Consider the following 72,089-nt stretch of genomic DNA (forward strand, 5'->3'; position numbering starts at 1 on the left):
ATTTTGAAATTCTAATGCTAATTCATATTTATTTTTTCATTTTTTATCCTGATGAGTATCAACATCTATTGGAGTAAGGTGGTTTACAAATTAGTTCTGAGTGTTGTTGTATTAGTTTAGATTGTGAGGGTGTTCCAGACTATAATTAAAAAAAACACATACACCCACTTACCCAGTTATACTCCCATACCACCAGTTGTATACCCTCTCACACACTTATACAAACACTCACTTCTCACATGCACACACAGTCATTCACATAGACTTATATACCCATACAGATACTCACACATGAACTCAGACACCCAAACACCTACTCACACACCCATACAGCCACTCTCACACCTACTCACACACCTACACAGACACTCTCACACCCACTCAAAGAGTCACATACCCAGTTATACACCCACACAGACATTTACATCTACTCTGACATTTATAGAGTTACTCACACAGGTGCTAATACACCCACACAGCCACTCACATACCCACTCACACAGTCAGTCACACACTCATTTACACATGCAAGCACCTATTCACATTGACTCATACACTGATACAGATACTCATACACACATTCATACATCCACACAGGTACTCATACACCCAGTCATACATCCATACAACCATTCTCAAAACAAATCAGACACCTACATAGACACTCACACACCCACTCAAACAGTCACATACCCAATTACTAACCCACAGAGACATTTATATTACCACTAACACATACATACAGACACTCACACACATACTCACATGTTCACAGAGGGACCGACTCACATACCTACATAGTTACTCTCACAGACCCCCACAAGCAGTCACACACTCAGTCACACATAAAGTGACTCACCCACTTACACATCTACACAAACATTTACATCCCTGTAAATTGCAAGCGCCTAATCACATAGACTCATACACTGATACAGATACTCATACACAAACTCATACATCCACACAGGTACTCACACACCCAGTCATACACCCATACAACCACTCTCAAACCCAATCACACACCTACACAGACACTCACACACCCACTTAAACAGTCACATACCCAATGACACACCCACAGAGACATTTATATTCCCACTAACACATGCATACAGGCACTCACACAGGTACTGACATGCTCACAGTGGGATAACATAGTCACTCTCACAGACCCACACAAGCAGTCACACACTCAGTCACACACCCACAGTGACTCACCCACTTACACACCTACACAGACATCTACATCCCTAGTAACACACCCTTACCATCACTCACAGAGGTACTGACACAGTCGCATACATAGCAATTCATACTTTTTCAAATGTATTTATTTTTATTTAAACGGTTTTATATAGCGCTGGCTAGACCCAAAGGTATCAGAGCGCTTTACAAGGGTTGAGAGAGCAACAAATTGCAATATAACATTTGTACAAAAAAGAAAAGTGCAAGATAATAAGAACAATATGCAAAGAACAGTAAATACATGGACAGGAAAATAAGGAGTACAATTAGTCCATAACCAGAATTGGATAGTTGTGCTAGCGGGGGTGGTCAGAGATGGGGGGTAAAGTATGGAGGTAGGGGGAACTGAGGAGGGTGATGGGAGACGAGATAGCATGCAGGAGTAGGCAGTGATTATCAGAGAACTAGTAGGGGGAGGGTGGAAGTATATGTAAGAATGAGAGGAGGGGGGTACTAAGTCAGGTATAATGTGGTGAGAACATGACACCGTCATGGTCATGTTGGGAAACCCTGTTAGGTGGCAGGATTAGGAACTCCAGAATTTGTTAAGAAGGTGCCGCTTGAGATCTTTTTTGAAGCTGAGGTAAGAGGGGTTACAACGTAGATCTTTGGGGAGTGAGTTCCAGATAGTAGGCGCATTTCCGGAGAAAGAGCGTAACTGGGTAGATTTCTTGTTTGCCAAGGGAGGTACTAGCATGAGAGTATTTGTGCTCCTCATTTCTCTTGAGCAGCCTGCTTTGTGGAGTTTGTCTGAGAGATACAATGGGGTATGATGATGCAAGGCTTTATGCGTAATGCAAGCATTCTTGCAGGTGGATCTGCCTTCGATGGGAAGCCATTTGAGATCTTTGAGAACGGGGGAGATGTGGTCAAACCTCTTACAATCAGCAATAAGCCTGGCCGCGAGGTTAAGGACTGATTTGATTGGGGCTAGGTGGACTTTCGGTGTTACACAGAGAATGGCATTACCATAGTTCAATCTAAATATTACTATTGATTGAACAACTTATTTAAAGTCATCAGCAGGAATGAAGGGTTTAATTTTCTTGAGGTGATGTAGAGAGAAGAGAGCGCCTTTGGCCGCGTTGTTTTGTGGGGAGAAAGGCTGAGGTTCTGGTCAATGCTTATTCCGAGGGATTTAACTGAGTTAGAGGTGGACAAAGAGCAGTTGAGAGCTTTAAGTTCAGAGATTAAGTGTTGAATGGGGAGCCGGTTGTTTTTAGGAGTGAAGAGAATGACTTCTGTTTTTTACGGTTGAGTTTAAGGTGATTGTGATGGAACCATTGTTGAATCTTAGTCAGGGCATCATTGAGGTGCAGAATGTCAGCTTGGGATTTGATCTTATAATGAAGCTGGGTATCATCAGTATAGAGGTGGTAGTTGATTCCTGCTTGCTTAAGAATGAGGGTGAGGGGTTCCATGAAGAGGTTAATAGAGAGGGAGAGAGAGTAGAACCCTGGGGAACACCCAGGGAGACAGGAATAGGTTTAGAGAGGCAATTGCTGACTTTAATTTGTTAGGTTCTGTGCTGAAAGAAGGAGGTGAACCATTTGAGGACAGGACAATTGAAGCCGAATCGATCTTTGATGGTGTTGAGTAAGGCGGAGTGGTTAACAGTATCGAAAGCAGGAGAGAGGTCAAGAAGAATGAGAAGGGAGGCCTCCCCCTTGTCGAGGGAGTGATGGATATCATCAAAAATGTTGAGCATAGCAGTTTCAGTACTGCAGCCCTTTCTAAAGCCTGACTGTATTGTTTCCAAAAGGCTGAAAGAGTCAATGTGCTTGTCCAGTTGGAGCAAGGCAACATTTTCGAGGGCCTTGGATAGAAGAGGAAGATTAGAGATAGGACGCAAATTGCTAAGGTTGGTGGGGTCAGCAGTAGCATTTTTAAGGGTGGGAGTGATTTGGCCAAGCTGGAGGGAAACATGGACACACCCTGTGGCCAAGGAGGAGTTGATGATGGTAGTCCAATAAGGTGCGATGACATGCTTTAAATCTTGAACAAGGTTAGCGGCGAGAGGGTCCAAGGTATGAGAGGAGGGTTTAAGCTTAGTGATGATGTTGAGGACTACCCACTCTGTAACTGGGCTGAAGTTAAGCCAAGATGCATTATTTTTGAGCTGTGGGCTGGTAAGGAAATGTTCCGGAGGGGCGACAGCGGTAGGGAGATGAACAGAGTCAGGAGGGGGCGAAGGTGTAAAAGGAGACTTGGATGGGAGGTCATGGAGGGGTGACGAGCACTGTGGTGGGAGGGTTACGGCAAAGGATATATCAATCTTGGCGATTTTTTCGGAAAAGAAGTTCACACTTTCTTCACATCTTTTGATAGAGACCATCACTTGGGGGGGGGTCAGAAGCTGTTTGATTTTTGATAATGCTGAATAGTTCCCTGGGTCTATTTTTAGCCCGGTTGAGTTGTGCGCGGAAGAAGGAGGCCTTTTCATTGAGGATGTGTTTTTTGTAATTGCGGTTCTGAGGAGGGCAAGATTTGGGGTGGAGGGGTGTTGTCTCCACGTGCGCTCGGTCAGCCTAAGCGAGCGTCTCTCATTGTTGAGATCAGCATTAAACCAGGATTTGGCTGGGTTGTTTTTTTGTGGTTTTAATTTTGCTGGGGAAATTTGGTCAAGGACCTCGATGATGGATTTGTTGTAGTGTTCAGTAAGGTCATTAGCATTTTGTGAGGGAGGTGGAAGTTGAAGTTTTGTTTTAATCTTAGTCTCCAGTTCGCTTGGAGGAATAAGGTGTAGATTTCTGGTTAATTTCCTAAGTTTGATGTTTTTAGGGGGAGGGGAAGTATGGCACTGTTGATTGTGAAGAGGATAAGGTGATGATCCGACCAGTCAATGGGGACAATGTGGGAAAGGGAAGCCAGATCTTTGCTAGTAATGATAGCGTCAAGAGTAGCCCCTTTAGAATGTGTTGGCGAATGGCAGAGTTGATTCAAGTAACTAACGTGGAGGAGGTCATTGAGGGATCATCCTAATTGTTCCAGTGAATATTAAAGTCTCTGAGGAAGAGGTTTTTGGAGTTGGAAATCGAGGCTTGGGAAAGCAGGTCAGACTATTCCTTCACAAAGGGCAAAGGGTCACCAGGGAGATGGTAGATATTATGTAGCCGAATAGGAGGGGAACCCTGAACTTTAAATTCAGCTCCGATGTGTTTGAAAGTAGCTTGATCGGAATTCTGAACAAGGGAGAGTTGCAGTTCATCTTTATAGATTATGGCTAGGCCCCCTATAGTTTTGTCAAGCCTATCTTTTCTGAGGATGGAGTAAACCTGGGGAGAAAGCAGGTCAAGAATAGATGAAGAGTGAGCCTTGAGCCAGGTTTCCGTAAGAAAAGCGATGTCAATGACTTCACTAAGGATGGTTTCCGAGATTTCTGTTGTATGTCGTGCAGCCGATCGACAGTTGACCAGCAGGCAGTTGAGGGGTTTAGGGTTGATTTTGGGGAGACAGCAGGAATGAATAGTGTTGAGTTGCGGAGGAGTTCTGGGCGAGCCAGGGGAGGTAGGGATACGGCTTCTCCTCAGGATCACCAGAATAGTGGAGTGAAGTGTAGGAGGGTCAGTAGTCACAGTGAGTTGTGGAGGAGGCCTGGGTGAGCCAGGGGAGATAGGGATACGGCTTCTCCCCAGGATCACTGGAATAGTGGAGTGAAGTGTAGGAGGGTCAGTAGTCATGGAGATAGGGGGTAGGCATTATTTAAGTCCCAGGGGTCCGGGGTGGAGAGATGGATCGGGGCTTGGGATGGCATAAGAGGACAGTTACTGGGAGGTCCATCGGCTGAAATACCGTAAGGAGTAGTACTCCCTCATTGAGGGAAAGTAGTGTTAGTTTGTACGGAGCCCATGGTAAAGGTATGATTGGCAAGATTAGTATTGGTTCAAGTCTTTCCTGAGAGATCAAAGTTCCAACGTCAGGATAGAGAGGTGGAGATCTATGTGAAGAAGCGATTGGGTTAAAAGTGTGAAAGGTAAGGAGGCAAGGAGGTCAGGGGGAGAGGGGCATGTTCCACATTAGACAGGGAGAGAGGAATAGGAAGTGGATGTGGATGGAACCCAGGTGGCGGGAAGTGAGGGGTGTTCCAGATGCTAGACTGAGGATGAATTGTAGTGCGAGAGCCAGCATACCCAGGGGCCTGATGGGTGCTATGAGAAGATGAGCGGGCATGGGTCGAGTGAGCAGGGGTGCCATCTTGTCTATGGGGATGGGGTCATTTAGATTGCAAGAGATTGGTGTTCATAGTAGAGCAGTAGGGGGGTTGGTATGAGGGGCGCAGTGTGTAGGGGGATCAGAGTAGAGGGATCAGACTGAGGGGGCTGGGTGGAATGAGAGGTAAGAAGAGAGTGATTAGGGTTGAGTGGGAGAGAGTGAGGAGGAGGGGAGAGGGTTTGGGTGGCTGAGTGGGATGACAGAATATCAGGAGAAGGTGGAGAGGCAGATAAGGTGAGGGGAGAAAGTGTTTGAGTGGCTAAGTATGATGTGGAAATGTCAAGCGAGGGAGAGGATGCTAAGGGAGCGGTGGGGTTGGCATCAAAAGGGGCGAAGCCGGGAGGACTTCCTGTCATTGAAAGGCTGCAGAGATATGGGAAGGAGAAGATAGTAGACCGAATAAGGTGTTCAAAGATGGTGAGGTGGTTTTCAGAGGCTTGTATGAGGATATTTCCGGATTTAAAAATAGAGATGGCAATTTCGCCTAAAAAAGTGGAGGAAGGGGTGGTGGACAGTTTCAAACCATATTGGATTTTGCAAGATTTCGTTATGGGGAGGTAGTGTAGGAAGATACTTTTACATTTAGAGGGGAGTCTGGAGTAAAAGATGTAGTTAGTTTTAATAATGGATGTGAGACTAAGATAATTATCAACAAATAAGGCTTCTTGGTGACATATTAATAGTTTGTGTTTCAAGTTCTTCTTAGCATTTTTAGAGAGGTTGGGAGGGTAAAGGATAGTCCAACAGTTGGGGCCGTGCCTAGTGATGAGTGTATCCGGTGCTGTAAGGGTATGATTAAGGGGAGGCATGGTAATTCAGCTAGGATGATCAATTGATGATCAATGTACTCCTATACATTCACTAACACACCTACTTACATATGCAGACACCTACCCACATAGACTCATAGATCCATGGAGACACTTACACACTCACTGATATACCCACTCACACACACATACAGTCACTTGCACATCGATTTCCATTGTATTATTCTAGATGACCTTGCAAAACATTTGCTAGTGTCTGCTTTAATACCTTATAGTTATATTCCACTTAGGTGGTAATTAGGTGGAAATTGATGCTGTAATCACTAATCAACAAAGTATGAAAACACACGGTAAACAGACATAATATCGAATTCAAAATATCGACAGGACAGAATATCTATTTTTTAATTTAGAATGGACAGAATATCGAATTGCCAAAATATAGTGGTGAAGAATATCGAAAATCAGGTAAGAAATAAAATATCGATGTAAATAATATAGAAGTAAGTAATATCGACAGTCATAATATAGTTGTTAAAAATATCGATTTTTTTTATAGTGTTTTAAGTGTTAGTATATGTGTTAAAAGTATGTATACATTTTGGAATGTATGTTTGAATATTTTAAAGTAATGAATTTTATGTTATTTAATTTTTGTGTAATTTAATTCCGTTGCGGGTTGTGGGTTTATAGGGGATTAGGGTGGGAAGTAATTTAATTATAGTACATTAAATAATAATTTTTAGGAATTATTAATTATTTTTAATTTAATTTTGTGTTTTACTTCTGTAGCGGGTTGTGGGTTTATAGGGGAATAGGGTGGCAAGTAATTTAATTGTTATTAGGTAATTATTAATTGGTATTGAAAATTAATTGGTTGTTGATTAATTATTAATTGGCAAATAATTAGTATTAATTGGTAATTAATTAGTATTAATTGTTTAATTGATAATTATGTTAATTGTATTAATTTATTATTTGTAGCGGGTAACGTTTAGAGGGGAATACGGTGGGAATTAATTTAATTGTAAATATTTAATTATTGAAATAATTTTTGTATATTGCTAATTAATTTATTCTTAATGAATTATTAATTGGTATTACTTTTATTTATTAATTTTTGGTATTGAAAATTAGTTGGTTGGTAATTAATTATTAATAGGTTATTAATAAAAAAAAATTGGTATTTATAATAAATTAATTATTAAATATTGTGTGATTGGTAATTAATTGTAATATTTTTATTTGGTATTAATAATTTATTTATTTTTAATAAAATATTAAATTATTATTTTCCCTACTATTGCACTCACTGGAGTGGGAATAGTAATTTTTACCCCTACGCTATCCAACGCTTTCCCTACTGTTGCACTCTTTGGAGTGGGAATAGTAATTTTTACCCCTACGCTATCCAACGCTTTCCCTACTGTTGCACTCTTTGGAGTTGGAATAGTAATTTTTACCCTCCCGCTATCCAACGCTTTCCCTACTGTTGCACTCTCTGGAGTGGGAATAGTAATTTTTACCCCTACGCTATGCAACGCTTACCCTACAGTTGCACTCACTGGAGTGGGAATAGTAATTTTTACCCCTACGCTATCCAACGCTTTCCCTACTGTTGCACTCTTTGGAATGGGAATAGTAATTTTTACCCCTACGCCATTTGACGTTTTCCCTACTGTTGCACTCACTGGAGTGGGAATAGTAAATTTTGACCTCCCGCTATCCAGCGCTTTTCCTACTGTTGCACTCTCTGAAGTGGGAATAGTAATTTTTACCCCTACGCTATCCAACGCTTTCCCTACTGTTGCACTCTCTGGAGCGGGAATAGTAATTTTTAGCCCTACTCTCTCCAATGCTTTCCCTACTGTTGCACTCTTTGGAGTGGGAATAGTAATTTTTACCCCTACGCTATCCAACGCTTTCCCTACTGTTGCACTCTCTGGAGTGTGAATATTAATTTTTACCCCTACGCTATCCAATGCTTTCCCTATTATTGCACTGTCTAGAGTGGGAATACTAATTTTTACTCTCCCGCTATCCAACACTTTCCCAACTGTTGCACTCTCTGGAGTGGGAATAGTAATTTTTACCCTCCTGCTATTCAACGTTTTCCCTACAATTGCACTTACTGGAGTGGTAATAGTAAATTTTACCCGCCCGCTGTCCTACGCAAAAAATATTGCATTTTTTTAATTAATATTACGTTAATATATATGTATTATTAATATTTTTTTACTTACATTAATTATTTATTAATTTTAAAGTCATTTAAGTATTTTTAAGTATGTTTCAGATAATTATATGTTTTATTTCATTAATTTTACATTAATTTTAAGACATTTAAAATAATTCGATATTGTGACCAACTATATTTTTTACAACGATATTTTGGATTCTATATTTTTGTACTTACCTGTTTGGAGATAGGGCTTCGATATTTTGGCATTCTATATTTTTCCTTCGATATTTTGGCACTTCGATATTCTTCTTCTCGATATTTCGTCAGTGATCCGAAACACACAGACACACACCGTAAACCACAACAACACCATTCATCAACATTGAAAGAGTTTTTAGTGCAGACATCATTTTTACACATTTCACTACAACACACACACACTAGAAAGGTCTTAGTGGACAGGGCATTGTCTCACAACCACTAATCAAATCATTCTTGATCTTAGAGAAAGGTGTGAATTTCGAAAAAAAAACTTAAATTCCATTTCCTAACTTTAATGTCCATGTAATTGTTTTTTTAGTAAATATATACACTTGCATCCTTAACGTAGGTGGTGCACAGTTAAGATATCGCTGCTACCACCTTTTAAACAACTTCCAACACTTCTCTCCCACTTGAAAGAGAACTGGCACTCAGGGCAGAGAATTCATCCTTTTATTCGCACCTTGGAGCAAACAATTACGGCATGGATACAAGCAGCACTGTTCATCAGCAGCAGCTCTGGTTTTCAAGTCGCATTTCAGCTGTTTCAGCTGTTTCAACAGACTTCATCATTTGAACCAGTCACCATTTTTTGCTCAGTTTATACTCCCAAACTGGGATAGAGATACAAGTCATTGTAGTCACTTGGGGGCAGATTTATGTTGCACTTGCGCCACTTTTGCGCTGCCGTTGCGTCACTTTTGTGACACAGCAGCGGCGCAAATCCTGCGCCATGGTGCGGGGTATTTACAACGTGACGCATCTGGGAGATGCGTCACGTTGTAAAGCCCTGCGCCACATGTAGGCGTTCCAGGGCAGGTGGGGGCGTTCCGGCGCAGGAACGCCTCCTAAAAGTGGCTGAGTGAAATCTACAAGATTTCACTCAGTCACTTTTAGGACCATGCTGCGTCAAAACCCTGCGCCTGCTTGAAGCAGGCGTAAGGATTGACGCAGCATTGTAAAGATAGGGCCCCCCAGATCATTGCTGGAGCTGCGTCGCGCTTGCGACGCAACTCCAGCAATGCGCCACTTTTCGGCACAGATGCGTCACGCATCTGTGCCGTTTTTGCCCCATGGTGCGCCGCATTATAAATGCGGCGCATCCATGGTGGCGCAGCTGTGGCGCATAATAACTGGCGCATCCCTGCTGATATGCAGGGATGCGCCAGTCGTCATAAATCTGCCCCCAAGTTGGTGCTTAATTTTGCTCCTTCTTTCATTTCAACAATAGTATAATTCATTATTCAATGCAGTGCAAAAACTCATCCACTTGTATCCGATTTTTATATATTCATTACCACGGCAGTCACATTTTCTTGGTACTTCATTTCATTTAGCTTCGTACTGTGAGTATACTCTTCAGTGTCCTATTCCTGGCATCGGTGCTTTCTCCAAATTCAAGAAAGAGGGCTTCACGTACCTTGTTCGGTACCCGCCAAGAGGGTCTTGTGCAAAACTCTGTCTGTGCGGTTCTCCGGCTTGCATCCTTAATGTAGATGCTGCACAGTTAAGGCGTCTCTGCTAATGCCTTTTAAACAACTTCCAACACTTCTCTCCCACTTGAAACAGAACTGCCACTCAGAGCAGAAAATTCATCCTTTTATTCGCACCTTGGTGCAAACAATTACGGCATGAATACAAGCAGCACTGTTCATTAGCAGCAGCTCCGGTTTTCAATATGCGTTTCAGCTGTTTCAACAGCCTTTATCAATTGAACCAGTCACCATTTTTAACTCAGTTTGGGTTCACATGTGGTGGTCCCAATATACTTTTTCCCACAAGGGTACATGATGATGTATTCTGCAAATTTGCTCTTGCATATCAGTTTTGTCCTGATCTTCTGTACGTGCCCTGTAGATGCTTTGAATTCCTCTGTATTTATTGCAATAGTGCACACCTTTACAGGTACTGCTGTTACAAAATTATTTTCCTTTCACCTATGAGTGTGTTTCACCTCTGAAATGTCTCTATTGGCTATGAACCAGTTTTTCTATTATGCTCTTAGCTCTCCTGAAGGTGATCATCGGTGCATTACCTATGATTTATTTTAAACTACAAAATTGACCAATAGTATTTTCTTTAGTTGATTTGATTCATGTGAGTATGTTATCATCATTCTGATGGGTTCCATGTTTCCCCTTTTTGTGTTGCTTTCTTGTTATCTCATTCCTTGACGAGATCAAATCTATTCCTTTCTCCTGCTGTTTTTTTCAAGCCCTTTTTGATAACTTTATGGGGATATTCTTGAGCTTCAATTCTTCTTTGTGTTATTTGCCAGTGTTTTACAAAGTCTTGTTCCTTGGAGTATTCTATATCATTTGGAGAAATTCTCCAAATGTAATGCTGCATTTCAAGCTTGGCTGACGGAAACTGTTGCCATCAAATATATTCTTGGTCATAATTGGTTTTCTATGAAGAGTTGCTTCAATCAATTCATCTTTGATAATTATTTCTGTATTCAGAAATACAACACGTTATTTAGGTATATCATGTATGAATTTCAAACAGTTGGTGTTTTTATTGACTTGTTTGTGATATTGGGCAAATCCCTCCTTCGTTTCATCCCATGTTATCAACAGCTCACAAATTATTCAGAGAGACATAATCACTTTCTTCAGGAATTTCACCACCTCATTTAGTCTCCTTCTTCCACCAGCACATAGTCAAATCTGCATAGAAAAGGAAAATCTTACTGCTGTGCCACGTTTTTGCTTATAGATCACCTCCTTGAATAAAAATAGATTGCTAGTTAAGCACAGGTTGATCATTCCTAGTAGCATTATTTTGTGTTCATAGAAGTGTATATTGTTTTTCTAGAGGAAATATTGTGGGTCATGGAATAAATCCTTTTTATTGCGTATAATGAGACTACATCCATAGTTACCAACTTTTCGGAAAGGTGGGATGGCAGGTCAACAATTTCCACGCGACATATCTAACCTCACCAATGAATGGGTCTTGCTGCCCAGGTCGCATGTGCAAGGTACACCCTCCCCGCAGTTTACTTTTTCCAAATGGTCTGGTCTTGTCTGGCATTGTTTGTCTTTTGGGGTAGTGGGCCACCACACTGATCCTGGTCCTCGGATGGCCCTACTGGGTCTCCTGGAGGAAGTTGGAGGTCTGAGGTTGGAAAGGGCATTTATTGGAGAAGCCACATTGGTGGCCCAAAGGGATATTGCCTGTGCCTGGAGGCTGCTGGTACTCCCCTCTTTGGAAGTCTGTAGAAAAGGGGCGGACTGGTGTGTGCACCAAGAGAAGCCGATCAATGATGCACGGGATGCCCCCAAAAACATGATTAGATATGGGGTGGGTGCTGGGCATATAATGTGTAACACAATGCAGCAACTTTAGTTGCTGTTCTATGTTTTGCTAAAAAATAATACATCGGCACCTTTACCTTGTCTGTCTTTTTATAGGTAAGTATTACTAGGCTTTATTTGTTCTCCCAATACTCTCTCCTTATATATTAAATCCTGTTTTACTATCTACATTCCCCTTGCTATTTATTTCTTTTCCTCCCTCCATTTCAATGCATCGCTGTATCCCTCTTTAACATTATTTTTTTACACTTTTTCTTTCTGGCACTCTCTCCTTGTTTTTTTTTTATTTTGCTCTTGATCTGCAATAAGTATGCATTTCTGAGTAAAGGAGTGTGTGTCTGAGTCATCAGTGATGTGCTAATGTGTGCCCCTGTGTGTACCTCTGTGTGTCAGTCTGCATCTATGAGTATGTGAGCGAGAGTCTGAGTTAGTGGTGGTATGTAAATGTGTATCGTTGTGTATGCCTCTATGTGTGAGCCGGCATCTATGAGTATGTGAGTGGGTGTCTGAATCAGTGGCACTGAGGAAATGCATGTGTCTGTGTCCATCACTGTGTGTGATTAAAAATCAAAGGGGCTACCCAATGGACCGCAGGGCCTGGGTATAGTTTAGTATAGACAACAAAATGGTCCTGTAGCTATAACAATTTAAACTAGGAAAACATATGCAATCAAACAGCAAGCAAGACATACATCGGTGCAAAACAATTTCTGTGGAAAAAAGAAATACAACTCCAGAGCCAAATTCGACTATTTTTGTATATATTGGGGTACTTGTATAGTACACAAGTCATTCAAATCATAATAGCAGTCACTCCGTTCGGTGATAGTGATCCAGCGGTAATTTCACAGTAATTTCTCAATGCAAAACCTCATTTACCTCAAATTTACCACTGTAAAGGTACTCGACCCTTGCCACTGTATATTACCTTCAGGAGACTTTACATAAGCTTGAAAAATAAAAAATGCAATTAATATTTAAGCCAAGAGAGTTGTGAGTATTTTTAAAGAGTTTTATTTTCTAGTTAAAAGTTACAGTTCTCTGACCCTTTATTCATTAGTCAAATATCAATCAGGTTACAGAATTTAAAATAGGAAAAATAGAATTAATACAAAACATTTTATAGGTTGCATACAGAACATTCCATAAAGGAAGGGAATGAGGCATCAAATGTCAATCAGAATTCTTTAAAGAGTTCAGGAAAATATAATTCAAGAGTGAGTTGGCAAGGCTAATCAATAATTAATAATTGGCAAAAATCTCCCATAAAGAGAAATAAATGCATAAGACAAATAAATCTTTTCAAAACTAGATAATTAGTCAAAGCATAAACTTAAAGTTTTAGCATCTAAATCTAAACCTTTTCTAAGAGCTGCATACTCTGCCCTGGTCTTGTTCATCTACATCTCTGTGCTTCACAGAGAGAGGCTGCTCCTGAAAAGGCCCCTCCTTCACTGACCACAGAGGAATGTGATCTGACTTGCCAGAAATATGACGTGCAAGGCCTCTCTGAAAAAATGAGCAAGAACCCCCACCTCCCTCTGTCTCTCCTCGGACGCAATCTCCTCCCAGTCTGCACCTGCGACGTTCACGTACCTAACCCATATTATGTCTAGCCTCATCTGCTGCCTCTCCTCTCTCCTAAAAGCCCACACGCCTCCAAAGAGGTCATTATTTATACTCTAATTCTTGGCTGACTACACTAATGATGTGGCAGTTTTAGTAAAACTCGTACTGTGATTGGTTAGCATAGATGACATGACGGTCTCACCATCCTGTTCTCATTGAAAATTCGGTTTTAACAAAAGAAGCGTTAATGATTAATATAATTATGTTTTAGCAACATTTACTAGGAAAAGAATGTTTCGGTCCATTTCCTCCTTACTGTCACATTGCACGCAGGAAGGACACATTCCACAAACACTGGTACATTGGCAGGATAACAAGAATGTACAGTTCATGTTGGCCTTGAACCAGGTCTTCACTTGAGGCACTTGGTAGTATGTAGCTGGTTCTGCGCATGTGTCTCTCATTCAATACAATTCACAGCCTTGCTGGATTCACAGGCAGCCATTTTATCTTAGGTCCAAAAACAAAACAAACACAAAAAGAGTATTCATTTACGAAATAAAAACCCTTTCTGTTTACCTCCCCCATACTAATACCTTGTATTATTTATTACCTAGGAAAAGCTATTAATTTAAAGCAGCTTTTCTATTATTTGTGCTCAACATGCAAAAATGTGCAATGTACAACATAGCATAAACATGCACCAGTGTTAATTTTCAAAGCACAAGCAGTTAATTCATACTTATAGCAACATGCTCTAATGTTTTAGATAGCTTTTTCATGCAAAATGCTTTAGCCCCACATGCAGTGTTGGTGCATTAATTAATACACATTATAAAAAGATGTGTTATGAACTGAATATGCATTGTTTAAATATGCAACAAAGCCAAAGTCTCTTAAGACAGAAACAGGGAGTGTAGATTACAAGGAAAAGGAGCGTAGAAGAGAGAACACATTCCATGATCATTTTTAAAGCTTAAGAGGCCACTGAAATCACGATTTTTCTCTACACTGCAAAAACAAATGTTAATTCAGCACAAGCATTTCAGACTGAAAGCATTAGACTAGGCCTCATTTCATGTTTCATGGGCCATGTGTTTTTCACTTGCACCAAAATCTGCATGTCATTTTAAATGCAGTCTGTCTGAAGCACAAATATAAAGCAATGCCTGAATCCAGATGAAATCTGAGCTACATCAATAGAAAGTGCGCACAAAGTAATTGTGCAGTGTGACAAGTGACAAATATTTACAAGTACAAAATGAAAGTGAATTGTAGTGGACTGGTCTTGAATATCAAAGTCTGTGTCCATCAAGCAAGGGTACATTTCTATTCAATCGTGGTCCTATGTGAGGATAATGATCCAGTCCAGGCCAAATAGTGAGGTTGCTTAGAGTCAAAGACCACCAGAATCAAGCAAAATGTGATACTAATATGGCACTTCACACAGTGTTAGGTAGTCATGTGAACATTGATTTCTGATATAGATCCCAAAAATCTGACTCCCCATTTTAGGCATGTAATGTCATAATACAAAATGGCTGCCGCAAGTGTCAGCAAATTATCATTAATATAATATTGGTCTTCCAGCCCATAATTGTAATTAGTTTTTTAGCCAAGGAATTAAAAAATGTTGCAATTTAATTGACTCAGTATGCTATGATAAATATGTAGATATATTGTAGATATACAGTGTGTTCCACATAGCTTGTTCACCCCTTTAAATTTTGAATGCCTAAAGATACAAATTTCAAACAAAATCATGGTTCATCAAAAAATGTCTAGTTTATGTTGTTACTATTTTTCGGGCACTTGGGCCCCATATACAGGGTGTACCAAAAGTCTATTACAACATTTTAAATGATACCCTGCATATTGTTGCTATTTTTTGGGGTGTAATATAAAAACGGATTTTGTAACATTTAAACATTAAAACCTTTTTTATTGAAAAATAATGAAGATACAAATGATACTGTTATTAACCCCTTCCCTGCTCATGACGGAACCGTTCCGTCATGAGCCACGGTTGCGCTGTGCTCATGACGGAACGGTTCCGTCATGACAATCCTGTCGGCGGCCGCTCCGCCTGCGCGGCGCTGTTTCCCCGCCTGTGCGGGGCGACAATGCAAATGGGCGGAGTCATGATGGAACCGTTCCGTCATGAGCACAGCTCAACTGTGGCTCATGACGGAGCGGCTCCGTCATGAGCACAGGCCCACCGCGCTGCCCCCCTGCCCCCCCCAGCGCTGCAGCGGAATGTCCGCAGCAGCGAAGGGGTTAATGTTCATTGGTATTTTAGTCAACAATTATTTTAAATGTCACAATTTGGTCAGTCATCTAAAACATGTCCTCCTGAATGCATTGTCCATCACAAACACAAAGGCTAGTACCTGGAAGAGACAATTGTTTACATTTACAAGCATGGATACACAATGTTTTACATCAACACATAACAAGCAGTGTTTTGAAGCATCAGGCAAAAGTGACCACAGAGGTTCATATCCAGAATTGGAAAGTAGCTCTCTTGCTTTGCTGTAAAAAAGCAGCCTCACTTGGTGGCAGATTTTCTAGAGAGAGATTAAGTTTCTTCACCATCATTCTTCAATACCCATTAAGAGAATCTGTTTTAATGTTCTTATTGTATAATCTAATTACAAGTCGCTGAAGCTGACTGAAAATGTTATTTGAAATATCTGGTGGGCAGCGAGAGAGCTCAATAAATGTTTTATTGATAGCCTGAAATGTTGCCATGTTTCCCAACCTGTTTTATTCCAACGATCTGCAAATGCAGAGACAGTTTCCCAACCTATAAATGCATGGAAAAATAAAATAGCATCACAAACACTTTTTCCAATTCTATTACCATACTCATGGATAGGCAGTAGCCTTTGATGTTTCCCAATGCCAAATCAATCCGCAAATTAGAAAGATTTAAGCTGCTAAATGCATAAAGAGCAATTTATGCTACATCGGAATCAACAGTATGTATAGGTATAGACTTCTGGCCACCTTCACTGGCATGTTTTGCATGTAATAGTATTCTGGTATCAGCTTCTTCTTCATAACATGGTCTGAGTTCAGACACATTCAGATTTTCTGGAATATTCACCATGTTATCATCCTTTGTCAGTACTACAATTTTACCCTCTTGAATCTTGAGACTCAAAAAGTTAAAAGCCAAGAATTGAAACAAATAATTTTTGTTTTCTTTATTTTGTAGAAAAGTCGCCCAGTTTTTTGGTATACTTGTTGAACCTTTTAGAAAATAGCATGGCCCAAAACCTCACCTATTTCTTTCTTCCTTTTTCAGACACCCCTCTACATAACGGTCAAATACTACACAACTCCAAGAATCTGAATCTGATTAATATTGTGAATACAGGTGTTGTAATTAAGAAAAAGATAACTGATTTGTGTGTGCTCAGGCATGGTCGTACATGTCAGGTAGATCCCCAGGGGTCGCATATTTGGGGGGTTGGGTCGTTCCCCCTCCCTTGAGCACCATAGCAACTACTATTGAGTTAGAATATTACCATTAAGAGTGAGTACCAACACCAAACAGGCCCTATCATACTACACAGAGTTGACGGTCAAAACTATGTCTACTAGTTTGGATTTTTTAAGTATGTTCATTACATAAGGTTGGAATATATAGGTGCCTTAGTCTCGAAGATTGGGTACGTTGTCAGGTTTTAAGAAATGGGTTATTGCTGATCCATACATATTAGCACAACTTGCAGTGTCTGGAATCTTTTTCATGTTATCTACAGCACCATTAAGCTTTTTCAAACAAGAGATGTCAGACTTTGTCCCTTTTCTTAGCAAACCTCCCTCGGGAAGTGATGGGGGATAATCAAGAATCTCATGAGCAAAAAAATCCTTTAAGTCTGCTTCTCTATCTTGGCAAGCAATATAAAGTCTAGTGAAAAGTCAGCAGTCGCTTTTTAAAATGGACACTTTGTGGTTCACTGATCTTGGAGCTACCTTATAAAATAAACATAGCTTGTTTCTAGGAATAGGTTCAAAAATAGATTTTTTGCAGCGTACCAGGTGTTCGTGAACAAACGTTCCATATTGAGTTCCCCCCAAGTCATCAGCAATGCACACAGATTTATTTGCATTATCACTCATGATTAAATTGGATGCAATATTCATAAGATTTTTGCCAATACCACTGGCAAACGGATTTCTGTTATCATGTGAAAACACTTGTGTAAGTTTCTTAACATCATTTACAATTCAAGTGTTGCAAAAAACGCTGTCTTCATGGTGAACACAGTTATTTTCATTTTCACTGAATCCCATTTCTTCATTGACTTGTCCCAGTAAGTTGGAAATTAGAGGGCAAGACACCATCCATTTCATCAATGTACTATGATTATCAAGAATACCAACCACCCCATCTGATTTGATATCCTTGTTACACTGCTCATGCATCTGATCATGAGATATTCAGGAATAAGGTCAAACACTTTTACAAGCAACAAAATATCCATTTGAAAATTCTTCATAAACATCTGGAATTCTTGTTTTCAGCTCAACACGTGTTTTAATGAACACTTGCATCCACTTGGCATAGTGGGTGTGGCCCATAGCAAACATTGAAGACAGGCCATATGCAGGGATAAACTTCTCATAATTTGCAGATTGAATGGTATCAAGAAGTTGGAATGTCATTAATTCTCTTCAGCTTTTCTCTCTACCTGTCCCTTTCTCCTTCTCTCTTCCTTTCTCTCCCTCTCAAACCTTTACATTCTCACCCTTTTCTTCTGATTTTCCTATGTTCTCTCACCCTTTATGCCTCTCCCTCCCTGCCTGCACCTTTCTCTCTATCTGTCTACATCCATACCTCCATACCTCCCTGCCACCCTGAGCCCCATCTCTCACCTCTCTCTTTCCATCCTTCTGCCTCCTTACCTTGAACTCCCTGTATTTTCTGCTCCATTTCCCTCCAACTCTCTCCCATCCTATCTCTCCCTTCCTCCCTCTTGCAACCTTTCTCCCTCTCTTTCTCTTTTTCCACTATTCTATTTGTTTCTTTCCTTCCCTCTCCATCTCTCTCCCTCCATTTCTATTCCACTCTCTATTTCTCTTTCTCTTTCTCTACCTTAATCTCTTTCTCCTTTCCCTCATTTCCTGTTGTGGTCCTTACTCTCTGGCCCTCCCTTGTACTTCTTCTCTCTTCCTTCTCTCTTTATCCACTTCTCTTTCTTCCACTTTTTCCCTCTCTCCTTCCCCCTCTCCCTCAATTCCCTCTTTCTCTCACTCTCTCAATCCCTCTTGTCCTACTTCCTCCTCCCTTTCTCTTCCTTTTCCCCCTTCTTTCCCTTCTTTCCTCCCACTGCCTTTCTTTCGCTCTCTCCTCTGTCTCCATCCCTCTCCTGCTCCCCTTTCCCTCCTTCGTTTGCTCCTTTCATTCTTTTCTTCCTTCCTCCCACTCCATTCATCTTTCTCCTTCACTTTCTCTCATCCCTTTCCCTCTGCCTCCCTCACTTCCACCCATGTACTACCTTTCTTTCTCTCTCCCTATCTTTCTCTATCTCCTCTCATCTCTATCTCTCTCTTTCTCCCTCTTTTTTCCTCTCCCTTCCTCATTCTCCCTCCCTTTCTCTTCCTCTCACAGCCTTCTTCTCTCTCTCTCCCTCGTCTGCCTCTGTACCTCTGCCTTGTTTTCTCTCCCTCACATTCTCTCTCTCTACATATCCCTTTCTCTTTCTTTCCCTCTCCCAGTCTCTGTCTCACTCTTTCTCCCCCTTTCCTTGCATCTCACTCTCTAGTTCCCCCTCTCTATCCTTTACATTTCCCCCTCCCTTTCTTTCCCTCTTTCTTACTCTAGCTCTCTCCCACTCCTTCCTTTAAGCATTCACTTTCTCCAACTCTCCCTTCCTGCTCCCTCTATTCCTCTCTTCTCTCACTCTATCTTCCTCTATCTCCTTCCAGTCCTCCCTTCCTCCATCTCATGTCAAATGTCTCCCTACTTCCCTTTCTCTATTATCTACCTTTCCTCTGTTTCTCTCTTCTTCCCCATTCCCCCTTTAACTTCTCTCTCTATCCTTGATTACCTTCTTCCCTTCTGATCGCACTCACTCCCTCTTTTCCTCCTTACTTTCGCCTCTTTCTTCACCTTTCTCCCGGACCTTTTTTCCTCCCTCTCACCTCTTATCCTGGTCTTCCTCTCTCTGTGGCATGTCATAGCCGCTTAGAATACATCACTGACTTGCCATAAAATGGATCACTGATGGAATACCGGAAACAGAATTATCGTGTGGACATAATATTGTGTCAAAAATATCAAGGACCAAAATATCGAGAAGGTAAGTGCAAATAAGTAAGTATAGATTTAGTATTCTAAACTCCACATCTACATACCTTGAATATACATATATATATCTTCAAGGTACACACATGTGCGGTTATCTATAGTAAAACATACTTTAGCTAAAGAAACTTACCTTTACAATATTTGTGTCCTCAATATTCTTGACACAATATTTTGGTCCATGATATTTCTGTTTCTGATATTCTGTCTAAAACCCAATAAGACAGATATTGTTAAAATACCAAACATGTCACTGGTACAATTGTGTAGATACCAAGCGACAGATTTATCAATCTGTCCTGCAGCGCAGCACAGCAAGCCAACTTGCTGCACTGAGTGAATGGGAAAGCACAGGAATACACTGTATTTAACATTATATGGCGCATTCCCGTACTTTCCTAGCACTGGTGCACTTTTGGCTGCCTAGCTCCAATGCAGGCACCATTGGCTCATGTGGCAAGGGTGCCTGCATTGTGGGGGCAGGATTGTTTGTGCATAGGAAGGGACAACTTTCTGCACAGAAACAATCCTGAGAGGCATTTTCCTCTTTCTATTTGTGCTACAGAATACAACACAGATAGAAAGAGGAAAAACAAGGAGAAATAAAGATAATTCTCCTTGTTACGCCTCACCTGGGGAGGCATAGCATTTTGACGCATTCCCAGGTCTACCACTAACGGTAAATCTGGGTGTAGCATACAGTTAATAGTGTGCGGAAGAGAATGTGACATGAAAGGGTTAACTAGCTTAGGCAGTGTTGATGAGTGAAAATGCATCCAGAAAACCCTTGTGCCATGCAGCGCTAGCAGAGAATCTTGTGTCACTTTTTTTGCTATTTCTACTAGACAAAATTAAATGTGCTGCCACGTTGCCTTATTAATGGTATCAGGCCTCGTTGATCTTCCGATGCTTGTTTAGGACATTCCATAAACACTGCGTACTGTGAAAAAGGACTGTTTATGATACACTGTGGCAGACAGGTGGATCGTGGGAGAAACATACCGTTGAGAATGTACTGACCCCGAGTGGGCCTGGGAGAATGATTGATGAGTATTAGGGAGAGAAAAGTTGTAAATACTGATATCAGCACAGAACATGTGAGAAGGGAACTGAATGTGGTGTAAGTCAAATTCTAATATATAAACGTGGGGCTGCTCTTGCCTCAGTGGAAGCTCACTGACGGAGTCTTGCAGATCTGCCATAAGCCCAAGCTGCTGCCCCCCCAGTTGTGCTGTTCCCACAGAGGGTGTTGGATAGGTTGGAGCAGGCTTCCTGGCATTGTGGAAAGTTAAGTTCTAGGGGAGAAGAAGGGCAGAACTCTATTGCTTTATCCTGACTTGTTAGTTTCCTATTGGTGTGCCTTTAGCTGCATTGCAACTGATTTAAGACTATGTGTTTCATTGTCACTGTGCTCGCATTGCACTGTCCATGCAGATACATATATTAGACGTGACCATTTTGCTATTGTTGGCTGAAAGGTTGTGTATGTTTCACTGTCCCACTATTGTTAGTTGATAGGTTATATTCTCCAGTGTTACAGAATTACTCATGGGCTTTTGGTTTACTGCATTTTTACCTGTTTCTTATTTGCATCATTACATTATAAATGTACATGCAACTATTTTGCTGAGGTATGTCACCATCAGTGTGATAGCATTATGCAGCATGCTCATATATAGTTCTGTGATTGTTCTGCCATTGTTACGATATTAAGCTAAGCACCCGGGGTGGAAGGCTAGACTTTCCTTTGCTGCTCACAGTTACAAAATTACTTTTGTGCATTGACCCACTGCATTGTGAGAGATCGCAGCTTGTTTTTTTCTTGCTCTATTATTGTAACAATGCTGCATTATAAATGCATATAACCATTCTGCCTATGTACAACTATTATTGCTTTTACATGTATCCATGTTAATGCTTTATTAAAGATAAATTGTATCCGCTACTTGTACATGCTGCTCCTTACTGAGTGTCTCATTAATTTGTACTTGATTGACATTGCTTCGATTGATTGACAGTAGCCAGTCCAACGCACTGGGAATGCACCAAAATCCAAGGGTAGATGCGTGGGAACACCCACACTCCACCACGGAATTCCTCCTTGGGGCAGAATAACGCAAGGCAACGATTTGTGCTGCCTTGCATTACTCTAGATTTATCAAGCCATGCAGGGCCATGAAATGTGGCCCTGCGTGGCTTTACAAATCTTACCTAGGTTTTGTGTCGCCAGGGTGATGCAAAACCGTCATAAATATGGGCCCAAGTGGCTTACAATTTAGTGCGCACAGAAGATCTGTGTCTTTCATGAATGTATGAGGCATGCTCTTCTCAGATGCCTGGACTTGGAACCCAAAGCAGCCCTGACAAATTTTGTCAGACCACCACCATATGGTGCACAGTGAGCAAGTGAGTGAGCCTGACCACTTCAAGGGGGAATGAAGGGGGGGTTCCCCCAACAACATTCTGGGAATACCGGCAGAAAATTGCACAAATAGTGCATGCTACACCACATTTGTCATTATATATTCAATTGTATTCGCTTTTAAAGCATAGTAAATGATGATAGTACACAGTTCAATGCCAATGTGACAATATGTTTGGGTGCCCCCTCCCAATACCATCCTTCTCTGAAAATGTTGCTTTCGATCACTCCCCAACTGTGCCGCTCATCTCCCAAAAGCTCCTCTCTCACATGTTTTTTATTTGTTTTAAAGTGCCTCTCATACCAGTGTAAGGAGTCAGAGAACTTTACAACACACACACTGAGACAACGAATCATGTGTACTTAAATTAGTGTACAGAAAATGTTGCATAAGACAAAAATGACTCCTAGGTATAGGATTCAAATATCATCCATACTGGTAGCCATTTTTTTTAGATTCCTGTGGTGAGGGCCACCACAGGACGTGATTTGGCTTTTGGACTCACAAACATAGATTGAAGAAAATGCTATCAGCGATTTCCGACTAGTCTTTGACTGGTTGTCTCGAAAACAAAAATTTTAATTGCTTCACGTAATGGTGCATTGCAGGAATTGGCATGCTTTTGTTGAATTTCAGAGGATTTAATACAAAATATATTCACGTGAACAGCGATACACTAACAACATCACAAATACCATCACAGTACCCCATTAAGAAGGATCATAAATAGAGCCTTGAAGAAGTCCAAAGGGACGAAACATGTTGGCTACTGTTTTTAAAGGGAACAATAAAAGAAGACGAATATGAATATATAATTATCTTCAAAACAAATCTGATGGAGTTTGAGAATTAAATGTACTGTATATGTGTATTTATACAATAACTGTGCTAAACTATCATTAACAAAGAATGATGTACATTGTTAATTTGTGGTGCTGAACCGCTGGAACTCATTAATGTGTAAGGAGAATATTTTCTCTTTTGGAAGTTAAAAGGGGCTAATCTTCCAGTTCTGTGCACCATTTAAAGAGATTAATAACTTTTCCCACAGATATGGTAGGTGTGGTAGCATATTGCCTCAACCCCTATTTGTATAAACTTTTTTTAAGAGTGCTTGGACTGGAGAAGCACAAACAGATGATTCATAACTTAATACAGTGGTTAGGGTTGGATTTACTAATAATATTTTATTTTCACCCAAACAAACCCTTTTTAGCGACATTAGGATAAAGAAAGACTGGGAAAAAACATAGCTTTCTAACCTGTACCTTGCAGTTTCCATGCAGCTCTTTGATGGCAGTTCATACCTCACTTTGCTATTTTTCGATTGTAACTTATGAACTGCAAGTAACAAAAGAATCTCTATAACAAAAGCTGCAACCCACTGAGCTATCCAAATAAAATACAGTTCTGTGACCTTCATGATACACATTCTTTGCAGTAGGCGTGTTTATCATCTGTGCTATGTTAGATGAGTTAAAACTGCCACTAGACAAAACTCCATCCCTCTACAGCAGGAACATTAATCAGCAGAGTTATCTTTACATTTTTATTGATGTCTGAAAACTGCTCTATGTGGCTCCTGGCCATATTTTCTGACTCCTCCCCTCAAGGCAGATGCCAGAAGAGTATGGACACTGGCAGTTTGCCCACACTGTTGCTTGTCCATGCCAGACCGCTGCGGCTACCAGGAATCATAATTGCCTGGCTCCAGGCTCCCTCAAGAACAGGTCTCACGCACTCACCAGACCCACCAGGCTGGCCAAAGCCACAAATCCTTCCGTATCCAAACTGGCACCACTGACAGTGACGGGTTTTTTAGTTGTTTATCAACAATAATAAGATTGCCTCGAATTGATGCCATTCCGCGCCCTGGCAGTACAATTTCCTCTCTCTGGGGAGTCTACTTTCCCCCATGATTACCCTGTGAAAACAATCAATTACATCCTGTACAATTCACCCACCCATTTTTGTACCCATATAGTAATTGCCGATTGTTTTCTCCCAGGTCCCAATTTTCATACATTCGTGAAGAGAACTCTATCTCATGAAAGAGTTTGAAACGTCGTTGGCAGGCTAACACACTAATTGCATTGCAACAACTTACTGAGTGGCAATTACTCAAATGTGTGTTTTGGAGTTTCATGCACGAAAGTTGTTGTCAATTATTGGTGCAATCTTTACACTTCCATGTAATTTCTGTTCACTGAGACCACTGTGCGCCTTTAATATATTTACAGGGGCAGATTTACAAGGACTGGCGCATTCCTGCATATCAGCAGGGATGCTCCAGGTAAGATGCGTCACGCAAGTTTACCCTTGCGCCACCACAGATGCGCCGCATTGTAAATGCGACGCATCGTGGCGCAAGGATAAACAGATATGTGACGCATCTGATGGCGTAAGGGCAGCACATTGCTGGAGTCGTGTCGGAAGCGTGACGCAACTCCAGCAATACTCAGGGGCTGCCCATATCTAACATGCTGCGTCACGCCTTACGCCTGCTTCAGGCAGGCGCAGGGTTTTGACGCAGCAGCGTCGGAAAAGTGACTCAGTGAAATCTTGTAGATTTCACTGCGTCACTTTTCCGAGGCTTTTTCCGATGGAACGTCCACCCTGCATACATTAAACCTGACGCAGGTTTAATGTAGCGCAGGGCTTTACAACGTGCTGCATCTCCCTAGATGCGTCACGTTGTAAATAAGGCGCAACATAGCACATGGTTTACAGCGCCGCTGCATTTCAGGAGGGACGCAACGGCGGCGTAAATGTGTCGCAAGGGGCTTGTAAATCTGCACCATATTATGTGATTTTGTCGCAAACCGTTTTTGTATATTTACATATTGACATTGGATCATGGTTTAAATATACTCTTGTTGAGAGGAGTGCTTTAGGTTTCTGTCTTCATTTACTGCTCTAAGTACATTTTTGCAAATTTGTAAATGTATAAGTTAAGTTACACCAGGGAAACTGCTATGTTTTGTTAACATTAAATGCCCAGATTTCCTCTGGTTTGAGAGCTGCCCTTGCTTTTTGTAAAATACTCTAAGTACAGGCTTGGTGACTGATTTAGAGTTTGGCGGAGAGGGTACTGCATCATAAACATGACCTAACCTTTGATCTGCCGCCTAAATTCTGAGTTGGGCAAACTGCCAATTTTCCAATGGCTGTGTCTCCATTGGCTCTGGTGTTGCAAAACGTACTCTGACAGTGGAGTAGGGGCTGTCAGAGTAACGCCATCGGGCTCCCTGCCTTATTTGGAGTGAATGGCTTTTTTAATGTCTGTCTCAGCCAGGAAACACTGGCAGTCACAGAGAGAAAGTTTAAATAATGACCCTCCCCACTCCCCAGGGGTGGGAGGTCATTAGTTAGTTGTTTATCAAAAACAAACTTCCACTTTGGAGTGTGTTTTTGAAATCAAAGAGTTTGGTGCACAGCCAACACAACCTCATGTGGCCTCCCCATCACTTTCTGGCTTTAGAGGAAAAGATGAAACAGATGTTTATCTGAAGATTCAGAGATCACTGCTAGGCTGAAGGTGATCTCTGAATCTGGCAGGTGGTAGTCCGGCAAGATTGTGGACAAGATGTCCTCTTCCATCCTGAACGATGCACTTCCACCTTCCACCTACCAAACTCTAAATCAGGCCATTAGCCTTTTTTTGATTGGGCATGCAAGTTTTTGAGATAGCACATTTTCTAATTGTTTGATTTTAACAATCAGGTTCCTGTTTCGATCTGCAGCAAGTCTTGTACTCCAGGATATAGAAAATCAGCTCTGGAGGGGAAGCAAAGATGTTGCTTTGAGTGCATCCAGTGTTCAGAAGGATCCATTACTAATCAGACAGGTGGGTCAGTTCAATAATGTTCAGATATGAGTTGATTTCTTTTTTCACTTATTTGAAAAACACTCTGTTTCACTATGTGGTCTTTTTAGACTGCCCTGTAGAGTGAAGCTCATAAGAAACCATTCACTTTAAAATTACATTTTACAGTAACTTAAAGAAATATCAGTCAGTCAGTCAGAAAACTTTATTTCGGCTATCAGCCATAAAAGTTCATAAAACACAATAAAACATGAACAATAAATATAAGGAAATGATACAAAAAAGTAAAAATAAGAACCTAAAAACAAGCACATAAAAAAGAGCACTATATTAAGGGTGGATAGTGCCACAGGATTTATCTTAATGTAATAGTAATCGTCTTCTGATTAGCCACATTGAAAATAAAAATTTGGCAATCACCGTGACAAATAAGGGAGAAGGATCATACTTCAAAAACCTAAACAGGTCTCTATAGTTCCTAGCCCCCAAGTTTTTTGCGAGCTGGATAATCCATTTTCGACGGGGGGTTTTATAGGCTGCACAAAAAAAAATAACATGAACCTCTGATTCTTCAGGGACACCACACCCAGGACAGGGTTGTCTAATGAAACCAGCCCACTTATTCGTTCTCGAGAAGAGAGGAAGAGAACCATGCCTAAATTGTATAAATAGTTTCTTGGCAATAACCGGGTGGATCAAATCTAATGCAGGCTCAAAACTATACCCATTTTTTACCTCGAGAAATACCGAGGTCAGGTGAGGGCTATTCACTGATCGAAAAACCTGGGTCAGATTATGTTCCTCCAGGGTTTTTGCCAGAGACTTTTTTGAAAGAAGAGGGCATGACTCCTCAGGTGTGAGCCAAAGATCTTCTCTCCCAATTGCCCTCAGCGATTTTTTTACGAATGCTAACCAGGGAATGGCACCTGCCTTTGGAATCAACAAGATAGATTTCAATTCCTCCCGAAAATTAGCAAGTTCGGGAGTACTCCATAGTCGGCGCCAATACATTACCGGTCTTGAGGAGACCAGATCCGCAATGGGTTGTATGCCCAGGTCCATCCTGAGCGGCTGCATAGGAGTGCTCATAGGAAGTGCCAGTAGTTGTCTAATAAATTGGTTTTCTGACTTAGTTAAAATCTGGACTATATTGTTGCCCCATTGTTCAGCACCGTAGGTCACCAGCCCCCTCGCCTGTGCTTTGTATATCTCCACTAGTGGGCTGATCAACTTAAGTGGGCTATTTTGATAAATCTTTATAATTCCCCCAGTTATCTGTACAAATTTGAGATTCACTTTTGAGATCTGGGCGCCCCAGTTCATTTTGTTGTTAAGGGTCAAGCCCAAGTAGTCAAAGATGTTCACCCGTTCTAAGTGCAGACCATCCTGTTTTGGCGTAGGGCGGTCTGTAATGTCTGCGTGCAAGACCATATATTTGGTCTTGTTCACATTAATGACTAAGTTCCTTTTCCTGCAGAATGAAGCAAAACCATCCAGGATTCTTTCCATCCCCATGGGAGTCCTGGACAGAAGCAGGGTATCGTCTGCAAACATTAATGCAGGTATTTTTCTACCCGCCAGCCTAGGTGCGTCTATGTCTCTTAGGGCCAGGATATCCTCGACCAGCCCATTTAGAAAAAGGGAAAAAAGGGTTGGAGCTAGTACGCATCCCTGCCTTACTCCCTTCTCTACTCCGAAGGGGTGCGTGAGTTCTCCATTTAATCCAAACCTAACTCTAGCAAAGGTGTCTTTATGTAATCGCTCTAGTAGGTCACAGAGATAAAGAGGGACTCCCATCCCTTTTAACAGCTCCCATAGCTTGCGACGATCCACCATATCGAAGGCAGACTTTAAATCTACAAACGTGAGATAAAGGCTGCCCCCTTCTAATGTAATAGATTTCCAGTGGATCATCTGTAACCTAAACAGTTGGTCCACAGTTGACATTTTGGCTCTAAAGCCCACCTGTAGAGGGGTTAGAATATTGGACTCATCCATCCAGGTTTGTAATCTCCCTAGAAGAATGCGCGCAAAAATCTTCTGGGCGGAATCGATTAGGCTGATCGGCCTATAATTTGCCGGATCAAGGGGAGAGCCCTTTTTATGGATTGGTATGATCTCGGCACCAGCCCAAGTTGGTGGTAGCGGCATTCCAGCTAGAATTGCGTTAAAAAGACCATATAGATAGGGGACCCAGATGTCCGGCTCGCTCTTAAATAGATCACCTGGGATCCTGTCTAGGCCTGGAGCTTTATTTGGGAGGACTTTGCTAAGTGCCATTTTAACTTCGCTAAGCGTGCACTTATGAGCCATCCCCTGGGTATGTGATATGAAGGCATTAGGGAGGGAGGAAGGATAGTTTACTTCTGATGTCTTAGAAGCATATAGGTCTTCAAAATGACCACGCCAAATTTCTTCCCCAATGTTAGGTTGGACTGCTTGCTGGGAGCATGACGATCCGGTTTTAACCAGATTCCAAAATGATCTTGAATCCCTATTCTTCAATGCAGAGGAGATCTCCCTCCATCTGCTTATTTCCCATTCTTTTTTTGCTTCTCTAGTCATTTTTTTAAGATGTGCCCTCGCTTCCTTAATTAGTGGAATGTTGCCATTCTTAAGGGTTGTCACAAGCAATGTCTTGGCTTCCCTGCAGGATTTATTGTACCAAGTATTGTTCCCCCTCACGGGTGCCGAATTTCTCTTGGTTTCCCGATGGAAGTGGGTCTCTAAGATACCACAAAGTTCTAAGTGAGTTGCCCCTATCAGATCTAGATCTAGATGGCCCTCTGTCGAGGCAACCTCACCCAGAGACTTCTCCAGGAGGGGATAGATCTCGGTATACATAGCACTAAGATCCCTTTGAGATTGGGCGATCTTCTCCCATCTAACTCTACGAGCGCCACAAGCTGTAACCAGGGGAGCTGAGGTGATTAAATCATTAGCGGGATGAGAGAAGTTAATGAAACCCTCCATGGATACAACAATGGGATTGTGGTCGCTTTCGCATCGTTTCTTGACTCGAAAGTCCAGAATCCTAGGCCAGAATCCCATACTAAGCATTATATAATCGATAATGGAGGTTTGCCCATTTCTTTCAAAAGTAGAATTACCTGGGTTATCTGCAGGGAACCTGCCATTGCATGCCCTTAACGAAAAGGTGAGTGTTATTGAGGTGAGTTGAAGGACCAGGGGTGTCCAAGCCTTCGTAGAATAGGTATTAGTCGGGGGGATAGCCCACACTTGATCCTCTTCCTGAGATACTGGATTAATCAACCCATTCAAGGGTTCGTAATGGCAGTTAAAATCTCCGCCAATTATAAGATGGTCTACGTTAGTGGATAAAGTCAAAAATGTCCCTAAGCTAGTAAGAGTACAGGACACTTGGCCATAGTTCACTGGACGGGAATAAATGTTAATCAAACTCAACTCCTGGTTGTCCCGAAAAGACATGGCTAGGCACATAATGTCAGGTGAATCAGTAATAGTTTTCCTGATTACACAGCCCAGATGGGTTCGCACCCAGATGGTCAGCCCTCCCGATGGCCTCCCCCTTTTAGCCCTCACTGCCGGTTCCCAGTAGGTAGCATACCCTAGACGATGATAGGGCTTCAATGCCCATGTTTCCTGAAATAGGCATAGGTCATGTTCGTCGATAAATTCCCCCCAGTCGGGTGAGGCTAATAAGCGGGATAGACCCGCCACATTCCATGATAGGATTTTTAACCCCTCGACCTGAGTGGGAGAATGGATAACGGGATCTAACCAAAGAGGGATGGATATGTTCCCGGGAGGGATGCTTGGATTTTCCCTAATATTGACGGTTAGCCCTGGTTCAGTGGAAAACCCGGGAGGCGTCGGGTTACTGGAAGAGATAGCGGGATGGGTCACAGTTAAATTTAAAAGGGGTAACTCCACTGGCTTCACCTTTGTTTGCTGAATTGACCTTTTTGTACAACTTTCAAAGTCAGGGATCAGGGTCGTTACAGAGAAACTTCCAGATCCCCCCTCAATTCTCAAGACATTCCCATCTTCCCGGGCTTTTCGACAACCATATCCCAAAAAAACCTGAGAGTAGGGCGATATAACCCGACTCACCATAGCTTTCGTCTCCACCTGCATTAGGAGACTGGGCCTGGAGTCGGGGTCAGGCAACTGTCAATCGACACAATCCAATGGGCTGCACCTGTTATAACAGGGTATGTTGATACATGGGGTGTGGGGGTCTGCCTCTAAAATTCCTCTGTGGCCATAGCCCGCCCCCACTCTTTCCCTATGTGAGTTTACTATATCCATCCTATGATTAAAAGCTCCCAACGGATAGAAATGTGATAGGAAAGAAGTTTGGATTCCATCGATCAATCTAGTCCCCCCTCCCCCACACGTTTTACCACCCTTTTATCCCTGAAATTTACAACAATACAATCTCCCCTTATAGATTTCACGCCCCGACCTATCCAAGACACTCTACGCACCATCATGATTTCCCCATTTAAATTAGGTGGCAGAGGTCTGTTTTCATTCAGCCAGTGGATTACCTTATTCTTCAAAGACAGGTATGGTTCTGCTCTATCAGGGGGGAGTTCAGGAACACCTGTAAGGACCACGACATAAGGACTACAATCTGGGGGCAGATCGATTCTTTGAAGATTCCTGGAACTAGGGGAAATATTTGAACTGGGATTTGCGGGGGGAGAGGGAGTGGGTTGGGATGGTGGGCAGGCCAGACGGCCTGTGTCACTTGTGACTTGAACCTGATGTGAGGGGTGAGAGGGAACAGTCCTACCATCGTTGTTGAGGGGTGTATCACTTTCAATTGGGGTGGATTATAATGAAGAGAATGATCAACACCCGGCTCACTTGATCTATTGTTTGATGGTAAAACCGGTTGGTGACAAGGTACCTTCTGAGCTGGGTGAACTATTGCCGCTGGATTAAACTGAATGGTGTCAGCTATCAATGCAATTTTGCCTTCTAAAATGCATAAACGCTTAATTAAAGGGGACAGACTCTCGTCAATTAAAGATGCCATTTTATCCCAAAAAGTCAAGCCCCGTGATTCTTCCTCACCAGTAGATGTAGAAATGAGGGGCGCTACAGGGTCCCGAGTAAAAGCTCTGGGTGGATCAATTTCCTTCATGGTGGTGTTAGAATCTAAGTTAGAATCTATCATGCTTTTTTGTTTTTTCTTAGAAGGGCATCTCATGGGGACCCCATCGCATTTCTTCCCTTTTGTTGCTGGTGGCTTCACCCCGGGGTGTTTACTTCTTATGGTCCGGTCCGACATGGACCTTGTTGTGGCACAATTAAAGATGGAGACTGGAGAAGGGGGTTTAGTCGATAGTGAGTTGACCTCTATAGACCTTCTAACAGAAGAATTAGGTAAGATAGGGCCATCGGAAGAGGCTGGCTCTGTTGTTAGTAGCTCGTCTAGTGAGCCGTCTGGGGGCAAAGACACAAGTTTATCAGGGGAAAGAGTGGACATGATGCCTCCCAGTGAGGAGCGTTTCCCTAGTAGGGGGTCCAGGGATAATCTGCGTTCAGTAGCAGCGATCTCATAAGCCAGAACATTACTTGCGCGAGTAATAAAATTGTCCAGGGTCCCCGCAACAGAACACCCCTTGGGGGCCAACCTCAATAGTCCAGTAGCCATAATATTTTACCTTAGAGAGATCTGGCCAAGAAGAATACCCAACCCAACCCAGCCTCGTACAGTCTTGAACGGCCTCAAACGGCCCGCTCTTTGCCCGGTCTTCACCCCGTGCGTCGACCCGCGCGCGTCCCGCTAGCGCGTGAGCACAGGGTATGTTAAATAGGGAGAAGGTGCGGAGGAGGAGTTGGCGGGAAGAGGCCCCAGGTGCAGCGGTGATTACCTCGCTATGCACGCTGGTCCTCGCAGTCCCGCCGGCAGAAGGGCCACGCACACAAGCTCCCAAAGTACAGGCAGAGTCCGTTGTGGCAGAGTTAGTTGTCCCAGGAATATCCAGCCAACACAATCCTCGGTGTAACAGCGGCGAGCGGGTCCCGCGAAGCGGGGGCCGCGAGTTTTAAATAGTGATGATGGGAGGAGCTGGCGGGAAGAAGCCCCAGGTGCAGCGGTGATTACCTCGCTATGCACGCTGGTCCTCGCAGTCCCGCCGGCAGAAGGGCAACGCACACAAGCTCCCAAAGTACAGGCAGAGTCCGTTGTGGCAGAGTTAGTTGTCCCAGGAATATCCAGCCAACACAATCCTCGGTGTAACAGCGGCGAGCGGCTCCCGCGAAGCGGGGGCCGCGAGTCTTAAATAGTGATAATGGGAGGAGCTGGCGGGAAGAGGCCCCAGGTGCAGCGGTGATTACCGCGCTATGCACGCTGGTCCTCGCAGTCCCGCCGGCAGAAGGGCCACGCACACAGGCTCCCAAAGTACAGGCAGAGTCCGTTGTGGCAGAGTTAGTTGTCCCAGGAATATCCAGCCAACACAATCCTCGGTGTAACAGCGGCGAGCGGCACCCGAAATATCAAAATAATGTGAAGTATGAAGGGCTTCACTGGAGATAGGTGCCTCCAAAAAAAAGCTCCACAGTGGAAAAAAGCTGAGCAGCAAAAAACCTCTAAAGCGTGATTCCTCACTTGGATGATCAAAAGATATCCTAGTGTCCAGCAGAGCAGAAAGCAGATCTTGGAGTGGAACCAAAGATATTCCTGAAACACTAAGGAAAGCCTGCAAGAAAATGTGGAACAAAAATTAGAACAAGTGCGCGATGATGCAACACAAAATGCACTCTCCCTAATCATTTTGGAGGAAGGAATACTCATCAGACACTTCCTTATATAGGCTTTCTAATAGGAAGCTATCCCATCATTGCTGTAATGCTGTCGTGCCCCATCTTAGACTGAGTTTAAAATATAAACACGTTGTGGAATTCTGTCATCTGGACTTAGAAAAGCATATTGAGAGCCCTTCGTCTGGTAGCCTCCTGAGACGAATTCTGTGAGGATGAAAGAATGGCCGCCTGTTCTGTACTGTTTCAGAAAGCTTTCAAAAGGCAGAAAGATCATACTGAAGGGCTGTGTTGCCTCCAGCACCCAGCACAGAGATGAAACTGAAGGTGGAATACTTACAGACAAGTTAGTTGCTAATGAGGGAGAGGCATCCTGAAGTGGCCATGCTTTACGCTACCTGAGTTCAAACTATTTTCAGCTTGCATTGCAGTTTTTGGAGTGCGATCCCAAGCGGAACAGCATGATAATATACTCACCACAGAAAACTCCAGGTTTATTCAGGAATTGCTTTAAGAACCAACAAATTAGTATTAGTGCATCCTCAAAATATTGCTCACTAGGCAATAGGCTTTTCAGATCACAAGAAATTGAAATTTTACTCTTTGTTTTTGGGAGTCACAGATATCTTTTAATTCATTTCCTGGAACATTATTGCTCACAGTAAGAAAAGTAAGAGAATGCTAAAACCATGTCATAAGGTTTCAGTTAAGAGAAATTAAAAACTGGGTAAATTTTCCAACTCAAGGGCAGTTGAAGTTTAAAATTATTTGGATTGATATGAATTATCTTGGATGGCCCATAGAAACATGGTTTAAATGTGTTGGATGAACGGTAGAATTGGTAGAATTGTGAGGACAACCAACCCTCATCTCCAAGCTTATGCTGAGGAGTGGAGATTGGTGTGCATCAGCGTACTGCTTCATTTACTTCTTGGAATGCTGGAGATTTTCTTGGATTATAAGCCCTAAAGTTTGGAGATTGTAAGAAATTGGGGTATTACTTGAGGGGGGTGAGTAACCACTGCAAATACTTAGGCCTGGGCGGTAAATTTCGCTCCGCTCGTGAAATTTGCTGAATTTTGGCAATCCCGCGTTCCTCAGAAAATGCGGAATTGCCAGAAATTCCGCGATCCGCGGCGTAGCAGAATTTGTTTCCTTGTTCGCGCTTTCAAAATGCGTGTTTGCGAGCGTGGTAGCGACTTACTGGGATCCCTGCGTTTGCTGACGAGTTTTCCTATCCATTCACGTGCGCCATGAGATTTTGGTAGACGGCCGCGTGATCCCGTGAGAATGTCTGATCGTGAACACGTCATTTGGATGCGCCATCGGACATCTGCGGTCGCGAACAGGAAACACGCATCGCGAGTGGGTGGGACAAGTGAAACAAGATGGACGCACCAATTGGCGACCGCATGGGCAAGTTTGCAAGATATATCCACCCCGAGCTTGCAAACAGCATCCCCAAAGAGGAAACACACATCACAAACGGGCGGAACAAGCAATTCCGCGTGCTCATGGAATTTTTCGTAGCTCGCGGAACTTTGCGTAACGCGACTTCTGCAAATTCTGTCCACCCCTACAAATAAAATCACAATCCTTGTCAGGGTGAACCTCCAAAGTCACTAATATAAGCTAAGCTCAAACCCCTGGTAGCCAGGGCACAGAGCAGGCTGGCTTAACTTAGAGACAATGTGTAAAATATGTATGCAGTATTCAAACAGTAGTAAAATCAAAACACAACACAAACACAAGAAATATCCCAATCAAATGTAGACAAATTAGAGTACAGTTTAATACATTGTGATACCAAAATGACAACAATTCAACAAGTCGAACGGAAGTTATGAATTTTCAAAGTTTAAGGTTCAAAATAGCACCAAAAAGTGTCAATTTCCAATCACATTCATCTGCGCTTGACCAGGACAAGGGTAAGGCTTAATGTAGACCGTGATGGTGTGTGGGTTGGATACAAGGGCCATGTTTGTCCTGGTGAAAAGTTTTACCCTAGTCTTTGAAATGGAACTCAAAAATCTTCAACAGAGCAAGACAGAAGGCTGAAGCTGAAGAGAACTTCACATAGTCGGATAGCCGCTGGCCAAGGTCTCAGTGAAGCCGTTGACTTTTGGCAGGAAAGCACAGAGCAGGAGGAATTTTTGTTTTGTGCCCAGAGAATGTCCTGTGCCAGCCTCATACTTTTTGTGCCTTTGCCCAGTGAAGATTTTTACCTTTGGGTTTAGTCACACCTTGAGCTCAGTTTCCTTCTGTGGAGCAAGGCAGTAAGTTGTCGAAGAGAACTCCACAAGGCTGGATACATCCTCCATGAGGTCAGGCTGAATTGTATTTGCTGCTGCAGAGAAGAACGTGGGACAGAACCTGAATCTTTGGTCCAACAGCACCTTTGTTGGATCATCTTCGCAGGTTGGTTTCAGTGACCCCGGTTCTCAGAGTAAAAAGTTGGCAAAAATGTTCTAAGTTTGATGTTTCAGGACACTTTAGGTAGAGTAGATGCTGGGCAATACAACTACTCAAAGAGAGTAGAGGAAGAACATGTTACTTTATTGGACAGGGAGAATCTAAGGTATTAAAAAGAAACAGTAGAAATACTTCATTAAGTTAGTATCTTTTTTCCATTTTGATCAAAACAAGCTGAACCCACCATATAAACTCCAGGTTTTAAAAAGGAGAGACCTGTGCATGATATCTAATTACAGTGAATCTTATTCTCCATCGTCCAAAAGTTGAGTCAGAAGTAGGATATGACTAACATGACATCCATATGGTACCCTGGCTGACCCTCTGGCTAAGGGCCAGAAGAAAATGGAATGGGCCCTAGTGAGGTATGCAAAAGTGGCTGAACAGCATTAGAGAATCTCCTCCAAAACCAGGCCGAACAATAGACTCATTCAGTTATGACCCAATCAACCACTTGGTCAAACTGATGGATGTGCTTGCACAACCTAGAGGCAATACAACCATCCTCTCTGTTGTCTTACAAAAATATACTCCTGGGGAAGAACTTGATTACTTTGTCAGCAACTTTGAACATTACACACAGACTGCAAACTGGTCTCCAGAGAAATGGAGGCACTCTCTGTGACTGATCTTTGTGGGGTACATGCAAGCAGCATACCGATCGGCTAATCCCACTGGATAACTCCCTATGTGGATATTGAAAGGGCCATTTTAAAACTTATGGGCATTGTAGGAAATCGGGTTATTATGCAGTGAAATTGTTAGGCTTTATGTAATAACTTCATGTTACCGTCAGTTAGGTTCTTTGGTTTCTTTTAATAAATCCTGATATTGTTACTGATGATGACTGTCTTTGTGTTTCAAAATTAATGAAAGAGGTATGTCGAGTTAGGGATCAAACAGTTATATACATCAGATTACCATCCCCAGGCAGACAGGTAAGTGGAGCATTACAACGCTACCCTAAAACTGACAGTATAAAATCTTGGAGAATAAGGGTCTAAATTGGGATGAAATGATCCTCTTTGCCTCATTTGCTAACCCCACAACAGTTTATAGTTCTCTTCACTTGAGTTACTATTTGATTGAAAGTCTAGAACTTTTATAGGGATGACAAAAGAAGCCTGGGAAGAACAAGAAGTGGAAAACAAAGCCTTAATAAAATACACCTCTCAATTGCGGATTAGACTTGGAAAACTTAGATAGTTAGTTAAATAAAATCTAGAGAACGCTCAAATTAAACAGCACATTTATGATAGCAAAACTAGAATGAGAGAATTTCAACTGGATGATTGGATACTCATACTTATTCCATTCAGTGACCAAAAACTGTTTGCTAAGTGGCATGGTACACAGAGAGAGAGAGAGAGAGAGAGAGAGAGAGAGAGAGAGAGAGACATATGGGGCAAAACCTAGTCTTGTCCTCCTCATCTATAAATGATCACACTATGAGTGTCTAGGTTCCAAGAACCTTAATCTAGGGTGCAATCTATGTGGATAAAACAAGATTTGTGGATATATCACCTTACCCACATCTCATGGTGGCAAGCTTCATCATAGGTGATATTCCACACCATGGTAGGTGAGTACCACTGTGGCAGACTCAACCAGTGCTGGGAGTTTTTAGATATATGGGTATTGGATAATCGCAGGAATTCAATTTAAAATTAAAATATCTTGAGATATACCCATTGTTTTTATCTTTATTGTGGGTATCTCAGATATGATTAAAAACCATCCCGGAGTCACCCACCTGTGGCAACGATCTTTGTGATAGATACTCTACTTACTTGCACAGTCCTGACCAAACTGTCCACCTCCCCAGTTGATAAATGTACTATAGAGAAAGTTAATTAGATCCCAAATTCTGTTTTTGTACTGCACTACTATTTGTTTTCAGTCGATCCAATCACCTCAAAAGTGGGGGGGGGGGGGGGGGAAAGGATAGAAACTGATATTGTTACCCTGGGGTGGTGGTTATATGGTGCCAGTGATGTCAACGGAGGCCACTTGTGATCTCAATACGAAGTCTGCACCCCCTTCCAATGACGGAAGAGCTTTTAAGTTTTCAAATCCATTCTGGAGCCAGGGATTATTCTACAGGTAAGGAATCTGTAAGTAGATAGAGTATCCATCAAAAAGATCATTATTGCAGGTAAGTAACTTTTTCTACTCTGTATTTGTTAGCAATCGGAAGATCATCCTTTCCCGTAAAGTGGTAGCCATTGTAGACTAGCAAAGGACAAAATATGTGAAACAGAAACATGTGAAATTTGCCTCTTTTATGCCAGTGGAGTAGATTTAGGGTTGCTCTCTAGTCACATAAAAACACAGAGTTGCTTTAGCGAGCATTGTGAGGTGGTGACCAATGTAATTACCTTAATAATACCTGCATTAACATTGAGGTAATTACATTATGCTGATCACTGACAGTGCTCTTGATAGTAACTTCCTTAGCAGGAAAGCCTGTGCATGCACTTCCAAGCAGGATCTTGGTTGCACTGTAGCCAGCCAGCACCTCACACAGGCCCTCTGCTTAAAGACTTGATTTTATACACTGTGGGAGCCCAGGTAGTGGTATTTACTTAATGCATTTATAGTTAATGTAATTACATTATCCAAACCCTGCCAGTGGAAACAACAAAAGTTTTCCCCATTCATATTATTTCATCACCACATGGAGCAAGGAATTCATGTGCTACAGGGCATTCTGCTTGCAATTAACTTGTTTTATTCTGGCACAGGCAGATGCAAAACCAGTGACAAAGGAGGGAATTGCCTAAAGATTTGCATCTGCTAACGCTGATTAAAACTTTTTTATTGTTAAAATCCCGCAACAGGATGCTAATAATCTTTTTTTTTTCAAGCAAATGACTGGAAAGCTAATATGTGGATTGTTGAAGCATTTTTGTTGTCGCAAAATGACCCTTTTCATTGGCACATACACTGTGTCACAGGGTTTTCATATACCTTCAAGAAGATCCTATCTTCTAATGATCAGGTTTGTTGTTCCATTTAGGCAACTATAGGCAGCTGTCTTATGGCACTATCACAAGGAGGTGCCACATTGCAAATAAATAACCCAATTTTTGTAAGAGGATTGAGACAGCCCAAAAGTCAAACTACCATTTTGCCTGGTATTCTGAAAATCACTGGAGCTGCTGATGACTATTGTTCAATCATTTATTGATGATGATCTTAATCAAAACAATAAATAACTCCATCAACTTACACACAATTATAAAATCCCACACTGGTACAACATGCAATATAACAGACCAGTTTGCAACATCTTAAAGGCAGGAGCCTGAGATGAGATTGAAATGTTTATTCTGCTTGATTTTTCAGACATGTTCAATATTGTTATCCATGCAAATAGGCCTAACATTTACCAGTATATAGAACACTGGGATGTTGGAAGCTCCATTGAAGACAGTGCAGCAGCAGTGGTCCATATAAGCTGGTATAGGCCCACTGCCTTCAACATTTCAATGTCCCTAATGTCCTCAGCCTTTCTCTTTACCCTGCCACTCCAAATATATGGATTGGGCAGGGGAAAGAGAAAGGCAGAGGATCTGCAGTAGAACGCACAGAGCCTTCACCCTTCTATCCTCCTGTAGCTCATAGTGTCACTGGGGCTTCAGAAGGAGGGAGGGGTAAATGCGCTTAGCTCCTGGGTCTCCCTGGCTTGGCTGAACTACAAAAAACAATTTAGCTGAGCTACAGAGAACGAGAGGCTGACTTCGACCTCTTTCACAAGTCTTGAGTGGATGCTCAACAGATAACAGCCCTGGCCCTGCACACGGCTGTTAACAGTTGAACATTCACAGCAGCAGCTGTGAAACAAAGGCTTCAAAGTCGAGGGGATATCAACTCCCTCAATCTCTGATGCCTTTGTTTTCTCTATTAGGATATTCTACCCTCATGTGGTGGAATGTTGGAATGTTCTAATAGCTTTATGGCGCGCCCTAGCTGGCTATATCAGCCATAAAAATCCCGCTCCCTTGTTAAAAGCTATATTAATAAGCAGCATTTTATTCCTACCATATTTAATAATTTTAGCAATGCTACCGACATGAATTTCACATAAGGTTAATAGGACTGCTTCTCCATCATAGGTATGAGAAATACGAAAATGTAGGTTTTTTTCTACAGACATAGTTGTGCAAAACAGTTCACAATTTTGCAACTCTCTGTGAATGATAGGTTTTTTCCATTAAAATCAACCTCTGGTGCATATTTAACTTTTATTTCTTAAAAGAGCTTCCCAAAGGGGCCCTAGCATGTAGTCTCATTTTAAGGTAAAAACAGCTACAAAGGGAAAATTGACTTTTACTGGTACCACTTTCATTTAAAAAAAGAAGGTAAAAGAGTAAACTATTATTGATGATGGTATTCACGTACCATAGTTGTGTGAGACAAAAAGCCAATGCAGGCAGTTTAAGGGTTTTGGGGGCCCTGGACAAAACATATTTTGGGGGCACAGTTCAGAAAAAAGTTGGATTTACTGCTAACCTTTGCAGCTCATTCACAACCCACTGAGGCCAGTTCACAGACAGTTTTAATCCATTGGTGCTGGAACAATATTCAGAGTGGGGGTGCTGCCATCAGCGTTATGTCAATGAAGTCCAAGGGAGTGTGAAACATCCAAGCACTACACAAAGAAAAAGTGTAGCTTTATTCATTCAGCAAGAGAGTATTAGGGTTGTAGTATGTAGCGGGTGGTTCATTTTGGAGCTCATTTTCAGAAATATATGACTAAAGCATTGGGTGGTAGTGCACTGTCAGTTACAGGCCTCATATTTCCCATTGAAATGACCTCTTGAAATGGCCACTAAATTTGCATCAGAAGTGAAGTTTTAATGATGATCCTATATAATGCACAAACACAAATGTGGGGAAATTGGTTTCAGCAAAGATTTTCAATTTGCATAACACAGAAGTAAAGTGTCTCAATTTGTTTGATCCAATTAAAATCTTTATTTCTACCAGACTTCAGAATTAAGAAATTCCTAAAATACATCTGTTTCTTAGTGAGCCACTCCACTTCACTAGCAAATACAGAACTTTACATTTTATTTTATAAGATATTGACTAAACCTTGATGATAAAGTTATTGCACAGAATGCTTTGCTTATTCTTTTTTCTCTTGCATGACGTTGAGATAACTTAAACAAAGTTCTATTTTTGATTTATTCAAGCTTTCATGACCTTAAAACATGTGTTCCCTTTCAGATTCCTCAGACTGCACAAAGTGCCCTGCTGATCACTGGTCCAGCAAGTCGCGAGACAGATGCATACCAAAGTCTGTTACCTTTCTGTCCTACAAGGATGCTCTTGGTTTAACTTTAGCTTCGATATCTATTTTTTTCTTCCTTAATGCATCCTGTGTCTTTGGCGTCTTTGTTTGGTACAACGACACTCCAGTGGTGAGAGCTAACAACCGAGGAATTAGCTATATCCTGCTGGTCTCACTCATGCTGTGCTTCCTCTGTGCCATTAATTTCATTGGCCGTCCCATGAAATTGACTTGCATGTTGCGCCAAATCATCTTTGGGGTCATCTTCTCCCTATGTGTTTCTTGTGTGCTTGCTAAAACCATCACAGTCGTGATTGCCTTCAGAGCCACAAACCCCAAAAGCCATCTGAAGAAGTTCTTAGGTCCAAAGGTAGCCTACACCATCATACTGACCAGCACGCTGATTCCAGTGATCATTGGGGTTACTTGGCTGATAACGTCCCCTTCTTTCCCAGAACACATTACTAGCCCTGCCATGAAAGAGATAATCCTGGGATGCAATGAGGGCTCCATAGTATGTTTCTACAGCATGTTGGCCTTCATGGGACTCTTGGCCAGCGTGAGTTTCCTGGTTTCCTTTCTGGCCAGGAACTTACCTGACAGCTTCAACGAGACCAAGTTCATCACATTCAGCATGCTCGTGTTCGTCAGCGTCTGGCTGTCATTTATTCCAGCCTATCTGAGCACGAAGGGAAAGTATCTGGTTGCAGTTGAAATTTTTGCCATTTTGGTCTCTAGTGCCGGACTTCTCTTTTGTATATTTGCACCCAAAGTATTCATAATATTTTTGAGACCAGACAAAAATACACGTAACTATTTAATGTCAAAATAAAAAAAACAGAAAAGTAAATAAAAGAGTGAATGATAGCAAATGTGTTTGTTTCAATTCATAGAGCCTGATTCACAAAGGCAAACTGAGATGAAAGTCTAACTTTACGACTTTTGGTATTCACAAAGGGCATTTACGAGTAGTAAAGTTAGCCTTTTATCTTAGTTTAACTTATGATTTGGTCTTCAGTTTTACTGAGATAAAACGTCTACTATCAGTTAAACTTTAGACCAAAACTTAAGTTAAACTGAGACAAAAGTCTGACTTTACTACTTTTGAATGCCATTTGTGAATACCGAAATGCGTAAAGTTAGACTTTCGTCTCAGTTTACCTTTGTGAATAGGGCACATAGTATTTGGCATATCTATGATAGAAATGTGCAAGCGTGGAGAAGGCAGGTGACATTTTCTTCTGTAGGACATCACTGTTGCTTTAAATGAACAAGATTCTGTTCTACAGAGTGGTGAAAAATGCATGAGTATTTCTCTACCAGGTGGCAAGTTCTAATTCTGTATGCACTGCCATATAGGGACTGTAGTTTCTACACATTTTTAGCAAATAAATCTGCAATGCATTTACACTGATAATGAGTGAAAAAGATGACTTGTCCAATAAACAAAAGCATTACACTTGTCATGATCTGCTGCAAATTATTCCATATTAATCCATAGCTATATATATTTGTGAGCGATGCACATTAATATTTGTGTTTCCCCGGTGTAGTTATTTTGGCACACTCAGTCTTCTCAAATGGCAAGCCAAAGTGTCACAGTAACCCATACACAGAAAGGCGTGCATTCCAATTCCGTGTACAGATGGCAGTTAAGGGCCTGGTTCATAATTTGGCAAAGGGGTTACTCCATCACAAACATGACAGCTATCCAGAAAGGTGGCATTACAATTGCACTTGTACCATGGCGGATAGGATATCCATCACATTTGTGATGGAGTAATCTGTCCGTCGAACTCTTAATTCGGGCACTAAGTACCCTATATCATCCACAGGTGTAGGTGTGTCTCATCGTAAGTTTGTACTTGGTAATTAGAATCAAGAAATGACACCTATGTCCATGAAACACCCGACCCCAATTAAGACTTACATAAACACACAGTGGACTGGTGCGACACCCTGGTCTTTATTCTCACAAATAATAGGGTTTCCTGAAAGAGTACAGGTCATCAGTGCTCTCACTGCTACAAGGAAAAGCTGATCCAAACAATGAACACTCACCACAGCTCTTCTGGCATGCCGGAAAACACATATGGCGTATATATAAATATATATATGCCTCGTTAGCACTCATCTGGATTCTTGTGGCTCTCTCTCAAATTCTCTGATATAACTCTTCATTGGCTACAGACTGGGACAGAGTCAACCCTCCCTAATGTTACCCCAGGAATATTTCCCACCCTGGGGTAGTGAACAACAAGCAGAGAAATTGCATAGAACATGTAAACCAGTGTCTATTCTCCTTAGCCCACTAAGGGCCACTGGAAGTTAATACGTGGTTAAAAAGCATATGGTTTTAGGACTTAGCTGGTTTCCTATTTCCATGTCATGCAGAGAGTGGAGAAGAGCCTCAGCTGAAACCTTTGCTTAGACCATAGCACAGAGTAAAATAAATGTTATAGCTTTTTTTCCTTTAGAGGATGTTGACCTTTTTGAAGTACAAGTAAATCTATTGCAATTTATCAAACTTCTTAAAATGAAAATGTGTTTTTTAAATCACTCCGCCGGCAAAGCCAAACTCTTTTCTACACTCTGAAACTTCAGCAATGACTATCCAAGATTTAGTTGACACTTGCTTATAACATCAATTGATGGATCTCTTGAGGATTCAGCCTCCAGCCCTGCTATACCAATGGATCATACTTTAGAGGGTGATCCAAATCCTCCTTTTTTCCTAAGATTTCTAATGTGGGGCCATTTATATTTTCCAGCGTTATTTTTTAAGAGCGCTTGACGGGACCGAATTTCACTCTAACTCCTCTAATTTCACCAAGAGACAACTTTTAGGTTTATGTTTTTTGAAAAATGATTGACCTCAATATTATCATTGGGAATGTAGATAAGCTTGAAGCAGTTGTGGTCCAAAATTATGGATTACAACAAAAAGGCTTTAAACCAATTAAATGATCTAGATTGGTATAGATGACCTTCTATATCGGAAGCAACAACATGAGAAGAATTGAAGCAAATCAAATGGAGATATCTAGGTATTGTTGGGATTGATGAATTCCTTTATTGCAAAATAACACACTGAAGAATTCAGTCAAATATTTATTAATTAAACTTCATAAACGATTAGATGATCCTCTGGCTAGGCCTATTGTCTTTGGTAATGAATCTGTGAGAGAGTTTCTGAAATTGTGGATGTATTTATCGCACCATCAGTGAAATGCTTGCTATCCTTTATTAGGGGTACCACAGATTTGTTTCTGATTTATTTTCGATATTCCTCTTGAATATTATCTTTTATTAGTAACTATGGATGTGAAATAATTGTACATTTGCATGCTCACAAGACAGGCCTAGACTGCATGAAACTGTTTCTGAATATGAGACCAGCTTATTTGCTACTCCATACAGAAATGCTGATTGAACTTTCTGAATTTGTTCTAAGCAAAACACACTGTTTCAACAGATCAGAGGGCCTGTGATGGGTACCAAATTCATTGCTTCGAACACCTTTCTATTTGTGGGTTGTTTTGAAAGAGAGGGCATATTACTTTCAGACCTACAGCAGTTTTGAAATGTGTCAATTGATATGACTAACTATGCTTCATAGATGACATTTTTATCTGGAAGAGACATAGTGGTGAGTCAGACTTAAGTCACTTTATTGGACTGCGATATTTAAATGGACAACAATCAGATTCATAATAAACTTTATAGAATAGCTACTTCAGTGTATAGTGCATTATATGCCACATCAGCATATTCTAAACACTGGATAAATATTATACACTAAAGGTGTTTTCTGGAGAGCTTGGGAATTATGCAGCACTGACTCAGGTATTAACATGGAGGCACCCAATCTCAAAGCTGTTTCCGAAAGTGTGGTTAAAGGATCAACATAATCAACAGAGCTTAGACAACACTGTCACGTGGCCCATACGGGCATTGTCGTCTTCTCTATGTTAGCATGAGCACGTTAATCAACAGAGCTTAGATAACACTGTCACGTGGCCCATACGGGCATTGTCGTCTTCTCTATGTTAGCATGAGCACGGTGCTGACTGTCCGCTACTTTGTGCATGTTATTACACAAATGTATTTTGCTTGTGCCACACTGAAACTTTTGCATAGAACACATTGTTGTTTTTGAACTTTGCTCGTTCCAGGCATTCAGTCTGAACTTTGTGAACAAGGTCGAACAACAATGCCCCTTGTTATTCTGTTGTGGTCAGGCCCTGTCACCTAGACAAAACATACAGATGCAGCTGTTGTCTGGGAACATTTACTTTGGTCATATGAGGGTACAAGGATAGGTAACACATGCTTGGAGAGGGACCTTTCCAGGGATTACAGTATGGCAGCACCTGGATGTAGATCTACCCTCTATAGACTGAAGTACAGGGTCTGCTGATAACACCCAGAGATCTTCTAATATATAATGATCTTGCTTCTATACAAGGGGAGGGCGGTTAGGCTACTCTTTCATATATCATGACAGCTCATTTTATGATTTACGGACTACTTTCTATGCTGACCATATTTGTTTAAGCATTTTTCTTTTGGTTGTGGCATGTGTACTGCATACTATAGCACGTTAGTTTGAAATAAATATTTTAAACTTGTTTGATCTCTGTCAGATCTTATTGTGGATGAGTACAAGAGCGTGAGAGAAACGGTGTGTCTTGCAACCGTGATTCATCAGAGAGTTGGGAGTGTTGCATTCTGGGGTGTCTCATCACGTGTTCCTCTATGAGTGAGTAGGAAAGCAAGTTAGACACTATAGCTAGTCAGTCCCGGGCTCATGGGTACTATGGTGGTAGGATAACTCAATAACTGCCTACTAAGGTCTCATAATCCCAAGATTAATTCTGTGATTTCACAGAATCCCTGCAACAACATCTCAAAGAAAAACTAACCAATTTGAGCTCGTTGCAAGCCACTTTTATATCTGTCATCAAACAACATTCATATATCAAATCTTGAGTAATCTTTGATGATTTTTTTGAAAAATATATATACAAATAATAATCTTACATGATACCTAAATACTCCTATACATAAAAGCATTTTATATACTATCTAACATCCAAGAACTACTCTTTTCTCAATTTTGTAGTTCATATCTAAATTGAGTTAAAACTGAAACCATCATACCGAATATTATCTCAGCCAAAAAGCATTTTACGGAAAACAAAACTGCTTCATCATGACTCACAATTTTGCATATATAATTTCCTTATTTGATACTCCCACTGTTTCAACAGCTGCGTCTGATTCCATATTACAAGTTCCAGACCTCCTAATGACTTTGTTAAATCATCAGGGTATTTATATCCCTTTATTCAATATAAATATATATATATACATATATATGTATATAAATATATATTTATATATATATATGTATATATATATATATTACCTACTGGCAGTTGCCAGTAGGTAGTTATAGTTATGACCTATTTTCCATAGGAAATCCGCAACATTCTATTTGGAATAACGCTGGCGCCGATTGACGAATCTTCTCAAAATTTTCCAAACTTTTGGCCAGCTCCGGTCCGCTCCTATCCTGAAAATTTCACGGTGATTCGTCAAGTGGGGGCCGAGAAAAAAGGGGGGTCCCAAAACGTGATTTCCCTATGCATTTTCCCATAGGACCTGTTGACGCAGCTACAGCCCGAACTGCTGAACCGAATTACACCAAATTTGGCAAAAAGGTAGTCCTCAGTTCAGACTTGTGCCTTTTGCTTAAATGGTGTAAATCTGTTCAGTAGTTCCTGAGAAAATTAGAGTTAAAAAGATAGATATATCTGGGCAGAGCCTAACCACACATCTCATGGTGAGATCTGATTGGCTGTCAGTACTTCATCCAAAAAGTGTTGGCAGCCATCTTGGGACCAATATACATGATAGCACCTCATTAAAAAGCATTGCAGTTAATAGAAGGTTTTAAGACTTTAGTTACATTTTAAATCATTTGTTGATGGTACCATACTCATTTTAGGAATTGTGGTGTGTTCTAAGGTGATTTTACCATGTGAAAAATCCTTCTGCTGGGATATCATGAATCATGTTTGAGAGAAAACTATTTTCTCATGCTTTTCCCACAGAGGTTTGGAAGGTGATCTATAAGCTAAACTGAGAGCATATTTTCTGTAAATTCACATTAACTTTCTCAGTCATGTGAGAATGAAGTCTGACATTCACAGTAAAACATGTACATCCAACAAGGGCTGAGACTGTCAGTTGATTCCTTTGTGTTCTACTGCAGCTTCCCAGAGTGTTCTAAAGAACAACTAGAGCGCTAACAGTCCTACTTATGACAAACGTATTGCACACCTGAAGCCATCTTGATTGGAATAAAGTGGTAACTCGTAAAACATTTAATTAAAAAAGGAACACAATGAGGGGGTTCATTTTGCCATAGAAAGTATGATTAGTGCTGCAGAAAGAAAAATTAGGGCACATTTTGAGTGACTTCTTAAATCCTCTTCTATTTCATTAAAAAAGTCTGACATGCAGACTGAAACATGCACTTTCAATACCAGCAGCAGACTTCCCTGGTGAGCAGTAGCTGTACTACAGTGATCTAATAAGCAACTAGAGTGCTAACATTCTGGATTTATGGCAAATGTGTGACACATCTGAATGCCTTCTTGATGGAATCAAAGTAAAAAACTGAAAGTATTTCCTACTGAGGAGACTGTAGTAAATGAGGAAATGAGGAAACTTCAGAACAAATAAGTCTCCCAAAATGGCCACCAGAGACAAAAGAGCCCAAATGTAGCACAAATATCACCCAGATGTAGCCCAAGTATAGCCCAATGACAGAATGTCCCAGAGTGTTCTAACGAACAACTAGAGCGCTAACAGTCTTACTTATGACAAAAGTATGGCACACCTGAAGCCATCTTGATTGGAATAAAGTGGTAACACTTAAAACATTTAATTTACAAAGGAACAAAATGAGGGGGTTCATTTTGCCATAGACATTATGATTAGTGCTGCAGAAAGATAAATTAGGGCACATTTTGACTTCTCAAATCCTCTTCTATTTCATAAAACAATTCTGACATGCAGACTGAAACATGCACTTTGAATGCCAGCAGCAGACTTCCCTGGTGAGCAGTAACTTTACTACAGTGATCTAATGAGCAAATAGAGTGCTAACATTCAGAATTTATGGCAAATGTGTGACACATCTGAATGCCTTCTTGATGGAACCAAAGTAAAAAACTGAAAGTATTTCCTACTGAGGAGACTGCAGTAAATGAGGAAATTAGGAAACTTCATAACAAATAAATCTCCCAAGATGGCCACCAGAGACCAAAGAGCCCAAATGTAGCCCAAATATCACCCAGATGTAGCCCAATGACAGAATATCCCAGAGTGTTCTTATGAACAACTAGAGCGCTTACTGTCTTACTTATGACAAAAGTATGGCACACCTGAAGCCATCTTGATTGGAATAAACTGGTAACACTTAAAATATTTAATTTAAAAAGGAACACAATGAGGGGGTTAATTTAGCCATAGAAAGTGTGATTAGTGCTGAAGAAAGAAAAATTAGGGCACATTTTGAGTAACTTCTCAAATCCTCTTCTATTTCATTAAACAATTCTGATATGCAGACTGAAACATGCACTTTTAATACCAGCAGCAGACTTCCGTGGTGAGCAGTAGCTTTACTACAGTGATTTAATGAGCAACTAGAGTGCTAACATTCAGAATTTATTGCAAATGTGTGACATATATGAATACCTTCTTGATGGAATCAAAGTAAAAAACTGAAAGCATTTCCTTCTGAGGAGACTGCAGTAAATGAGGAAATTAGGAAACTTCATAACAAATAAATCTCCCAAGATGGCCACCAGAGACAAAAGAGCCCAAATGCAGCACAAGTATCACCCAGATGTAGCCCACATGTAGCCCAATGACAGAAGTGTGCAAAACACGTATTTGTTGTGTATTTGCAGTTTTATATAGTGCAGACTTGTCAGGTATTGAAGTGCTTTACATGAGCATTGGTTACATCACACAAGATCAAATTCATATTGGTTGTAGACATGGGGAGATTAAGTGATTTGACCAGAATCACAGAATGCTGAGCTGAAGCAGAAACTCCAACCTAGTTCCCCAGTTGCAAAGCCTGCAGCTCTGGAAGTAACACCACATCCTCTCCCCTAAGTGCAACATTTAATCAAGTGGTCAACTGGATAAAAAAACATAAAGATTACAAATAATTTAAAAGTTCTTTGTCGCTATTTGAAACCTCAGAAAATCTGTCCTCATTTTTGTTTTTTAGTGCACTGACCATAATTTTGATGCAAATAAGACCCTCTCATATATGTAATTTCTAAAGGAAATGCTGTAGGTATTACAGTTTTGATTACATCAAGATGACGTCAGGCGTTCCACACTTTTGTAATAAATATAGAATGTTAGCAATCTAGTTGTTCATTGGGATACTGTTGAGAGACAGAGGCCAGGGGCATGGACTCTGAAAATTGAAGGCAGGTAGGAGAGTGCAGAGGCAACAATTTGACCACACTGGTCAGGCAGGAAGGGCAGTGGCAGCACAACAGACTATGGAGGGCAGTGGAAAGGGGGGCAGGGGCAACAAACCAACAATACAGGACTGGCAAGAGAGGCTGTGGCAATATAATAGACCATTGTGGGCAGAAGGAAGAGGCAGTGGTAGTACAACCATACATGCCAACAGACTCGTTTCAGCCAGGAAACATCCAATGTTTTTAAGCTCAAATGGGCTTTATTTGATCTGTCTCCTGTCTACAATCTCCTCTTTTTCAATGTAACTCAAAGGGGAAAATCAATACCCCAGGTTTTTTTCAAAATCTCCCTCTTACCAAGTTCAAAACGTTCGCAAGTATGGTACATTGGATCATGGTAGGCAGGAGGAATTGGGGTAGGGACATGGACTCGGATAACAGAGGACAGGAGGGACATGGAGAGGTGCACCAAACTGACCCTCCAGGGCAGGCAGCAGCACAATACACCACACAGGGCATGCGGTGCAGCACAACAATCCATAGATAGCAATAGGGAGGGGACAGGACCATGCACATGGACAACAGAGGACAGAGGGGAAAGAGGCAATGGTAGCTAGCTGACCATAATGGACAGACAGGAGAGAAAGCTGCAGCATAACAGACCATAAAGGGCAGGAGGGACGGATCAGGGGCATTACAATGAAACAGACAAGCCAGGAGGGAGGGAATAGGGGTCTGCACATGGAAACAGAGGGCTGGGGGCAAGGGGGCAGGGAAGGAGCAGCAAGATGACCATGGAGGTCAGGCAGGATGGGCACTAGAAACAAGACACAGCATGGAGAGCAACAGTGAGACTATGATGGCATACACACAGACGATGGAGGGAAGGTGGGGGGGTCAGGGGCAGCTAGCTGACCATACAGGGAAGGTGGGAGGGGCCGTGGCAGCACAGAAGACCATGCATGGCAAGCGGGATGGTTAGTGGCAGCACAATGGCTATGATGGGCAAGAAGGAGGGTGCAGGGGCATGCACAAAGGACCATGGAGGATAGAAGGGAGGGTCAGGACCTGGGCACAGACAAGAGAGTTCAGGGAAAGAGGCCTCACAACAGACCGCGCGGGGCAGGCAGGAGGAGCAGTTGCAGCACAACAGACCAGGGAGGGCAGAAGGGTGTGGCAGTAAAATGGACCATGGAGGACAGGAGGAAGGGGATAGGGGCATGGCATGTGGACAGGCAGGGTCGAGGTGGCAGGGACAGGTTACAGTCATCTGACAATGCTAGGCAGGTGGGAGGGGAGTGGCAGCTCAACAGAACACTCAGAGTATTTAGGAGTGGCAGGTCCATGGAACATGGTGGGCAACAAGGATGGAGCAGGGGCATGCACAAAGACATCAGACGGCAGGGGGAAGGAGAATAGGGGCAGCAAGCTAAGCACAGAGGCTAAGCAGGAGGTCAATGATGGGCCCTAGAATTGGGCAATGGAGGGCAGTAGGAGTAGACTGGTACATCAGGCTAAATGGAGGGCAGTGGCAGCACATCAGACCATGCATGGCAGGAGGGAGGAGGCTAGTCCATGGATTCAGACAACAGAGGATAGGGAGGAGGTGGATGGGGCAGCAAGCTAACTGTTCAGAGAAGGTGGGTATTAGGAACTTTATTGTTTTTAAAATGTGTGTCTGTGCGAACTACTTAAAATATAAACAAGTATGCAGCATAATCTCACTTTTATTCAGGAAGAAGAGGACGTTTGTGACTGTGACTCTGGGCTCACTTGGCAGAAACACCCCCTGACCCTCCACCCCCAATCGCAAAATGTAAGGCCTGTGAAAAGGGTAGGTGGACGCAGTGTTATATAGAACATAGTCCTGAGAGCATGATTGAAAATGAAAACTAGATATAGTATATGGTATAAACTATGCACCAAAAAGTGTGATATAAGATGAACCGGGGCGTGAAATATAATATGCAATACATTGTGCGCAATGACAGATTCATTGGAGAGCGTGAGATAGCAGAGGCACTACCGCGTGCTATGCGATATGCGCCTTGGAGTGTAATATGCACAGGGCAGTGCTGTGTAACCTAACTAGTCTCTAAAGTTGTAATATAAAATATGTGCTTCGGAGTGTAACGTTGCATATACACTGTGACAAAGATATGGATCCCAGATTGGAATATGTATGGCATAGCGCTGGGCGTTATAACATAGGCATCAAGGAAGGCTCGTTAGATGGGGCAATATAACCCGTGCGAAGGCAAGTGTGGCATGACATATTCAGGGGTGGGGTTACAGTGTACATGGGCTAGAGTGTGTCATAGCATACGCACTAGCTGGTGGAATACAACACAGAGGTGTGTGGCACTCGGCGGGCACTGGTGGGTGTAACACAGCATTGGGCTCAGCCAGGAGCACGCTGTGACTCTCAAGGGAGGTTCATCTCCTTTCCAGAGAGTAAAATAAAAAGTATTACACATCCGACGGTGGATGTGTGTTTTATTAACCTTGAGGGGGGTTTCTTGCATAGTTTGGTCGAATTTTTGTCAAATCCCCTTTGAATGGCTTCGTGTGCGTGTGTATTAAATGTGCCTGTCAATAGCTACCCATGTTTGTATAAATAAACGACAAGGGTGTCTACTTGGAGAATACCCACCGGCGGGGGCGCCGGTATTAGGCACGGTAGGGCATCAGACACGTCAGAGCTTCACTAGTGGTGTAAATACATTCCACGTGGATTCATTGTATGCATAGTCACCTTTCAATGAATATCACCCAAATCGTCATGGTGATAGGTACATACGGTTTGTCCAGCATGTCCTAGGTGTTTCTATAAATATATATTTTTTTAAAATATTAAAAAACAAAGGCCGGCTCCGGGGGATGGGGTCCCCGGCCCCATAAGTGGCCTGAGGAGGGGGGCAACGCAGCCCCCTCCTAAAGAATAAAAATAAAAAAAGGCCATGACCCGCGGGTTGGGGTCCCCGGGGCCGATTAAGGCCTTGGGAGGGGGGCCACGCGGCCCCCTTCCAAATTAATTTTTTTCAACAAAACAAATTAGGGTGCAGGCCCTGGGGGATGGGGTCCCCAGGGCCAATACATTAGAAAAAGAAGGGGGGCCACACAGCCCTCCTTCTTGAAAAAATAAAATAAATAAAAGACCGGCATTGCGCTGGAGGCCACGCCCCCTCCTTGCAGCTCTCTGCAAACGCGCCCCCTGGCCAGTTGTAAGTTGGGGAATTAATTCCCCTTCAATACTGAGGGTCCCTGAGGGCCAACTAGCCCAACAGGTATCTCCAGTATGCGCCAGGGAGCTGCGTTGCAGACAGGTGTTCTGAGGCCATGCCACTTTTTACACCTCTCTGCAATGGCACTCTGTGGCGCTTACTGGAGGTACCTAGTGGGCTAGTTGGACCGTAGGGACCCTCAGGATTCAAATGAACTTAATCTCCCAACTCAAAATGGCCACAAGGCGTGTTTACACAGTAGTGAAGAGAGGGGACGGGGCCTGAGTTAACGTGTGCAAACACGCCCTGTGGCGCGTTTTAAGTTGGGGAAATATTTCCCCTTCAATCCTGAGTGACCCTGGGGGCCAACTAGCCCACCAGGTGCTTCCAGTAAGCGCCACTGCGCTGCGTTGCAGAGAGGTGGTCAAGGCCATGCCCCTTTTTACATCTCTGCAACGCAGCTCTGTGGCGCTTACTGGAGGTACCTAGTGGTCTAGTTGGACCCTACGGACCCTCAGGATTCAAGGGGACTTAATCTCCCAACTTAAAACGGCCACAGGGCGTGTTTACACAGTGGGGAAGGGAGGGGAAGGGCCTGAGGTGACGTGTGCAAACACGTCCTGTGGTGCGTTTTAAGAGGTAGTTTTAATCCCCTGCCCTATTATATACTAGGGGCTTACAGAGGAGGTCATGCTAATCACAGGGGGACCCCAACGCATAGTGTTCCCTCGTGTATGTAGGTGTTTTCACTGTATTCTGAGTGTCTTTTAACATAGCACTGGCTCTAGGACTGGTTAGTCAGACTCAGTTACCACCAGTATCCGTCTGAAAAAGTTGAGGGTAAAGGATGATTTTGCAACAAGGCTTCTTTCTGCTCTTCTGTTTGTTCTTTCTGCATGTTATCCTTCTTCCTGCACTTTTCTTCGTCTTTGAGGACTTCTGTTGCTTCTTTCTGTATTTCTTCTTTCTTCACATGTCCTATCTCTGTCGGCATAGTTAGAAATTAGCATTTAAAAAACCTATGAAATTCACTGAAAAAAACATAGGTTTCAGGTACGTTATAGTTAGGAATTAGCATTTAAAAAACCTTAGAAATTCACTGAAAAAACCATAGGTTTCAGGGGCGTTATAGTTAGCTGGACTTTTCACTCGTACAAAACCATGGAAATTCCCTGGTTATAGTTAGTTCAGCTAACTATAACTCGCGCGCCCGCAATGCACTGCTGATGACGTCACATATTACATCACTCATGACATGGTCAGTGACATCACTCATGACATGGTCAGTGACATCACTCATGACATCACTGATGACATCACTGATGACATCATCCTTGTGATAGAGTGGCAGACCTCCTCTCCCCCTAATATAAAATTTGATACACACATTCAAAATTAGAAACTAACATTTTAAAAACAATGGACATACCAATACCAGTTACAACAACCTTTTCAGTAATTCTAAGATCCACATACACATCCACTCATTCACCAACAGTCCTATACAGTCACTCATACATGTACTCACTCATCATATGTACTCATACACCTATACATCCTGTTACACAACGCCACTCATCCATAGAGTTACTTACACACATAGTCACTCATGCTAATAAAGAATCAAACATCCATTTATTTGCATATACAGTTATACACGCACCACCACACTTACTTCTACAGAAACTTACACATACTTAGTCTTTTAAACAATCACTTATAGAAACACATACTTATTCATACAGGAACTTTTCCAATCTCTCACTCTCACATATACTCATTTATATACACCAATAGTCACATATACTAGTTTAAAACATATGTAGTTATTCATAAAGACACTATTGAGACAGTCATTCACTCACTAACACACCCATGCACACACTCATCCACCCATACAGTCCTGCACACATGCTGTCTTCAACACATACAGACAGTGAGTCACTCATTCATGCACCTATGCACTACGTAATACCCCCCACCGACCCATACAGACACTCAGACACTCATACTGATTCTCAAAAAAACAACTAATAATCTATATAGACACTCATGTAGCTACTCACCAACCCATGCAACCACTTATACACAAAGTGAGAGACTGATACAGATATTTACATATTTAAACATTACTCACTAAGCCATGTATTCACTAAGATACACTTAATCAGTCAGTTATACAATCAATTTTTCAAAAACAAATCATCCATTTAGACACTTATATACCCATTTATTCTTCCATCGACCTTGAGATATACATATATAAAACATATGTAATTTTCAGAAAAACACACATTTACTGGATGATGTCATCAGTGATGTCATTTGAGATGTCATCAGTGATGTCATGAGTGATGTCACTGACCATGTCATGAGTGATGTAATATGTGACGTCATCAGCTGTGCATTGCGGGCACGCGAATTATAGCTAGCTTAACTAACTATAACGGGGCAATTTCAATGGTTTTGTACGAGTGAAAAGTCCAACTAACTATAACGCCCCTGAAACCTGTGGTTTTTCCAGTGAATTTCTAAGGTTTTTTAAATGCTAATTCCTAACTATAACGTGCCTGAAAGCTATGGTTTTTTCAGTGAATATATATAAACATATTACCTACTGGCGGTCGCCAGTAGGTAGTTATAGTTAAGACCTCGTTTCTATTCAAATAGCATTTTTTCTTTTGCCAATATCTTTGGTGCCGGTTGACGAATCTTCGAGAAAAAAGGGGGGTCCCAAAACGCATTTTCCCCATGTTAATTTCCATAGGAATTTTGAAACAGGTTACAGCCCGAAATGCTGAATGGTATTACACAAATACAAATTTGGCAAAAAGGTATGTCTTGGTCCAGAAAGCGACCTTTTTTAAAATGGTGTAAATTCGTTCAGTAGTTCCTGGGAAATTAAAAAAAGAAAAATATTGATATCTGAGCACCGAGGAGGGTTCACGAACCCTCCCGGGCACGAGCTTCACTCTGATTGGCTGCCAACACTCCAACCCAGGAAGTGTTGGCAGCCATCTTGTGATTCGGTTACCGAGTCACAAGAAAAGAGTGGGAAAAAGGTTGAAAAACAAGAAAAGGGGGCAGGGTAGAACACCTTGACTCCCTAGTCCAGCTCAGGGTGGTCCCACAAGGACCCCCAGGGCCCAAAAAAAGTAAAAAAAAAAAAATGCTGAATTAGTGTTGGGGTCGCGAATCCTGCTGTGGAAAAAAACCCCAAAGCGCTTCATTTTTAAAAAGCCCCCGGGTGGGCCAGGTCCTGGGGGCACTCGCCGATTAATTTGCAGGGGCACGTGGGGGCCCCCGTAGCCCCAGGGACCGCCACCTCCCTGGGGCTTATTTCATTGTATCTAATGCCCCGCGCAGCCCGGGGACCACCACCTCCCTGGGGCTTTGAGAATGAAATGACCTCCCCGGGGCTTTGAGAATGAAATGTGGGGGGCATGTGGCTCCCCGCAGCCCCAGGAACCGCCCTCCCCGGAGCTCTGTCACAGAATTTAAATGATGTGTTGGGGGAAGAGCCCCCATCACATGGCCGGGGACCACCACCTCCCCGGGGCACATACTTATTTAAATTCGGGGGTCTGTAGCGGACTCCCAGCCCCGGGGACCACCACCTCCCCAGGGCTATGTAAATTAAGGGAGGGGGCCGCACAGCCCCCCTCCTGGAGCCCTCGAAGGCTCTGGGGACCGCCACCCCCAGGGCTGGCTCCTGCAGTGTCCCGGGGTGCCCATCCCCGGCACACTGCTGTTTGCCATGGCAGGGCAGGAGCATGGCTCCCGCCTTGTCATAGCAAACTCTGCTTTGCTTCATTGAAGCAAGAGCAGAGAAACCTGCTCTTGCTTCAACAAAGCAAAGCAGAATTGCTTTTGAGCAAGAGGAGCTGCACGTCAGCAGCTCCCCTTGCTCAAAAGCAATGTGGCTCCCGCAGTAGGCAGAGAACTGGCAGGACCGTGGGGCATAGGGGCTCCCCCACGGTCCCCAATGCAAAGGGCCGGCCCCGGAGGATAGGGTCCCTGGGGCCAGAAGTGGCCCGGGAGGGGGGCCACGCAGCCCCCTCCATCAATAAAATAAAAAAGAAATAAAAAAAAGAGGCACAGTCCCAGGGGATGGGGTCCCCGGGGCTAATAGAGGCCTCAGGAGGGGGGCCACGCACCCCCCTCCTTAAAAATATTTGTTTTCAATAAATAAATACATATGTGGCCGTGCCCCCTTCCCATTTATTTATTTATTTTTAAATAGGGCTCAGGCCCTGGGGGATGGGGTCCCCAGGGCCCCAAAAATGGGAAAAGTAGGGAGGCCACACAGCCCCACTTCTGAAAAAAAATTAGAGGCCCGCCCCCTCCCTGCAGCAGTCTGGCTCATTGTGTGGTGCTCTGGTGCATTGTTGGTGGGGCAATGAGGTCCTCTTGTGTCCTGAGGACATCAGGACACAAGTGGACTTCATCCTCTGAGCAGCAGTGCGCCAGAAGCCGTGTTTGCAGCGTGGTGTAAAAAGGGATGTGGCCTCGGAACGCCTCTCTGCAACAGAGCTCTGTGGCACTTACTGGAGGTACCTGGTGGGCTACTTGGACCCCAGGGATCTTCAAGATTCAAGGAGACTTAATCCCCCAACTTACAACGTGCCAGGGGGCGCCTTTGCACAGTGGTGCAGAAGGGAGTGGGGCCTGATATAACAAGTTAGCAATCTTGCTGTGTGGGACTTACTGGAGGTTATAAAAGGGGTAGTTGGCCCCCAAGGTCGATGTTGGGGGCTAACTATCCCTCCTGTTACCTTCGCTAAATCCCACTCAGTGGGATTGCTAAAAGGTGTTTGGAGGCCAAGCTCACCTTTCTCCACCACTCTGCAAACGCGACTGCTATGTTATAGTTAGAAATTAGCATTTGCAAAACCTTTGAAATTCACTGAAAAAAACATAGGTTTCAGGGACGTTATAGTTAGAAATTAGCATTTAAAAAACCTTTGAAATTCACTGTATATGTATATATACACACATACACATATATAGCATCACAATTAGTAAAAATATGCATTTTACATCATATTAAGTCTTTAAATGATTTACTATGAAAATATATGTATTATATAAGTAAGGAAAATATTTATTAGACTTTACATTGTTTTAAGATTTTAAATTTTTCCTAGGTACATATGTATATATATATATATATATATATATATATATAATTTGCGACATTATGCTGTCTAAGAAGAAATCCTCATCGAGGTTGTGTTTCTTCTTTTGTATTCGTCGAATTATGGACGAATAATAGGTAACTGCAATTATTGTAGTAGCATTATTAACTAGCAGTGTTACTGATATCATATTAATTGGTTGAAGGAATTGAAATGCGGACAAGTTTGCATAATGTACCATGAACATTGTGTTTACATTTGAAAAACTACAAGTCTGTCTTCTGATACACTGTTTGAGTAGTCTTATCACGTGACACTGCACTCATGACATTTAAAATGGCTGATAACTTTATTGTAATTGTTGGTGAACAAGCCTGCAGGTCATGTGAAACGCGTCCGACAGCTGACAATTAAATCAACATTGTGGCAAGACACGGAGCCGTCATCCTTTGCTGTTGTTCAAAGGAGAGCTTTTGTGATTTATTACGGACTGAGCTTGGGTGGTCTGCATTGACGACGCAACCTTTGTTCTGGAGCAGCGGCAGTCGAATACAAGCGAGAAGTTGTTGGATTTACAAATAGCCCCCACCCTCGCGCCAGAAAAGGCAAGTTGCAACGCGCCAGGAAACAATGTCCGAAGCAGAAACTGGAGTATTTGGTGTAAACCGGAGTGTCGGAGGACCCGCGAATTGCGCCATTAAATCCAGGTAAGTGTGGACACGCCAGGGCAGTTGGGGAAAAGGGAAAGCCGGTGAATAATTATTTTCTACCTTGATATAGAAACGTAGACACCGGCGGTTCTTGCCTAGTGTATAACATCCACTTACGAAGATTCACTGTGCACAATGTCAGCTGATGAAGTTACAGAAAGAGAGGAGACGGCACTATCGATCTTGACGATTCTTTGGTGAGCTCGAAAAATAGTAGTATTTCACCGCTGAATTAGATACCGAAGGAGATGAAGGCCCCAGTGAGGCGAATGTTGGACCTGCTCCTACCGTTATTGAAGAATTTGTTTTTTTAGAACAAGAGAGGAGATTTAACCTCCACCCCAGAACTGCTGTATACAACACAAAGCCTCCAAGAGGAAGAGGCAGAGGCAACAGAGGCGCAAAGGCACAAAACAATGTAGGCGCCGAAGGGAGAGCCAAGAACAAAGTGAAATAACTATGGGAAACAACGCTTCCATCATAAATTTGACAAGCATTGTACTGACAGAAAAAGAGAAAAACATCTTAAGATTAGGTCTATCTTTCTGTCCGGAAGAAGATTTTAAATATGTAAAAACAAGGGTGGATGTTTTCAAATCTATTCGGATGTTAACATTAAAGATGCACTTCTTTTTTAATGTCAAAGAAACACCAGCACTATCCACCAGTGAGACCGTTGTGAATATTGGCCCACCAGGAGAGTTAGTGGTCAATGATATGAACTTGATGCTGGATCTCCAACAACTTGAAGAAGAATCAGGATCCAGTAACTTGAATCCAAGAAGTGACACAGACTACCATGAACCAAGCATCTATGCTAGCTGAAATACAAGGCATAGATATTGCAAGCAATGATCCAACAAGTTTCGGACCCACTTCGAGATTTACACCTTTGTCCGGTAGAGATGCAGTAGACATCTACAATAAATTAGTGACTAATGAACTAAAGAGTCTCTGTAAAAACACGAGTGTTAAGCATAGAAAAGTGACAAAACAAAAACATGACTATACTGCTTTGGTACAAAACTTGTCGACAAATTCTGATTGTACTGTACGAAATGCTGATAAAGGCGGGAATGTGGTGCTATGAAGTAAACAACAGTATCTGAGTGAAGCGTTTAAACAACTGAATAATTGCTTCAATTATGTCAGAATTGCGGAAGATAATATATTTACAAGCAACCGCCTTTATAATGCCCAGCTACAAGATTGGCATTCGCAGTGTTTGTTAAAGGAAGAAGAACTAATGTTCTTAAAAATCAACAATCCAATCACTCCTGTCATGTACCTAATACCCAAAAAGCATAAAGATCAGGTAAATCCCCCAAGACGCCCTATATTTCAGCCATAGGCAGTGCCCTTGAGAATACTTTGAAGTTTGTTGATTCCTTCCTTTGTCCTATAGTCAAATCCCTTCCATCCTATATACAAGATACAGGGGATTTCCTTAGGTGGGTTTACGATTTGCCTTGGGAGAGTGATTTCCTATTGGCAACCATTGATGTAACTACTTTATATACCAGCATCAAGCATGAAGATGACTTGAATGCCGTCAAATACTATCTAGGAAGCAGACCTGTAAAATTCTGGTCACACACACAAATGCTTAGAGCAATGACATCTATCTGCTTAAAGAATAACTATTTCCTTTTCAATGGTGAACTGTTTCATCAGGTATGCGGTACGGCTATGGGCACTTGCTTTGCCCCCAGCTATGCAAATTCGCATATCGGCTGGTGGGAGGAGCAGGCGGTCCAGAAGCTATACCCGGATGAGTGGCAAAATAATGTGATGCATTGGAGTCCGTTCATTGACGACTTGTTCGTCGTGTGGAAAGGCCCAGAACAGTCACTAATTGAATTTGTAAAGAAATTGCAGACTAACAATCTAAATCTTAAATTTGCTAGCACAGTCAGTTCAACTAGTGTCAACTTTTTAGATTTGACAGTGTACATAAAAGATGGCAAATTGGAGACTTCATTATTTCGCAAATCCACCGCGGCCAATACTTTGCTACACGCGACCGGCTTACACCCCCAGAATTTAATCAGAACCATCCTCAACGGGGAATGTTTGCGAACCATTCACAACTGTTGTGATCAAGTCAGTTGCAAAAAAGAATTAGAGGTTTTGAGAGCACGCTTCAAATCCAGGGGTTATCCTGAAGGATGTATAAAATCTGCCATTTGCAAAGCCAAGAAAAGGACTAGAGAAGATATCCTCTTCAATAAAATCAATACAAAAAGGAAACTGGAAGGTGAAAACAGAACTCAGTGTAGGATGATAACTTCGTACAATACACAACACAAGAAAGTAAGAGATATCTTATCCAAAGACTGGCATCTGATACGAAATGATCCAGTTTTGGGTAAATCAGTACAGCAGAGACCCCAAATAACACTCAGACGTGCAAGATCGTTTAAACAAATGTGAGTCAGTAATGTGTTAGTAACACCTAAACCCAAGGCAGCTGCCTCTATGTGGTTAGGAAGAAAAGAAGGATGCGTAAAATGTTCAAAATGCAAAGCCTGTATACATGGGATCAACACCACCATGTATCATACAGGTTTCTCTAAAAGGCTAATGAAAATCAAAGGCCATTATACGTGTAAAACTAATTTTAGTGTATATGTCCTTCAGTGCCCTTATGTCCTGAGGTATGTGTGCAGTACAATCTTGCCAGTCCATAAGCGTGTGCTCCAACACCTGAGGGCCATCAAAAACGGGGATAAAACTTATCCGGTGGCACGCCATTTCGAGCAGCACCATTGTAAGAACACAGAGGAATTATTGTATTTTGTAATAGATTCAATAAAGCCCAATGTGAGAGGTGGTAACCGGGAAAAAGAATTGAGGAGGCTAGAATCTTCATATATAATAAAATTGTACAGCAAAATTTCGGAAAAAATAAATATGGAGAGAGATTTACACACTCACTTGTAACCTTATCGTAGCAAATAGCGAGATTCTGTCCCTTTCCTCATGTTTTTATCCATTTAAAAATAATTAGTTTTTGTTTCACTTTTTCTTTTTCTTTTCAGCACTTGCACTTTCAGAAGACACACATATATACAATATATCTTGTCTTTGGATATATGCCCACTTGGGCTAAATTTGCAACATTATGCTGTCTAAGAAGAAATCCTCATCGAGGTTGTGTTTCTTCTTTTGTATTCGTTGAATTATGGGCTAATAGTAGGTAACTACAATTATTGTAGAAGCATTATTAACTAGCAGCGTTACTGATATCATATTAATTGGTCGAAGTAAATTAAATGCGGACAAGTTTGCATAATGTACCATGAACATTGTGTTTACATTTTAAAAACTGCAAGTCTGCTTTCTGATACACTGTTTGAGTAGTCTTGTCATGTGACACTGCACTCATTAAATTTAAAAAGGCTGATAACTTTATTGTAATTGTTGGTGAACAAGCCTGCAGGTCATGCGAAACGCGTTCGACAGCTGACAATTAAATCAATATTGTGGTAAGACACGGAGTCGTCATCCTTTGCTGTTGTTCAAGGGAGAGCTTTTGTGATTTATTAAGGACCGAGCTTGGGTGGTCGGCATCGACGATGCGCCCTTTGTTTAGGAGCAGCGGCAGTCGAATACAAGCGAGAAGTTGTTTGATTTACAAACAGGCCCCCCCTCGCCGCCGGAAAAGGCAAGCGGCAACGCGTCTGGAAACTTTGTCCGAAGCAGAACCTGGAGTATTTGGTGTAAACCGGAGTGTCGGAGGACCCGCGGATTGCGCCATTACATCCAGGTAAGTGTGGACACGGCAGAGCAGTTGGGGAAAAGGGAAAGCCGGTGGATAATTATTTTATACCTTGATATACAAACGTAGACACAGCGGTTCTTGACTAGTGGATAACATCCACTTACGAAGATTCTCTGTGCACAATGTCAGCTGATGAAGTTAGAGAAAGGGAGGAGGCGGCACTATCGATGTTGACGATTCTTTGGTGAGCACGAAAAATAGTGTTGGAGCCTACAAAAATGTGATCAAATCAGACTTAACAACATGTCTGAAGAGACTGGAAAAGTAAAAATGCTCAGAACTATCAAAATGGTGGGAGTCCAAATCTCTAAGGCGTTATTAAGAGGTTAAGCGCATCCCAAGAGGCCTGAGGATTCTAGCAGCCTCCACATATGAGGACCCTAATCCCAATATGCTTCCCGAGTGGGCAGACAATAATCAAGAATTCTCACAGAAAATGCTTGCTTTATTAATAAAATACGCTGACATTGACAGATCAAAAATCATCGAAGAAATCGAACAAATCCTTGATGTACTTGATAAAGAAACAGATCAAGGGACAATAACGAAATTAAAATCTGAAATGAAGGAGAGATTACGCAAACTAGAAGAGTCAATTAAAGAAAGGAAGGAGCAAAAGTTCATGCGCGACAAAATTGACTACGACCGTGGGCAAATTTACACGTTCGCAAAGAAGTTTGAAACCCTGCGCTGTCAAAGGATGAATGAAAGTGGTAACCCTACAACAGATCCGCATTCAGAGTTAAATAGTATTTCAAGCTCTGAATTAGACACCGTAGAAGATGAAGGCCCCAGTGAGGCAAATGTTGGACCTGCTCCTACCGTTATTGAAGAATTAGTTTTTTTAGAACAAGAGAGGAGATTCAACCTCCGCCCCAGAACTGCTGTATACAACACAAAGCCTCCAAGAGGAAGAGGCAGAGGCAACAGAGGCGCAAAGCGCAAACCAATGTAGGCGCGCCGAAGGGAGAGCCAAGAACAAAGTGAAATAACTATGGGAAACAAAGCTTCCATCATAAATTTGACAAGCGTTGTACTGACACAAAAAGAGAAAAACATCTTAAGATTGGATCTATCTTTCTGTCCGGAAGAAGATTTTAAATATGTAAAAACCGAGGGTGAATGCTTTTAAATTCATTTGGATGTTAGCATTAAAGAAGCACTTCTTTTTTAATGTCAAACAAACACCAGCACTATCCACCATTGAGACCGTAGTGAATATTGGCCCGCCAGGAGAGTTAGTGGTCAATGATATAAACTTGATGCTTGATTTGCAACAACTTGAAGAAGAATAAGGACCCAGTAACTTGAATCCAAGAAGTGACACACAGACTACCATGAACCAAGCATCTATGCTAGCTGAAATACAAGGCATAGATATTGCAAGCAATGATCCAACAAGTTTCAGACCCACTTCGAGATTTACACCTTTGTCCGGTAGAGATGCAGTAGACATCTACAATGAATTAGTGACTAATGAACTAAAGAGTCTCTGTAAAAACACGAGTGTTAAGCATAAAAAAATGACACAACAACAATGTAACTATACTGCTTTGGTACACAACTTGTCGACAAATTCTGATTGTATTGTACGAAATGCTGATAAAGGCGGGAATGTGGTGCTATGGGGTAAACGACAGAATCTGAGTGAAGCGTTTAAACAACTGAATAATCACTTCAATTATGTTAGAATTACAGAAGATATTATATTTACAAGCCACCGCCTTTATAATGCCCAGCTACAAGATTGGCATTCGCAGTGTTTGTTAAAGGACGAAGAACTAATGTTCTTAAAAATCAACAATCCAATCACCCCTGTCATGTACCTAATACCCAAAGTGCATAAAGATCAGGTAAATCCCCCAAGACGCCCTATATTTGAGCCATAGGCAGTGGCCTAGAGAATACTTTGAAGTTTGTGGATTCCTTCCTTTGTCCTATAGTCAACCCTTCCATCCTATATGCAAGATACAGGGGACTTCCTTAAGCGGGTATACGATTTTCCTTCAGAGAGTGATTTCCTATTGGCAACCATTGATGTAACTACTTTATATACCAGCATCAAACATGAAGATGGCTTGAATGCCGTCAAATACTATCTAGGAAGCAGACCTGTAAAATTCTGGTCACACACACACAAATGCTTAGAGCAATGACATCTATCTGCTTAAAGAATAACTATTTCCTTTTCAATGGCAAACTGTTACATCGGGTATGCAGTACAGCTATGGGCACCTGCTTCGCCCCAGCTATGCAAATTTGCATATGTGCTGGTGGGAGGAGCAGGCGGTCCAGAAACTAAACCCGGATAAGTGGCAAAATAATGTGATGCATTGGAGTCCATTCATTGACGACTTGTTCGTCGTATGAAAAGGCCTAGAACAGTCACTAATTGAATTTGTAAAGAAATTGCCGACTAGCAATCTAAATCTTAAATTTGCTAGCACAGTCAGTTCAACTAGTGTCAACTTTTTAGATTTGACAGTGTACATAAAAGATGGCAAATTGGAGACTTCATTATTTCGAAAATCCACTGCGGACAATACTTTGCTACACGCGACCAGCTTACACCCCCAGAATTTAATCAGAAGCATCCCCTACGGGGAATGTTTGCGTACCATTCGCAACTGTAGTGATCAAGTCAGTTGCAAAAAATAATTGGAGGTTTTGAGAGCACGCTTCAAAGCCAGGGGTTATCCTGAAGGATGTATAAAATCTGCCATTTACAAAGCCAAGGAAAGGACTAGAGAAGATATCCTCTTCAATAAAAGCAATACAAAAAGGAAACTGGAAGGTGAAAACAGAAATCAGTGTAGGATGATAACTTCGTACAATACACAACACAAGAAAGTAAGAGATATCTTATCCAAAGACTGGCATCTGATACGAAATGATCCAGTTTTGGGTAAATCAGTACAGCAGAGACCCCAAATAACACTCAGACGTACAAGATCGTTTAAACAAATGTGAGTCAGTAATGTGTTAGTAACACCTAAACCCAAGGCGGCTGCCTCTATGTGGTTAGGAAGAAAAGAAGGATTCATAAAATGTTCAAAATGCAAATCCTGTATACATGGGATCAACACCACTATGTATCATACAGGTTTCTCTAAAAGGCTAATGAAAATCAAAGGCCATTATACATGTAAAACGAATTTTGCTGTATATGTCCTTCAGTGCCCTTGTGTCTTGAGGTACGTGGGCAGTACAATCTTGCCAGTCCATAAGCGTGTGCTCCAACACCCGAGGGCCATCAAAAACGGGGATAAAACTTATCCGGTGGCACGCCATTTCGAGCAGCACCATTGTAACAACACAGTGGGATTATTGTATTTTGTAATAGATTCAATAAAGCCCAGTGTGAGAGGTGGTAACCGGGAAAAAGAATTGAGGAGGCTAGAATCTTCATATATAATAAAATTGAACAGCAAAATTCCCGAAGGAATAAATATGGAGGAAGATTTACACACTCACCTGTAACCTTATCGTAGCAAATAGCGAGACTCTGTCCCTTTCCTCATGTTTTTATCCATTTAAAAAAAAAAAACGTTTTTGTTTCACTCTTTCTTTTTCTTTTCAGCACTTGCACTTTCAGAAGACACACATATATACAATATATCTTGTCTTTGGATATATGCCCACTTGGGCTAAATTTGCAACATTATGCTGCCTAAGAAGAAATCCTCATTGAGGTTGTGTTTCTTCTTTTGTATTCGTCAAATTATGGGCGAATAATAGGTAACTGCAATTATTATAGAAGCATTATTAACTAGCAGCGTTACTGATATCATATTAATTGGTTGAAGTAATTTAAATGCGGACAAGTTTGCTTAATCTACTATGAACATTGTGTTTACATTTTAAAAACTACAAGTCTGTCTTCTGATACACTGTTTGAGTAGTCTTATCACGTGACACTGCACTCATGACATTTAAAATGGCTGATAACTTTATTGTAATTGTTGGTGAACAAGCCTGCAGGTCAGGCAAAATGCATCCGACAGCTGACAATTAAATCAATATTGTGGCAAGACATGGCGTCGTCATCCTTTGCTGTTGTTCAAGGGAGAGCTTTTGTTATTAATTACGGACCGAGCTTGGGTGGTCCACACAGACGACGCTCTGGAGCAGCGGCGGTCAAATACTATATATATATATATATATATATATATATATATATATATATATATATATATATATATATATATATATATATATTAATATTACCCAACAACAACAATCCACTCCTCTTGGATACAGATGGGCACGGACTCCGAAGTTACTTGTGCAATTTCTTTATTTCTCACAACAAGTCATGATTCGTTTCGGTCACCACACGTGACCTTGTTCACATGAATAACAATCTGTGACACCGTGTATCAACCGCCCCTAGTGTCGCATGATATATAATTTATTAGGCATAAAAAACAGACTTTAAATACAGAGATTTTACGATGCATAGGATTACTCACCTTGCGTTTGCCAGTTTAAAAATATTTAAGAAAATACCATAATCGTTGCCTGCATAATGCAACTTGCTTACTGATCGTATGTGTAGTGTGCACATGCTTAACCTATCAGCTTAGTGCATATTATTATCAGCCACCGCATATCATTATAATACTATTGGCAAAGGCGTGTAATTTTTTACTATAATTTTTTATCATTTTTTTGGAGCCTATTACTCGTTTCATATCTTTGCTTAAATACATATATTTGATACAAACATAGGCTCATATTATGTTTTCCATATTTTTTTGTATTAAAGTGCTGTGCATGAATATCTGAATAATCAATAAAGTGCATTGTGCTTACCCAAAGTGCTAAGTGCCTAATCCTATAAAGTGCAATATATATATATTTTTCCAAAGAGTTAAAAGAATGAGGTTCAGCATTTTGTTGGCCTGAGAGGAGCCCTCTTTTCAAATTCAATAAAGATACATCAATTGCAATGTACCATAGTACCTCCACTGGAGTAAGAACTAGTCATTTTGTACAGTTGACCATACCTTATGTACATTGCATTTCTCTAACATTTGCACGTACTATTGCACCCTTGCTCTTATCTCTAAACTGCTCTAAAATATTGCTGCAAATTTGCTCTTGTTATAAAGTGCCCAGATTCAAAATATAATGTTAAAGCTGCCAATGTTCTAAATGTGGCACAGACATAAAAAATATAAAATATGAAATACATATATGCTTATAAGAAAATGCACATATGCTTATAGGAAATTGTACAAATCTCCGCAAATGTTCGCTGTTGTTCAACCCTGATGGGAATTTGAAGTATAGTTCTAAAATCCTTTTTGACTCCAATTGCCTTATTAGTTTTTCCCTATTACCACACCTTCTGAGCGGTGGTATTGCTCCTATGACAAAATAAGTGAGACATTTGAGGTCATTATTGTGTTCAGCTTTGAAGTGTCTGGCTACAGGGTATGAAGGGTCTGAGTTGAAGATAGTCCTCACATAACGTAACCCACAGGTGCACTCCAGCACGTTCGCTGCAAATTCCGTACGTCAATTGTAGTTCTCTCTTAAAGGCACTTGTTCTGAGCTGGTGTAGTATAGTGAGTGCCGTTAACACTAAACTTACATACCCTACATGAGCTGCACCGATAGGAGTGTTTATCAATGTGTGCGGTAAATTCCAAATTGTATTGGTTGTTGTTGATACCTTCTATAAAGCTCTCTGCACTCTCTTTTGTGCCATGCCACACAATACAAATATCATCGATAAACATCATCCAATTGATGACATGAGTCTGGTACATCTCAGAGTGTTCCTTTCTGAGGACCTGTTCCTCCCACCAGCCTACATGAAGACATGCATAACTGGGGGAGAAACAGGCCCCCATTACATCTCCCCTCACCTGTTGAAATATTTCCTTTGCCAAACAGAAAAAAGTTAATATAGAGGCACCACCTGATTAGCTCTAACAACATTTTATTATGACTATATATGTCAGTAGGTCGCTTATTTAAGAAATGTTTCACTGCATCCAAGCCCACTTGGTGATCTATGCTAGTGTATAGAGATGTTATGTCTAACGTAATGAGGATATATTCATCTGTCCAATGTACTTGCTGCAGGTTAGTTAAAAAATCCCCAGTATCTTTCATAAAGGATGGCCACTGTTGGACATGTTCCTTCAAAAAGAAGTCTACATATTGAGATATTGTTTCAAATAAGCCATTCTAGGCCAAAATGATAGATCTTCCAGGCGTCCGGGAAGTTCCTTTGTGTATTTTTGGTATAAAATAGATTGTTGGTAGTACCAGATATTTATCAGTCAAAAATGCAAATTCCTCATTGGTGATCAACCCTTCTCTCTTCCATTGCATCAGATCTTTTTTCAGTCGCTCCTTTATTGCTTTAAAGTGCTTGATGTTAGAACGCTCATAGCATGATGTATCATCCAGCTCCCTGTAGGCCTCTGTTGAATATTGTTGCTTTGGCTATAGTTCTATATTCCAGCTTTTATTAGACTTATTGATGACAATATCATTGTTGTCCTTCAATTTTCTCATTCATTTCTCATATTGTTGCTCGTGATATTTTTGTGTTTTTACATTTTGTCTAGTTTTAAAATACACTTTTTTAAAATCGTTTGTAACTCAATCATGGAATAAGTAAATGGCGTCCCGTGGCATCAAAAAATAAAGGTAGAGTTTGGTTTGAATGGGCTACTTGCAACTGCTGATGTATGCATGCCTAAATCATGTAGTCTTGGTTGTGTGGAATTCAAGCTTATATATCTTCATTTGAGTTATTAATATCTTCATTGGATAAATCATACATAGTTAATAATTTAGTCACATCTGATGGTTGTAGATTGTCCTGATTGGGTTTTGTTACTCCGGGATCCTTTCATTCTTCAGTCCAGTCCTTCCTTGATAGTAAAATATTTGCTGAGCTTCAATTTTTGGATGAACTTAAAAATATCAACTCTTGTTTGACCATAATTAAAATTGCTTTCAGGGCAAAAAGATAATCCTACAGATAGTAGTTGGATTTCCGCCTGGTTCAGCGTCGTGTCTGACAAGTTTATGACAGTGCTTTCAGTTGGATTCACTTTTTCTGTCGTTGTTTGTTGTTTCTTGGTTTTTCTAAGTTCCTTCTTGCAGTTGCCAGTAGGTTATTATAGTTAGGACCATGTTTCCATAGGAAAAGCGTATTTTTGCCTTGCCTATTATTTTTGGCGCTGGTTGCCGAATCTTCACTAAATTTTCCCATAAAAGTGTGCTGTGACTCTAGTTGTGCATTGTCATACGGGGGCTTGTCAAAAAATGTTTGTTTCAAATATTAAGTCCCATAGAGTCTTTAGGTACACCTGCAGCCCAAACTGCTGGACCAAATTACACCGAAAGGCAGAAAAGTAGCTTTTGGCTCACAGATCACACTTTTAATTATTTGGTGTAAATCCGTTCAGTAGTTATTGAGAAATAAAAGGAAATCCAAATGTTTATATCTACAATCGGAAAGCCTTTGCAAATAATGACGAGCTCATGCAGAGATCTGCAGAGCTCTGATTGGCTTTGAACACTTCAACTAGGAAGTGTTGGCAGCCATCTTGGGAATCGGCTTCAGCCGAGTTCCGCCCAAAAAGTATGCAAAAAAGAAAAGGGGGCAGGGTACAAATACCCTAACTCCCCAGCCCTGGCCAACATAGAGGCCTTGCCAGGGCAAAAAAAGCATTTTAGTTTTTTAATTCATGGCAAAAATGTATGAATATTTTGAATGGTGCCATAAACTCAAAAACTAAATATCAAGTGCGGTCTCCTGCACTTGATATAATTGTAGCTCATGGTGGACTAGGTCCCAGGGAGCATGTACAGTTTAATTATAAAATTGGAGGGGGCACGTGGGCCCCCCTGCAAGGGCTTAAAAATTCCCCGGGCACCACCACCTCCCTGGAGTGAATCACATCATTATGAGAAGGGGCTGCGCAAACCCCCCGGGCCATGGAGGCCACCATGGAGACCACCACCTCCTTGGGGCAACAAATAAACAATAATATAGGGGGGCTGTGCAGACCCCCCAGGCCCTGGGGACCAACACCTCCCCTGGGCTACTTAGCTTTTTTTTTTAAAAGGGAGGGTGCCACACGGCCATCCTCCAGGGCCATATATGGACCCAGGGACCACCAACTCCCCAGGGCTGACCCATGCAGATCAAAGGAGGGGGTGACACGGCCCCCCTCCTGGAACCGTATATGGCCCTGGGGACTGCTATTCCCCAGGGCCAGCTCCTGTTATCTCCTGAAGTGCCCACCCTCGGGAGATAGCAGTTTGCTTTGCTTAGCTGGAGCTGTGACAGCTGCGGCCAAGCAAAATCAAACTTTCTGCTCCCGGCAATGGGGAGCTGCCAAATTGCTCTCACTTGCTGGGAGCAGAGTATCTGTCTGTTTCCCTGCCTGCTGTCATGTTTAGCAACTCCCTGGATGCGGGAACAATGCAAGGGACCCTGGGGGAATTGAGACTCCCCGCGGACCCTTGTGGTAAATAATTTAATTACCGGGACTTAATTTGATACAGAAACATAATAAAATAGCTCAGTAAATAAGAGGCAGAATCCGTGGTATTAGAGGTTCGGAATGGGCTTTATTCCAATGGTCGATTATAATCGGTTGCTCCAAGTTCCATCACCACGAAGGTTCAGGAAGTGAAGTACATACGTTATTGACAATCAATTACTTTTATACAATAGGCATTACAGTGAGGCAAATACAAGAGGCGTAACAATTGATAGCGTTAATAATATATTCATATGTAGTAAAAATAGGCGTAACTGGGAGTGATTTAAAGAACGTCATTAGATGTGATGTCATAAGAGGGTGGTTCTATGAAAGAATTTCGCAATGTCAGCAGAAATATTTGTCAGAAATGCGCGCGCAGCAGCATGACGTGTAATTGACGTGCAACTAGGGGGTGAAGGGGACTTGACTTTTTGCTCTACATGTGGCGACAGAAGTCTGGAGGGTCAAGTCAACCTAATCCCAAATCATATCTAACATCCCATGTTTAGAGAACTATGTTATCCAAAAGAGAGGTCTCTTAGAGCAGAATCTTATTCTATACTGACTATACTGACTGTTAGTGCGTGTACAAGCGTCTAAGTGTCTACACTAGATGCGAGGGCGGAAATCTTCCATAGCAATAGGGCTATGAATTACTTTCATAAAGACAGAGAAGCCGGGCCTTTGCTCGGTAGCTGGAAGAATGTTTACTTAAACTACTAGACAGGAATGCATCGGGCAGGGAACGGAGCAGATAATTTCGAAGGTGAAATACAGTTTTTGGCAGGCAGCGGGCTGATGTCAGACTTCGTGAGCCGCGCAGGGAATGAGACAAAGTTCATGGTCACAGATGCAGGCTCAGACTGGAGCTTTCAGAGGCAGAAGGCAAGAAGAGTTTGATGACAGAATCAGGGCCTACTTGCCTGGACTGAAAAATGGCATAAGTGAACTATATAAAGCCGGTGGCCTTTCATACTTAGGAATGGAATATCCGGCCTATTCATGGCGGATCTGACAGAGGACATGTTGACGGTGGACGCACATGTGTTTGCGTCTTCATAACTGGAACTGGAGGGAACATACATGTATTTGTGGTTCATACATGAAACCGTTGGGGTCCAAGATAGGGGACATAACTGATCAGGAAAATCCATATTTCCACATTCCCTCCTTGTCCCCTACTTGCCCGTTAAGAGATATCAATCTTCATCAATCCATTGATCTGTTCATATAGCATCATTTGTTCTTCTTTCTTCTTCCGTGATGAATGAAATCCTGGTGGTGGAATACACGATGTGGCACACAGACCACAGATTGTTGGTCCACATTGTAGACATAGACAGCAACTGAATAGTATGAGAAGGCCAATACCTAGGAAAGATAGGACCTTCCATCCAAAGGTAGATAATACACTCCAAAACCAACCGGACCAAGTCCAGGTGCCTGGGTTCTGATGTATCTGGCTTACAATATTGTGAAGGCGAGTTATGGCTTTATATACAGATGGCGAATTTTCTGGTATGAAAATGCAA

General features: G+C 41.8%; 1 protein-coding gene across 1 annotated transcript; it reads left to right on the forward strand.

The window, feature by feature from the left end:
- Nucleotides 1–5,736: 5,736 nt before the first annotated feature.
- LOC146811596 (vomeronasal type-2 receptor 26-like) lies at nt 5,737–41,492 on the forward strand. Its single transcript, XM_085615077.1, has 3 exons — nt 5,737–5,877; nt 26,028–26,151; nt 40,597–41,492. The coding sequence occupies exons 1-3, from the start codon at nt 5,737–5,739 to the stop codon at nt 41,490–41,492; spliced, it is 1,161 nt and encodes a 386-aa protein (XP_085471203.1).
- Nucleotides 41,493–72,089: the final 30,597 nt, after the last annotated feature.

The sequence above is a fragment of the Triturus cristatus genome, chromosome 7, assembly GCF_964204655.1.
Source record: "Triturus cristatus chromosome 7, aTriCri1.1, whole genome shotgun sequence".
Classification (NCBI taxonomy): domain Eukaryota; kingdom Metazoa; phylum Chordata; class Amphibia; order Caudata; family Salamandridae; genus Triturus; species Triturus cristatus.

Excerpts from the sequence above, each read along its gene's own strand:
- LOC146811596 (XM_085615077.1), top strand. The coding sequence starts at position 5,737 with ATGTCAAGCGAGGGAGAGGATGCTAAGGGAGCGGTGGGGTTGGCATCA. Across the intron at positions 5,878-26,027 it reads GAATAAGGTGTTCAAAGATG|GTTCCTGTTTCGATCTGCAG; the intron begins GTGAGGTGGTTT and ends TTTAACAATCAG. Across the intron at positions 26,152-40,596 it reads ATCCATTACTAATCAGACAG|ATTCCTCAGACTGCACAAAG; the intron begins GTGGGTCAGTTC and ends GTTCCCTTTCAG.